The sequence below is a fragment of the Gossypium raimondii genome, chromosome 8 (assembly GCF_025698545.1).
Source record: "Gossypium raimondii isolate GPD5lz chromosome 8, ASM2569854v1, whole genome shotgun sequence".
Classification (NCBI taxonomy): Eukaryota; Viridiplantae; Streptophyta; class Magnoliopsida; order Malvales; family Malvaceae; genus Gossypium; species Gossypium raimondii.
Window position 1 is genome coordinate 54,733,079 of NC_068572.1, and position 55,243 is coordinate 54,788,321.

General features: G+C 33.8%; 8 protein-coding genes across 13 annotated transcripts; 4 read left to right on the top strand and 4 right to left on the bottom strand.

Annotated features, from left to right (window-relative positions):
- Positions 1-1,076: 1,076 nt before the first annotated feature.
- LOC105792208 (FT-interacting protein 3) lies at positions 1,077-5,821 on the bottom strand. 2 transcript variants are annotated; one of them, XM_012620656.2, is made up of 3 exons: positions 5,589-5,821; positions 4,580-4,635; positions 1,077-4,421 (listed from the first exon to the last, which is right to left on the bottom strand). In XM_012620656.2, the coding sequence occupies exon 3, from the start codon at positions 4,369-4,371 to the stop codon at positions 1,336-1,338; it is 3,036 nt and encodes a 1,011-aa protein (XP_012476110.1). In that variant the 5' UTR covers positions 4,372-4,421; positions 4,580-4,635; positions 5,589-5,821; the 3' UTR covers positions 1,077-1,335. The 2 variants fall into 2 exon arrangements, with proteins under 2 accessions (XP_012476110.1, XP_012476109.1); XM_012620655.2 differs by lacking the exon at positions 4,580-4,635.
- A 10,197-nt stretch (positions 5,822-16,018) lies between these two features.
- On the top strand, positions 16,019-19,162 carry LOC105792211 (glutathione S-transferase T1). Its single transcript, XM_012620658.2, has 8 exons — positions 16,019-16,079; positions 16,535-16,643; positions 16,736-16,809; positions 16,891-16,951; positions 17,049-17,102; positions 17,831-17,910; positions 18,244-18,449; positions 18,763-19,162. Exons 1-8 carry the CDS (start codon positions 16,034-16,036, stop codon positions 18,973-18,975), a joined length of 843 nt encoding a protein of 280 aa, XP_012476112.2. The 5' UTR covers positions 16,019-16,033; the 3' UTR covers positions 18,976-19,162.
- Positions 19,163-19,901: 739 nt separating this feature from the next.
- LOC105792212 (glutathione S-transferase T1) lies at positions 19,902-22,757 on the top strand. Its single transcript, XM_052635077.1, has 5 exons — positions 19,902-20,277; positions 21,633-21,741; positions 21,832-21,905; positions 21,987-22,087; positions 22,291-22,757. The coding sequence occupies exons 1-4, from the start codon at positions 20,241-20,243 to the stop codon at positions 22,070-22,072; spliced, it is 306 nt and encodes a 101-aa protein (XP_052491037.1). The 5' UTR covers positions 19,902-20,240; the 3' UTR covers positions 22,073-22,087; positions 22,291-22,757.
- Positions 22,758-23,739: 982 nt separating this feature from the next.
- Positions 23,740-25,575, top strand: LOC105792209 (probable xyloglucan galactosyltransferase GT20). Its single transcript, XM_012620657.2, has one exon. The coding sequence runs from the start codon at positions 23,895-23,897 to the stop codon at positions 25,500-25,502; it is 1,608 nt and encodes a 535-aa protein (XP_012476111.1). The 5' UTR covers positions 23,740-23,894; the 3' UTR covers positions 25,503-25,575.
- Positions 25,576-27,464: 1,889 nt separating this feature from the next.
- On the top strand, positions 27,465-29,348 carry LOC105792214 (probable phospholipid hydroperoxide glutathione peroxidase). Its single transcript, XM_012620663.2, has 6 exons — positions 27,465-27,723; positions 27,825-27,901; positions 28,013-28,074; positions 28,335-28,453; positions 28,776-28,943; positions 29,120-29,348. The coding sequence occupies exons 1-6, from the start codon at positions 27,676-27,678 to the stop codon at positions 29,144-29,146; spliced, it is 501 nt and encodes a 166-aa protein (XP_012476117.1). The 5' UTR covers positions 27,465-27,675; the 3' UTR covers positions 29,147-29,348.
- A 418-nt stretch (positions 29,349-29,766) lies between these two features.
- On the bottom strand, positions 29,767-33,416 carry LOC105792213 (AT-hook motif nuclear-localized protein 5). The gene is made up of 5 exons (XM_012620662.2): positions 32,354-33,416; positions 31,870-31,937; positions 31,276-31,407; positions 30,485-30,643; positions 29,767-30,335 (listed from the first exon to the last, which is right to left on the bottom strand). The coding sequence occupies exons 1-5, from the start codon at positions 32,790-32,792 to the stop codon at positions 30,108-30,110; spliced, it is 1,026 nt and encodes a 341-aa protein (XP_012476116.1). The 5' UTR covers positions 32,793-33,416; the 3' UTR covers positions 29,767-30,107.
- Positions 33,417-35,523: 2,107 nt separating this feature from the next.
- On the bottom strand, positions 35,524-40,269 carry LOC105792215 (uncharacterized). 3 transcript variants are annotated; one of them, XM_052634250.1, is made up of 9 exons: positions 40,124-40,269; positions 39,871-39,991; positions 38,328-38,449; positions 38,000-38,142; positions 37,739-37,796; positions 36,800-36,868; positions 36,620-36,715; positions 36,223-36,312; positions 35,524-35,814 (listed from the first exon to the last, which is right to left on the bottom strand). In XM_052634250.1, the coding sequence occupies exons 2-9, from the start codon at positions 39,926-39,928 to the stop codon at positions 35,776-35,778; spliced, it is 675 nt and encodes a 224-aa protein (XP_052490210.1). In that variant the 5' UTR covers positions 39,929-39,991; positions 40,124-40,269; the 3' UTR covers positions 35,524-35,775. The 3 variants fall into 3 exon arrangements, with proteins under 3 accessions (XP_052490210.1, XP_052490211.1, XP_012476129.1); XM_052634251.1 differs by lacking the exons at positions 39,871-39,991; positions 40,124-40,269 and having other exon boundaries at positions 38,000-38,180; positions 38,328-38,592; XM_012620675.2 differs by lacking the exons at positions 39,871-39,991; positions 40,124-40,269 and having other exon boundaries at positions 38,000-38,156; positions 38,328-38,589.
- Positions 40,258-53,892, bottom strand: LOC105792217 (lysine-specific demethylase JMJ17). 3 transcript variants are annotated; one of them, XM_012620677.2, is made up of 34 exons: positions 53,737-53,892; positions 52,238-53,590; positions 51,561-51,618; positions 51,124-51,246; positions 50,599-50,656; positions 50,353-50,489; positions 49,884-50,045; positions 49,690-49,776; positions 49,033-49,215; positions 48,137-48,289; positions 47,854-48,039; positions 47,715-47,780; positions 47,500-47,595; positions 47,323-47,409; positions 47,089-47,205; positions 46,799-47,006; positions 46,649-46,713; positions 46,478-46,536; positions 46,242-46,373; positions 45,989-46,148; positions 45,575-45,910; positions 45,139-45,321; positions 44,874-44,935; positions 44,006-44,084; positions 43,473-43,622; positions 43,253-43,386; positions 42,988-43,102; positions 42,836-42,909; positions 42,178-42,325; positions 41,856-42,017; positions 41,161-41,256; positions 40,976-41,071; positions 40,679-40,884; positions 40,258-40,605 (listed from the first exon to the last, which is right to left on the bottom strand). In XM_012620677.2, the coding sequence occupies exons 2-34, from the start codon at positions 53,557-53,559 to the stop codon at positions 40,374-40,376; spliced, it is 5,532 nt and encodes a 1,843-aa protein (XP_012476131.1). In that variant the 5' UTR covers positions 53,560-53,590; positions 53,737-53,892; the 3' UTR covers positions 40,258-40,373. The 3 variants fall into 3 exon arrangements, with proteins under 3 accessions (XP_012476131.1, XP_052490209.1, XP_052490208.1); XM_052634249.1 differs by having other exon boundaries at positions 49,884-50,042; positions 52,238-53,819; XM_052634248.1 differs by having other exon boundaries at positions 52,238-53,819.
- Between the last annotated feature and the right edge of the window lie 1,351 nt (positions 53,893-55,243).

A 55,243-nucleotide genomic window follows, 5' to 3' on the forward strand; every position in this document is an offset into this window, starting at 1 on the left:
GGCAAAATCTGAACCAATCGATAGATTTTAAATCGATCTACTTGATCCACTCGGGATGGAGTAGATCTTCCTAAAAAAAAATGGATGTGGGTGGGATGTAATGGATTTTTTCTTTTGGACAGTGTGAATGGAGTAGTTATGGTAATTGCAAAAAAAATCTATATATTTTATATTTAGATGTTGTTGTGAAGAATTATGTTTAAATGTTTACTTGACTTCAAAATTATATTTTTTTATAGAACTTGACTTTAAAAATATTAATAGTAAGTAGAAAATTTAAATCAAAGCATAACAAGATAGGAGTGCAAATGGATGCATCCAACATCAATAAAAGTAATAAAGATTTTTAAAATTATACATTCATAGTGGAGTGGGACAGGTGGTGAAACAAAGCGTACCAATTATTCAACAATATTCCACCCACTCTATTATCAAAACCCACGTATTGTTAAATTGAAACCCAAACCATATCTAAATAATAGCTATAAAAAATACAATAAGCTATCTTCTTTTTTTCTGAAAATATTAACTACATTAAAGACATTGAAAGGACTAAACAATAATAAAACTCAAATCTATAAATAAAGAAAATCACAGCCTAACTAGCCTAACGAAAAGGTCACAGGGGACCTAGCACAAGAGGCTACAAATGACCAACAAACACCGCAACCTTGCCCCACAATAGTCTTTGCCCATAACCACCAAGGAAAAGTGAAGCTTCCATTTGAGATTGTATGGCAACACAGGAGACCGAAAACCACTCAACCATGAAAGCCTTCGGTTGGCGTCACACAGCCTAAAACTGCTCTGCCAACTCTCATAAATTTTCAATTATATATATATATATATATTAAGAGTTTGAATGAGTAGTGTCAACCACAAATTGAATACTAAATTGTAAAATTACTGAAAATTTAATTTAAGAAAACAATAAATATTTTATTTTTAAGTCAAATATTTTTATAAATTTATTACATAATTGTTTTACTCTATTACACTAATATTGCTTTTACTTTTCAAGTTTTTACTATTATATATATTGTATATATTCATAAAGTATTTGCTAAGGTATAAAATAAGATTTCATCAAAGCACAGAAATCACATGACTGCAGATACATTGGACTACTCAATATATAAATAGAGCATTGAAAAGCTTGACTGCTGAAACTACTCTTCACTTTATTCTAATTCTGAGTCAGCTTATAAAAGCAAACACAAATTATTTATGGATCAAAATCTCTTCAAAACACTTACTGATAATAACCATGATACACCAGGCGAAACTAAGGACTTGGATAAACACTTAATAGTCTTTAAAACATCCCGTGAAGGGTTACAACATGCTATCCGTCCTGGCAGGCAGCCGGCGGAAGAAGTTAATCGGCACTGCTGGCAAGCGGTACCGGAATCTTGGGTGTCTCATTGCATAGAACCCTGCTAAGGCTGCTATCACTTGAAATGGTGTCACGAACAACACTATGGCTGCAATAAGGCAGAATGTAATAAAGATGGCAGTAGCACGAGGGTCTCGCCAGCTTAGCAGCGCCTGAAACCTCTCCCCTTGTGTTGCAATATCACCGATCACGGTCTGAATTCTACCGGCCACACTCCTCAACCGATCATACCTCATTCTGACCAGCTCCGGGCTCTTGCTTGTTGGAAAAGTATCGAATTCCTCGTCGAGTTCATCGGGGTGCACTGCCTCAGCTTGTGAAACCTTTGTGTTCATGTGAGGTGGATACCTTGGTCTATATCGGAAGTTCCACACCCCTATTAGAAACATGTAAAGGAAAACCGTAGGCAATATCAGTTCGGGGAGGCAAGCAAGCATTAGAAAGAGCACATGAACTAGAACTGTTGTGATAGGATTCTTCCACATGCAGATATCTCCAAACCATTTCCCAATAGCAAACAATCCAGAGAAAACTGTCATAAGCCTGAAGAAATTTGCTTTGCTTTTACGCATGCTCCAAAGGTGTGAGTCCACATCAGACATATACTCGATTACTTCCTTCCGAAGAGGAGGCTCTGCTCGACCTAAACGTGCTGCCACTATATTGACAGCTTGGTGGCGTAGCATGTCAAGTTGCATCACACTGAAGGGCCTTACATAGTGCATTTTAGGTAGTAGTGGTCGAGAATATTGGTAAAGCATGTTTACAAAAGATATACAAGTAAACCTTATTGCCAAATGCAATTCCCCCATCTTCTTAACTCCAGTAGGATGAAGAACCAACAAAGGATAAGAATGTGTGTAGACACGACCTGCTTCCAATGTGGAAATACGAATCCTAACCTTCCCAATCTTCAGGTCCTTGTTCCCATTTGAACCCTTTTCTCCAAGCTGGCTGTTGTCGAATACACCAACGGTGAGAACGGTTGCTGGATCAAATACTTCCCAAGTGTACTGCTCATTGTATTTTGGAGATAAATTGTCAACAAGGGTGCGAGTGCGGACCCATTTCTGACCATATTTTGCCACACAGTAGGTATCTGATGTTCCCCTCCCGTCTCGTGTTTTCATAGGATGGAGACCTACAGCATTTAAGATTCCAAGTTCCAGGACACCAATTGGTGGCCTCCAGAGTTGCTTTGCCGTTGGGCGGAGATCACTGCTGTAGTGAGTAGATTCATCAAGTACATGATATCCTCCATCTAAACAAACACGAAGATGGATGCGGCTAGAAAACTTCTCTTTCTTCAATTGATCTACATCAACAGCAACTGGCTTCTCAAGGTTGAACCAACGAGAATGAATCATTCGATCATCAGCACGCTTGTCTACAGTGTTCAATGGTATAATGACCCTCCCAATGATCTCATCTTTTCCAGGAGCCACACGATCCTCAACCGAAAGAACCAGATGATCTTCAAAGGGTTCAGCAGCAACAAACAGAAGATCCTCATTCCAGATGGCATTCAGAGTCCGAGCCTGACATGGCTTTGTTTTAAGAACCTGGTGGCCTATTTGTGCCTTAACATACACATCAGGGAAACGGTTTTTCTCTGTTGGCACAAGGTCTTGTGCCTCAACAATATTGACACGCACATACCACAACCGCGGTGAATGATATACTTTTGAACGTAGCACTGCGAATATAGCAGGTGAGCTATCAACTGGTGTAGCTGCATCAGAGTGCCACGCATCAGAAAAAGCCTCGTCTGCTTGAGTTCCTATCCAGACAGCAAGCATCAGCTCACCCTTTACCTTGTCTCCTTTCTTATCCTCAAGCCGGTACCACTGTGGAGCTAGAGGACTATCTGGTGGGACACGTAATGGGACCTCATTGATGTCGAACCTTACAACTCCAACAGTCTCATCTTTGACCATAGACTTGTCCTTGATTACAACTTCTAGAACAGAAGCTTGCATTCGATCCCTTGAAAAGGCGAATACCTGGTTCCACTCAGGATTTTGTTTCTTCTCAAAGTGCTTTGTTATGCCTTTGTAGTTCCCAACCTTTACTTCCACAAAGGGATCAATACCCCCGGTAACATCCACTGAAGGAAGTTCCCTAGCCTTGACAACCCTTACATAGAGAAAATGCATCCGCTCAACAAGATCATAAGTACTTGCAGTCTTGTCTGCGTGGATAACACGGCCCCCCACAACTCTTCCCCCTCCAAGAAAGGGACTGGTTTCTTTAAGTGCAAAATCAACTGGTTGTGCAGATGCTGCAGAATACATCCGGACGAGCTTTGGTGGAGGTGGTTCCGGTTTCATCTCATCGGCAATATGCTTTGGTACGTGATGATGATGACCAGCAGGATCAGAAGAATGATGATGATGATGATGATGATCCTGTTGGTGTAGATTTGGGTTGGGAAGATGATGAAAGGTGTGTCTGCTTGATTCAACTCTGTCATTCATGACCGAGCTTTGAACTGTTTGGGCATGGATACGAGTCACATGGGATTCATTAGTAGCCAAAGATTCAACAGCAGGTGCAGGGATTGAGGACTTTATAGATGGATCATCTGTAATATAAACTTTTAAGCCAAGCTCTCCTCTAACACGTGAAAATATACCACGCTTTTCCAAAGGGTAATGCAAGACAACAGCATCAGAGTAGGGAACAAATGAAGTCCCAGTTAGACAAACCTTACCGAGAAACGCTCTGGTGTTAGTACCTCTGATATTATTATAGACATAGGCTTCAAGAGTATGAAAATGGAGCATTGAAGGATCAGAGATGTTGAAATAAAAACTCTCATTCCAAACAGGATTGAGATCCTTTTCCTTGATAGTGGTACGGTACTTCTGACCATCAAAGTAGAGTTCCACAAAAGCACTGGATGAACCTTGCCCATCTTTAGGCAAAAGATTGTGGGCACTGACCACATCAACACCTAGCTTAAGGTTGCTCATCTGATGTTGTAAGAATGTGAGCTTGTATAAGGAAATATGGCTAAAGGTACCTGCAGCAGCAATAAGAAAATGTTGTTATTATTATCATCTATGAACATCAGAAACAGAAATCGAAAACATTGCAGAGAATGGAAACAAAATCGCATGAAAAACTCATTGGCATTACTATTGAATGAGACTTATTGATTGTGATGGAATTTAATGTTACCTTAGGAAATTATCATACATTCACAGGAGCCTTCACTTTTCAGGGTAATGCAGGCACTGTTCACATAAGGAGAACATACAGGAGCAAAGAAAAATTGATCACAATAACCAAAACAAATGGGAAACCAATCAGATACAGTGAAACAAGGATGGGACTGGTTCATAGAAAACATGGCCCATTTAAATGTATTTTCAGCTTATAATTTTTTTTCCTGCAAAAAATAAATGAAGCCTCGGAAAATGGCGACTTTATAATAGCAATGCAAGAATTCCAAACACTTTGAGGGAAAAAGTTGGTGTTTTCGTATCTTCTTCCATGTTCATGAATTAATTATTAATAAAAAAATATTTTCAGATTGCTAACCAAAAATATCAAGTTTAAAATATTAATTTGACTTCTAAAAAGAAGTAAATAAACAAAAAAAAGTCGGTGCTCTTTTTGTTTTTTTTTAAAGAAAACAAAAGTGCATGAGCGAAGCTCCCTCGTAAGGGAAAATCTAAAACATGAATTATATTATATTAAAAGAAAATGACGCGATTACTTTGCACTTTGCACATGATCATTCTGCACTGTTTAAGCTAAAGATCCTTACACCACGCTTACAACACATGAGTTTTTGCTCAGATTATACGCCATTAAACTATAGAATCTCAACACTGTCTTCATCCCCAACAACAAAAAGAGTAAACAAAAGAAAATTGGTTGTAAAGTAATAAAAGAACAACGAAAAGCTTTAACCGCTTAATCTCCAAATAAATAACTCAGTGCACACAGAAAAAGGAACAATGTAAAATTGCTAATTAATTCCCTCAGTTTTCTCGGCAACCAAACAGAGGTTAAATTTACCATTAAGAAATAAATTTACCACTAAATGCGCGCAACAGATTAGAAAAAAAACTGAAGAAAATGAAGGTAAGGCCAATATTAGTTCTCTCGAGCTTCTCATTGAAATGCCGCCATTCACCAAAAGAAAATCAAAACTAATGATAAAAAAGAAATTGAAATTCACCTGCTCTGAAATGTGAGCTGAGAGTAAGACGTCTTAAAACTTGAAACGTTTCAGAAAGAAATGGCAAGCTCGCTCCCTCGATCCGTCTACATAAAATTAACTTGGCATTTGCAATGCATTAAAGTTTCTGAGAAAAGTAAAAGAGAGGAGTTAATGAGTTATTGCAGGTTAAAGGCAATGCACGGTAATCGAGGACAGAGTGATACAGGAAGAAGAAAACAACAATGCAGCCATTTGATAAAGAACAAGAAGAAGAAAAAAAAGAGCAAGTAGACGTCGTTTTCGATTCTGATTCGTCGTTTTTGACTTTTTTTAAGACTTTCAATTGGGATTGATCATACGTACGAAAAAATAAAACATATCAAAACTTTTAACATTATATTAATACTAAAATTTTTAACTTTATCGAAACTTCTAACATTTTAATTAGAAATTTTGATATATATTTTTTACCATAAGATTTTCGTAATTTAATTTTATGAAGGCCTGCGTTCTTCGGTGGGTACATCTTATCTTATATCTTGTGGTAGTGATACCAACCAGATCTGTAACACTGGCAGTACTATATTTGGAGGATTTCTTTTTTTGCCCAGTATTTTTTAAATTTACAAATATTTATTTTAATAAACTTAACTTTATATTACAAGTCAATTAAATATCACCTCAATTGAAATTTTATTAAAATATATTTATTTTATCAAGTAATAAATATTAATACAAAAATATTTTTGTTTTTCATTTTTAATAAAATAATAAAATGATATATAAACTCGAGACATAAAATTTTAAGCTTTTAAATTTATCTACACGTGGCTTGGTTTTAATATAAAACTTTTATAAATATATTTTATGTGCTTTTTTTTTTTTAGTTTGCAGATTTATCTTTGTTGTCCGCATAAGTTGTGATGGATAGATGACAATGTACGTTGTTGTTGAAACTCAACCAGTTAATAATAGTTTCTCTTAAAAAATGGGTGACTATTCGTCGACTTCTTAATTTGTTTCTATTTTAAGAGTATTACAGATTAATAAATGATTTCACAGTCAATTTAGACTTGTGTTGTTTTAAATATTATATGTCTTTTTTTGTTATTTTCTATTGTTTAATAAGTCTTTACTTTTAGAAGTGTTTGTTTGTTCTTGTAACACTTTTTTGTTTTGTTTTTTCAAGTGATTTTAGGGATGGTTTTGTTATTGTCTTAGCCAATTTGATGACTCTCAATTCTTTGGTCGATTTTTACCCATCTCTTTAAATCATTCAAAGTCGATTTTCTTATCATATTAAGTGCTTACAATCACTCCAGATATATCGTACTTGAGTTATAACAAAGTCAATTGTCAACATGACATAATATTCTATTAATACTGAGGTTGAAATATTTATTATGTTAATGAAGCTTGTCTTTCACTTCTTATAATGAATAATTATTTATTTTTTCCACAAATTATATGATCTCATTCTTGGAATGAATTAATCAATTTTCCTTAAATTGCGTTCTAGTTTTCGTATACTCACCTAATGCTAATAGTTGGCCGGCAAATGGAAGTGCTTTCATTTCTTTTGTAGAAAATTTTGGTAGATTATATGTTTTATTATTATTTATAGAATATCAAACGTATTTTATATATTATTGGGCAGGCGTAAAGGTCATGTTTGAACTCGTATTAAACGACTATAAAAATTTTAATCATTATTTTATTTAAGTCTAAGTTAAAATATCAAATATGTTACTTTCGAAAATAAGAATATAATTAAATATAAAATTTATATTTACAAAAACCAATTTAGCAATTTATAAGAATTGTTACCACTAATAATAACCATGAACCGTAAAAATATAAAAACATGACATAATATAAATGATAAATAAGATACTATAAGCTGATATAAAAGTGCCATCTCTGTAGAATAATCCCAGGAGAAAGATAAAAGGACAATAGTCAAAACACTTGAATAATTCATAAACAAACTAGAGATGCATTACTTTGATCAAACTGCTGAAAATTGCATCATAGTCTCACAATCATCATACCAGCCTAACATGAACTCCAGTCAACCATGAAACCACTGTCAAGCGATTCATAACATCAATTATGCATAAAATGTCAAGTCTTTGATAACATATACTCTTCCCCATTTTCTCGAATTTTAATTTTACAAATACTATCACCGTGCTCTTTCCTAATAAGACTTTTCGAAAACTATTCCCAATAAATTTAGCGGCATTTTAAACAAATTTTATGTACATTTCAGAATATAATTAAAAATTAAAAGATAAAATTAAAATCATAATAGGATAGATAAAAAAAATAAAAATGTAGAAAACAAAAATCAAAGAATACTAATAAAAGAAAACTGCCACAAGCAATTAATCCCAATGCCGGTGCTGCACTGATTTAGCATTTCTTATAAGTTTATTTGCAACAAATTAAGGATGAGTTTAAATAGACGGTGATGCACGTTTAATTTATTTTTTTATGCTATAATATTGTAATAATATCTAATTTTATTATTATTACTATTTTTACATTACTCATCTAAACTTACCTAAATTTAATTATAGTCCTTTTCGTCGCAAGACTTTAATAATTCTATTTCGTAATACCAAAACTGAAATGTTTTTGTTAAAATTATCCATCCATCAATTTATTACAAACAAGAAAGAAGTTGGGAAAATGAAAATTAATTAGGCAAAGTGGTCAACTTAATAAAAGAGCACTGATTTTGCTGTGCCATGTAAAGCTGTCGACGATATTAATGCGAACCCATGTGGCCGTTTTCAGCGTTGGAGCTACTCGATCACTCTCCTGCACGTTTTCTCACTTTTACTAATATTAAATAAAGATTTTAAGGACATTTAATCTGGTGGAGTCGCGGTTATCAAACTCTAAAAACATTTACCATCACCCACAATGTAATTTTTATCAGTTGGCTACGAGATTTACACGTGGTGATCATGATGATACGATCTGATTGATTATACTATGCTGAGGATGGTTTCCACTCACATGGGCTAACGACCAACGTTTGCAGGTGCAGGCTTTCTCGCACATCGAGGTAAGTTTGAGATTTATATGATTGGTATTTGACAGGGTGTGTTCAGTTTCTGTAACTGAAAACCAATGACTACAAGACGGGAGCATCCGACAAACGGTGTCGTTTCTTTCTCTCTGTGTCTCCCTATCTTATTGGTTGGTTCATTATCCGGTTTGAGTTTTGGTGGCTATTTTACTCATATGACCTAAACAAAAATTATTTTAGTTTAAAAATATTCACTCAAATAACATGAAATGAATAGTAAAATTGGGTTATGAGAATTAAATGACTGGCACTATTATTTTTCTATTAAAAAAATAATTTTTAGGGTTTTAGACATTAGATGATCGACACTCATGTATTTTTTTAAGTTTTTTTTTGTACTGATACACTGATGGCCGATACATCTTTATCTGACTAAAAATTTTAATTTGTTGGGTGTGTGGTGCCGTCCAGCAAAGGTCCAAAGTTACCCAACAAAAAGGATGAGAATATTGTAACATTAACCCCTCGTTAAATTTAAACATTTAAATTTATAAATATATTACATGTTATTTTTTAAAAATAAAAGAAACAATAATTTAACAATGTTTATTTAAATTATTATAAAATATATAATTAAACTTGAAAATTAAAAAAGATAGGAAAATAAGGAGGGATTAATGTTGCAATATTCACATCCCTTTTATATATATATAAAAAAAAACTTCATTCCACCTTGTCTTGTTCTCCAACTTGCGTAGTATAAATTTAAAGGTTTTTTTACCTATATAATATAAAATAAAAAAATTATTAAAATGGCAAATTTAAAAAGTTATGTACTAAAATGGTACATTGAAACTGGTGGGGGTGGTGCATAGGCGGCACCACCCTAGAATTTCGACAATTCTGACTGAAAACAAAAATAAAAAAAAATAAAAAAAACTAGTGAAGGCAATGTAATAGGCGGCACCACTTTTGTCCAGAATGGTATATACGCGGTATAAAAATATGGAAGGGGAATGGTGCCTATCTGATAGGCGGCACTAGTGACCCCTATCTGATAGGCGGCACCAGTAGCATGTCCCCCCTCCCGCTCCCCCATCCGGCTCAATTTTAAAGTATCAGTTAACAAAAGTAGCAGAATAAGAGAGGGAGAAGAGAAGAAAGAAAGCGTATTATTATTTTTATTGTTATTTTCAAATAGAATAGATTATAATAAGAAAAAATTATTTTGTTAGTATTATATAAGAAAACATATTATTATTTTTATTGTTATTTTCAAATAGAATAGATTATGATAAGAAAAATTATTTTGTTAGTATTATATAGTTTTTAGTGTTATTTTTATGTTTTGTTTTAAAGTTATTTTGTTTATTGTGATTTGTTAGTAAGTTTTATGTTTAGATTAATTATGTGTTTATTGTGAATGTTATGTTTTAAATTTATTTAATATATTTGAAAGCTTTTATGTTAGTAACTATTATAAAGTAGTTGTTAGTTAGTGGTAACAATAGAAAAAATAGATAAATCTGAAAATATTTACATCATAGATATTGTTAGAAATGGCAATAAATTTGATATTGTTAGAAATTGTCTCTTTTATTCATTAATTTTTTATGTAATTATTTTTATGTTGTTCGAAATTGTTTTGAGAATTTTTTTTTATCAGATTGAGTATTGAAAATGGATAATCAGTTTTTCATATGCGTTTACTTCGATGGAATCATCTTAACAACAACTGTTGGATGTATATTTGAATGTCAGCAACAAATAACAATGAGATTTAATAGAAATGTCTCGTTCGATGATATGAAGGAACTGATTAGCGCAAAAAATTGTTAGACGTTGTGGGAGAAGGATCTCGAAACTTTTCTACAAGTTTTCAGTTTCGATGGATCCCATCAAATTCACCGAAATGGAACTTGTAGATGATGAAGACATGGAGACAATCATCACTCTTTATTGTGGGAATCGGAGTGGCCAAAATGCACCGATTCAGTTATTTGCTGAGTTAGCTAGTGTGGAACCAACTGAAGATCTCACTGCATCTCGTGAAGAACATGGAGCTCAAGAACCGTGCATGGTGGCTCCAATATCATACGTTGATAGTGAATCAAATATACACGGGATCAATATCGATATTAATGTTGCACCCGATATTGATATGGTTGGTGATGATTGATACGATAATAGAGATCTTTATGATCAAGAGGTTGATAGTGACAGTGATCCCTATGTAGGCGAGGTCCTCGATGATATTGACGATAAAAACGTGAATGACGATGGAAACATTAATGCGTCTTCAACTAGGAACCAGATTCGATGTATTGTGATACATAATAATCCTAGGTTACACCGTCGCTCATAGACCCTGATGCGGCGCACGTAGCTGAGTTCTTGGAGTACCCTAAAATACTATCTGCTCATCGGCTGGCCATAGATTCCGATTCTGAAGAGTTGTTCGTAGGCCAGAGATTCGAAAGCAATGAAGAATGCGTATTTGCTTTTAAGCGGTATAACATAAATATATCAATGGACTACAAAGTCACAGTGTCTAAACTAACATTATATATTAGGGAGTGTTGAAAGTCGGCGGAATGCTACAATTGGCGGGTACGAGTTGCATTTATTCAAAATTCACAGATATGGGATATACGAAAATTTGTTGAGCCTCACATATACACATTAACACGTATAACAGAAGATCATCGAAAACTTGATTCCAAAACTATTTGTATGTGTATCATGCCAATGGTGAAAAGCATGCTGACCATTACAGTTTCAGTACTGATTGTCGAAATGCAGGCACGATTTCAGTATCGAGTATCATACCGAAAGGCGTGGATAGCTAAATAGATGGTAATGAAATAATTGTACGAGAATTTTGATGCGTCGTATAATGAGCTACAGAGATAGATAGCAGCTATGTGAGAGTACGTATCAGAGACTGCCATTGAGTTGACCAACTACAAACGGGAAAAGAATTTTCCATCGAATGTTCTGGATGTTTGATCCATATGTGCACGCATTTTCCCACTGCTAGTTGTTTGTACAAGTAGATGAGATCTGGCTATATGAAAACTATACACAGATCGTACTTCTTGCTGTTACTCAAGATGGTAACAAGAACATGCTCCCAATAGCATTTGCCATCGTAGATAAGAAGAACATGGAATCATGAGAATTCTTCCTTACCAACATACAGAGGTATGTTATTAGCAACGATAATATTTGCATCATCTCCGATAGAGGAAAATGATTAATTGCCGCCATTAGGCGTTCGGTGTGCCATTGAGATCCGTTTATTGCATTTGGCACATCGCGACTAACTTCCATCGAGGTTATAAGAATGCAGACTGGTGGAGACAAGTTGTAAGAATGGGTAAAAGATAACCTTATCTTTTTAATATAAGTTTTAATGTTTTAGGGCAATACTGTAACTTATCTTTTTTTAATACATATACAGCGCACGAGCTAGAGCCATACATTTTTCGCCAAAGAATGACTCGACTTGAGAGTAACATGGAGGGTCAAACGAACACATCTTTTCGACAGTGGTTGGGTACCATGGAGCCGTGGCAATGGGCTCAAAGTTTTGACAAGGGCTTTCGTTATGGTCAAATGACCAAAAACTTGGTAGATGGGATCAACGCTGTGTTGTTGAAAACGCGACATCTTCTGATTTTATCTATCTTCTCAGCTACATTCTACAGGTTGGCTACCTTGATGCCAAGAATAGGTCAGCAAAAAGTCAACCAGATGGAAGCGGGACACGTGTTTGTCGAAGATGTGAGGGATGCAATGGTTGCAAACTGTCAGATGGCGAGGTCGATGAATGTAGAAGTATATTCACGATATCTTGAAACGTTTCGAGTTACGGAGACCATCGGTCGTCAACCCGATATACCACTTAAGTCCTATAGAGTTGATCTCTGAAATAGACGGTGCGATTGTAGGAGATTCTAAACACTTCATTATCCATGTGCGCATGTCATGACAGCGTGTGCTAAAGTCCCACTCACTGTTGAACAATTTGTCGATGATGTGTACACCCTCGAGTGCACATTGCGTATATGGGAGAATAAGTTCCCCGTCCTGCCTGACCTGTCTACGTGGGAGGTACCTTCAACGACTTTCGAGCTTGTCCCAGAAAAGGGTTGCATAGGAATCTGAAAGGTCGTCCACAATCATCCAAAATCCATAATGAAATGAACATTAGGGAGAAATCCGACGGTAAGTGTTATGGATTATGTAGATTAACTGGTCATAGTCAGAGTAAATGTCCGCGGCAAAACTACCATATTGGACAATCATCACGATTGGGTAGGAATTGAGCTTATGTAATCCAATGTACCTAATTTATATTACAAAGTTTGTTCCAATTTTTAATGTTGTAATGTATTTTATATAACAAAATTTATATTACAAAGTTTGTTCAAAGTTTTAATATTGTAATGTATTTAATTTATATTACAAAGTTTGTTCCAAGTTTTAATGTTGTAATGTTGTAATGTTGCAATTAATCTAATTTATGACCACAAAGTTTGCGACTGCTCTCCAAGTAAATATAGTTTTCCAGTACTAGAATACCATTATATGTACTCTAATGATGGTTGCAAATCGGAAGAAATATCCATCTAAGGTCTCCACGCCATTCGATTATCCCACACTGTAATAAATTTCTAGTGCATAACCCCCCAATTATTTTCATGTTTTCCTCTCTTGTTAATCCCGTGAATCTTCCCCAACTGCATTGACGGAGCCGGGATATACTAGATGCAACTAAATTGCCGGAGTACTCGATCCCGATTATACCACTCGACTGTTTGGAAATTGATAATTGATGCGGTAATACACCACAAGTGACAATGAATGTGGGAAGGCGAGGGTATAACAGTCGCAATTTCTGGTCTGCGATACGACATCCGGATAAATTGTACGATTAATAACATGGTTAAAATTTAACACGGTTCGAGTAAGATATACAAAGTAATTACATGTCACAAATATTGGAATAGCTTACCCCTTCCCTGACATGTTGTTGAATCATCAGACGATATATCGGGACAGTGTACCACCTCCCGATACCCGAATAAAAACTACATCTACGAAAACAATTTACATGTTAGAATAGTATCGTTAGAATAGTATCATTAGAAAAAAAAATGTCAATTAATTGCTATAACAAGTTAAATTTTATCACCTGTTCACTAGTGGAAATACATATGCTTGGTGCCTAACCGATGCCAAGAATAACATCCGATAAAGAGCCAATGGCTGCAGCAATATAAGGCATCCGCCTATGTCTGCGGCATCAGGCTTTGTCGTCCAACAAAACTCACGATACAACATAGCCAGAACTACAGAACCCCAACTATACGAGTGAACATTCTGCAAATCAACTAATAGGGGTAAATACATCAAATAAACCCTGTTGTTGTTCGCATCCGGCATCAGTACACCCTCTATAATATGCATAATGTATGCTCGAGCTGCGCACATCACCTCCTACTTAGTAGATTAATTGATAAAAGTTTAAAATTGGCTTTTAGCCATGAAAATCTCAAATCTGTAAATTTGGACTCAACATCGTTGGGCGAGACTCTTAGTAGGCTATAACAAAGGGCAGCCGGATCAACTATCGTACTTATGCTCGTTACGGTAATCTCGTTGATTGGGAGTCCAAGTTGCAATGCAACATACTCCAGAGTGACAATGCACTCCCCACACGGCAAATGAAAAGTGTGGGTCTCCAGGTGCCAACGCTCGACCAATGCAGATATTAAATCGTACCGCAAATCAAACGTCCAGATCAATGTTACTGACCCGAATCCAGCTAACTCCAAGTATGGCATCAGTCATTCATCCGTAGAATATCCTAAACTATTCACCCGACCCTTTAATGCGCGGTACGGGCCCTGACAATATTAAATAACAGAAAATAGCTATAATAACATAATTTATTTTCGTAAATGATGTAGAAATTTTTTTAAGGGAATCTGTGATTAACAAATAACAATATATTACCATATTATTAATTGTGTTTGATATGTGACCATCGTTTTTAATCAATGAACCCATTGCAATACTTGCAATTTCAAAACAAATTTCGGTTATTAATTTCAAAGTTTGATGGATTTTAAATATTTATCAAAATATCTAAATTTTATATATTGCTTTTAATTACAAAAAATACCAAATAGTTTTGTCCATATCATATATTTTTGCTATACTACATTAACAAAATAAATATATCTTATAAATTTCAACTTACTCCAACTCAATTGTTCCATTCACAAATTTCATCTCAATGGTTTAATCTTTTACGTACATAAAAATAAAAAATTTATATTAAAATAATAAAAATAACATGCTAATAAAAAACATAACAAAAACATAGCATAATAAATACGAATATTATTATTATTATTTTAAAATGATAATAAGTAAAATGTATTGGTTTAAAATATAATATATATATATATATATATATATATATATATATATATATATAACATGCCAACTTAATTATTGTCAAAAATATAATGTTTTTTTGCATGAAGGATTCAAAAGTAATTTCATTTATAATATTTATAAAAACATAAAATAAAATTTAAAAACATAAACTCTTATTCTCAATTATAAAATCTTAAAAATTAGAACATATAAACTAATTCCTAATTTATCTCATAAATTCCAACTCAATAGTCTCATTTACAAATTCCATATCAATGGTCTCATCTTTTACCTACATAAAAAATAAAAATTAAAATTAAAATAATCAAAATAACATGCCAAATAAATTACATGAAAAATAAATCTAATCAACCTAAAACACACATAACAAATAAATTACATAAAAAATAAAACATTCTTTGTACATAACATAAATAGGTTTTTTTACTTCAATAAACATTAAAAATAAATTATGAATGAATGAAAATATAAAATAAATACAAACATACCTTAATAGCTCTTTTAACCAAATAATACCTTACAAAATAAAATTAAAAATTAAATCTAAATTAAATCAACAATAATAACAACAAAAACAAATTAAATTAACATTAATTTATAACAAAAAAATTACTTTTCTTAACCACTTAATCTTACCTAGACAACAAACTCTCATTTCTTTTTTTATTTATTTATTTTCCTTATCTTTCTCCTTCCCTCTCTTTATTCTATTTCTCTTTTTTTCTTTCTTTTTCTCTTCCCTTCCCGCCACTGCCCTCTCCTTCTCCTTCTCCTTCTCCTTCTTCTCTTCTCCTTATAATGGTCCCCAAACACACAACTCACGGGCTTTTAGCCATGACCCATCCCATCGCCTGACAATCGCAGGCCGGTGCCGCCTATGGAGATGGCGTGACTGGTGGTGCCGCCTCTGCCCTAGGTGCGACCAGCGGGTGCTGCCTCTTCCCTAGGCATGACCCATTGTGCTGTCCCATCTATGATAGTGGTTCAGGTTTCGGGTCCGATTTTTCAGTATACGAGTCGTATTTGACCCGTATTTTCTTTAAGTGCCGCCTATTAACTTGCCTTCACCAGTTTTTTTTATTTTTTATTTTCAGTCAAATTTTGTGAGAATCCTCGACTTGTGTTGCCTATGTAACACCCTCCACCTCTTTGAATGTACCATTTTAGTACATAATTTTTTAAACATGTCATTACAGTATTTTTATTTTATTATACAATATTCAGGTAAAAAACCCAAATTTAAAAGATTGGACTTTCGTTTATATTTTTTTATTTCTTTTTGATAGTTGACTTGGATTTTAAATTTATGGTTAAATGTTACAGAAGCAGTTTTTTAAATTTTATTTCTTTTCAATTATGGTTTGGCGCAAATTCTTAGTATTTTATTTCAATTTTCTTTAAATTAATTACTGAAGATATTAATTAAAATTTGAGCTATGGTAATCAACAGCCAAAAGAGAAGCAGGGAAGGAAGCACAAAGTAGAACGGGAAAAATGAAGCTGGAAGTGTATGCTGATCGAATGTCCCAACCATCTCGCGCTGTCATCATCTTCTGCAAGTAATTCTCACTTTAATTTTTTTTCAACGCCTGTTTCGCTTTTATAATTTCGCTTAATTTCCTTCTCTTCTTCTTTTTTTGGGTAATTTTAGGGTAAATGGTATAGATTATACGGAGCTCAAGGTAGATATCTCAAAGAGAGAGCATTTGACTCCTGAATTTGCTGGTACTCCTTAAATCATATTTCTTTACGGAAATTAGACTCCAATTTCTCATTAATAATTTCACTCGTGTTTTGTTGTTGCAGAAATCAATCCCATGAAACAGCTGCCTGCCATTGTTGACGGAAAATTTAAGTTGTTTGAGAGGTATTTAAAGAGGATTTTACTTTCCTTCCCCTGTAAATGTGATTCTTTTTACACAGTCAAAGTTTCTATAAATGTTTAGTTAATTTATTAATTGCAGCCACTCCATTCTTATATATCTTGCTTGTGCGTTTCCTGGAGTTGCAGATCATTGGTAAGTGCTTTCTCTTTCTCTTTTGGTTTTTCTTGTATGTTTATGTTGAAAAGTGGCCAACCATGCTGCTGTGATGATTTTTTTGAAGTGCATGTAGCTTGTATGCTTGCTGCAATAGCAAGTTCTTTGTTTAGTTATATTCTAATTTAATTTGGTTGAAAATGAACAAGCTTGATGACAGCTTGATGTGTTTAGGTAGCAGAATGATGTGTTTAGTTGGCTTGTTTGAGTGTACAAGCAATGTTTCACAAGTTACTAGGCTGATTAGTGGTAGTAGTTGTGTTTGGTAAGTTAATTGACTATAAAAAACATGTTATGCTTTGTTCATTGGCAATGAAAATCAGTTTTTCATTCCTTGCTGCACGTTTGTGAGCAAGTAAATTGTTTCTTGCTGCTTTGTTCTTTGTCCTGTTTTCTTCTTTTGCTTCTGATAAACGCCAACAGTTTAGGGCTATTGGAGTTCCATTTCCAGCTTCTGTATACTATATTTACAGTGCCATATAACTGTTCATATAACCTTTCCCTGGCACAGTGTTCTATGGTGTTAATGTTTGAAGGATTTCACTACACAACCAACTTAAGGGCCGATGTCTATGTACTATAGGTTACTTTTGTGTTTCTACTTGTGCAATTCTCGTCACTGGATATCAATATATTTGGGCACATTTCACTTTTGGTTTGAGTATGTGTAGTACATTTATTAACAAATTTGATGTTTGTTTTTAAAGGTATCCAGCTAATCTTTTCAAGAGAAGTAAGATACATTCGGTGTTGTATTGGCATCACTCCAACTTACGTCGTGCTGCAGGTGTATAGATTAACCCCTCAAAGGAATCATACTAATTTTCTTGTTCTATGATATGTTTTTACCCTTTTTGGATCAATGCTATTGCAAATAACAATATGCTATCTAGGTAGGCATTTAAAGCATTAGTATGTGCACATCTTTACCTTAATCACAATATTGGACTATCAGAGATGCTAAAATTTCTTCCATTTTGTACTTTGGCATGTAAACTGAAATTTACCTTTAGTTATCTAGGTTGCTTTGATACCTCCTATTGGAATATGGTTTTTATATGGTTATGGATCCATTTCTTGGGTGAAAGATGGCTTTTGAAATCGATGCTTCTCATTTCAGATACATATGTTACTAACACTACAATATTACCCGCGCTTGGCCATCCATCGAATCAACAAGCAGCTGCTGAAGCTGAGAAACTTCTCTTCTCATCTTTGTCAAAGATAGAGTCCTTTTGGTTGAAGGGTGATGGGCCATTTTTGCTGGGTAGGAATCAACCCTCCATAGCTGATCTTAGCCTTGTTTGTGAGCTAATGCAACTTGAGGTAATGATATTTTTGCCCACATCTGAATTCTTTATTGTCGTCATTACTTTTACTACAAATCTCCAACTATCCAATCACGGTTAAGAATTAAGTAGGGGTCACCACTTATGGTATTTTAATGGACCCTACTTGTGTTCTAATTGGTTAATTGTAGTGCAATTGTTTGTATGTGATATGCTCCCTCTATCCTTTTCCCAGTACATGGGGAATGAGATTGTTTCATTGATATCCCCATTGTGCACTTTTTAGGACCATATCCTCTATAACCATATGAAAATGAGGTCCTTTTCAATAGTTATACTCTTGGGTGCAGGTTTTGGATGAGAAGGATCGTGAGAGGTTATTGGGTCCATACAAGAAAGTTCAGCAGTGGATTAAGCATACAAGGAATGCTACGAGTCCTCACTTTGACAACGTGCATAATATCCTCATGAAAGTCAAAGAAAAACTAAAAAATAAGCCGTTAATGGAAGCAAATCATGGAGGTGCGCGTGACATCCAAAAGCGATTGCGTTCAAGAATATGACATGTGAAAGAAAACTGAATAAATCATGGAGTCCCCAGCTTTTGTGTTGTCTTGGTATGAATAAATTGGAAATGAAAGGAAGAAAGTATGGATGTAAGCCTTCTGGCTTGGATGAAGGGTTTTTGAAACATTTATTGAAGGTTTCAACGAAAATAAAAATCTTTAAATCAAGTTCATTCCTTCTGCAGTCTGGATGTCGAGATTTAAATCTTGGTTTCACTTAAGTTCCGGTCATATTGGTTAGTGTGCTATTCACCGTTCTAGTAGAAAACTAGAACTACTAACTTGTTCTGCATCTATAAAATTTTCGGCTTGTACTTAGTCCCTGAATTTGACGATTAGGCTTCACTTTGAATAATTACATTACAATGGGGAAGGGAGAAAGATTTACAAATACAAAGAACCCTGAACCTCACAAATTTATCACTTGAACCAATGACCTAATTGGCTTTACATAAGCATTTTTTTAATTTTATTTTCAATTATGGTTTGGCACAAATTCTTAATAATTTATTTTATTTTTCTTAATCCAGGCTACAGCATCACCTTATTTTTACTAAATAATTGATATGGTGAACTAGTTTGCTCATTTGATTGATTTTTGGTTTGAGTTTTGATAGAATTTCTTTTCAGTTGTTTTTATTTGAATTGAAACCTACTAAACAAAAGCTTTAATCTTTTATTGTTTAAACTAATGTTTACTAAACAAACACTGTTTTAAGCAATTCTTAATCAACAAGAGTAAAATATTATACTGTAACCTTAGAATTTTGATAATATTAAAAAATAAATCAAAGCATACATTTGTTTATTTTTCCTTTTCATAACTATAAATTGTAATATAATGATTTAAACTTGTAGGCCAAGGGCATTTGGGTAATTCACTTAAACTTGCATGTAGCCTTACCCAGTATAACAATTCAAAGATCCCTCTTTTCTATAATGGCAAACGCTCTATGTTTCACTTCCTTCAACACTTGCAATACAGCTGGCATTCTAAATGTGGATGATTTAATCTCTCTTTTCTGCATTGGTTTTAGGGATACTTATTAATCCAAGGAAGGCTCTTGTGGTAAATCAAGCGCTTAAAGGCTCCAGGAGTGCCACAATTCGTTCTTTAGATCCCCATTTGATTTGATAAGTGTTTTGAGTTAATCTCTCTATTCTTAGTTTCTTCTTTATCCTTTCTGCAATTTTCTGCTTTCTAACTTCACCTAGTTTTTTTGTTTAACAGGCTGTTGAAAAGAATCCAACTACCATCGTCTATGCTCGTTGCGAAGGAAATGATAAGAAATATTTTGGGTATTTACTTTTTTTTATCTTTGGTTAAATTTTGCTATCACTCCTTGTACTTTTTGAAATTTATGGATTTAATCCTTATACTTTAGTTTAGTCATTTCTAGTCCTTATACTTTTCAAATTTTAAAATTTCAATCCTCGTCAAATGTTAATTGTTAAATTCATTAAGTTTTGCTATTTCCGAAACCTGAAACTTGTTATTTCCATTTAATAATTGCCATTTGTGCCAAGATTGAAATTTCAAAATTTGAAAAAGTATAGAAGCATAGAATGATCCAACTAGAGAATATAAATCGAATCTACAATTGTGCTCATAGTACATGACCAATAATTGAATTTAACTAAATAGATTTAACTGCTATTGTTTGGGTTAATACTAAATTTCAAAATTTGAAAAGTACAAAGACTAAAATTAACTAATTCAAAAGTATAGGAATTAAAATTGATCAAATAAAATACAAAACTAAACCCACAATTTTCGCAAAATACATAAACTAATAGCAGAATTTAACCTTTTATCTTTTGTCTCATCTTTTTTTTTTTTGGTCTGAAATTAGGTCTCTTGATTCATATAACTATAAATTTTGTTGATTATCATCCTGTATAAGGACCCCCCTAAAAAATCCAATAAGTTGAATGACAAATTTAAAATTTTTTATAGTTAGTGATTGAAAAAGAATTTTAAGCATTGGGTCAGCTCGAATAAGTTAAAAAAAAAAAAAACCCTCATTCCTCCTTGTCTTGTTCTCCAACTTGCGTAGTATAAATTTAAAAGATTGGACTTCCGTTTATATTTTTTATTTCCTTTTGATAGTTGACTTAGATTTTAAATTTTATAGTTAAATGTTAGAGAGACTAATTTACCTATAAAGGTCCTTTTTCAAATATATTTACGGAAATGGGTTAATTTCTGTATTATTTATCGAAAATGGCTAATTTTGGCAAAATGTGTCCACGTAAGGGTGTTTTAGGGTAAAATTTCAGCAAAACGCACTTCTGGGGGAGCGATTTTGCCATGTCATCAGAAAACGTGCTAACGTGGATGCGCTTTACTGACGTGTCAAAATCGCTCCCCTAGGGGTGCGTTTTGCTGAAATTTCATCTTAAAATACTCTTACGTGGACGCGTTTTGCTAAAATCGGCCATTTCAAGTAAATAATACAGAAATTAGCCTATTCTATAAATATACTTGGAAGTGGGCTTTTATAGGTAAATTAGTCTGTTGCAGAAGCATTTTTTAAAAAATTTTATTTCTTTTCAATTATGGTTTGGCGCAAATTCTTAGTATTTTATTTTAATTTTTCTTTAAATTAATTACTGAAGATATTAATTAAAATTTGAGCTTCGGTAATCAACAGCCAAAAGAGACGCAGGGAAGGAAGCACAAAGTAGAACGGGAAAAACGAAGCCGCAAGTGTTTGCTGATCGAATGACCCCACCATCTCGCGCTGTCATCATCTTCTGCAAGTAATTCTCACTTTAATTTTTTTTTCAAAGCCAGTTTCGCTTTTATAATTTCGCTTAATTTCCTTCTCCTCTTTTTTTGGGTAATTTTAGGGTAAATGATATAGATTATACGGAGCGTAAGGTAGATATCTCAAAGAGAGAGCATTTGACTCCTGCATTTGCTGGTACTCCTTAAATCATATTTCATTACTGAAATTATACTCCAATTTCTCATTAATAATTTCACTCGTGTTTTGTTGTTGCAGAAATCAATCCCATGAAACAGCTTCCTGCCATTGTTGACGGAAATTTTAAGTTGTTAGCTACCCAATCACGATTAAGAATTACGTAGGGGTCACCACTTATGGTATTTTAATGGACCCTACCTGTGTTCTAATTGGTTAATTGTAGTGCAATTGTTTGTACGTGTTATGCTCCCTCTATCCTTTTCCCAGTACATGGGGAATGGGATTGTTTCATTGATATCCCCATTGTGCACTTTTTAGGACCATATCCCCCATAATCATATGAAAATGAGGTCCTTTTCAATAGTTATACTCTTGGGTGCAGGTTTTTGATGAGAAGGATCGTGATAGGTTATTGGGTCCATACAAGAAAGTTCAGCAGTGGATTAAGCATACCAGAAATGGTACGAGTCCTCACTTTGACAACGTGCATAATATCCTCATGAAAGTCAAAAGAAAAACTAAAAAATAAGCGGTTAATGGAAGCAAATCATGGAGGTGTGTCTGTCAGCAGACAGTGGCTGCGTGCAAGAATGTGACATGTGAAAAAAAACTGAATAAACATTTAGACCAGATGGTTTATGATTTATACAATGAATCGTGTAGTTAGATGTTTGTCAACTGTACAATTGTAACAGGTTCTCCCCAGCTTTTGTGTTGTCTTGGTATGAACAAATTGGAAATGATGGGAAGAAACTTTGGCTGTAAGTCATCTGGCTTGGATGATGGGTTTTTGAAACACTTACTGAAGGTTTCAACGAAAATAAAAATCTTTAAATAAAGTTTATTCCATATGCAGTCTGGATGTGGAGATTTAAATCAATATAGTTGGTTCCACATAAGTTACCGTCATATTGGTTAGTGTGCCGTGCACCGTTCTAATAGAAAACTAGAACTATTAACTTTATGTTCTGCATCGATTGGCTTGTAGCATCCCTTGCCCAATTCTAGATATACTAGTTTGAAAATTGTGCGTACATTGGTGCATGAATAATTCTAAAAAACTTTTAAAGTTTAAAATTTAAAGGAAAATAATAATAATAATAATAAATATTAAAAGATATAAAGAATTTATATAACAAATAAAATTCCTAAAACTTCTCAAACGTAGCTTTATGTTTGTATGGAACTTCCACCATATAGGTATAGTATGGGATGACTTATCTTGGATAATCTTATTATTTAATGTTTGGGTTGATATTACGATTTTATTTTAAGTTTATTGAATAATGAATTTTATATACATATAGTAAATAGTTTTAAAAATATCAAAAATTTGAAACAATACATCGAAACAAATCAATAATGGTATATTTGTTTCAAAAGAAAAATAGTATGTTTATCGATGTGATATTGATTAACTTGATTTAAACTCTAAACGAAGATTGGAGTTTTCTGTTTCTTTAAAGTATGATTGTATGTTAACTTCTGTTGTATGATTCTATGATGTTATTTAATTATCTTTTTATGAGGATGGTAGAATACTATTTTGAATTAATCTCAAATAAAAAGTCAATAGAGTTTTGCATCATAATTTATTTCCCATACCACTAGCAGTTCTCTCTCTATGAAGGCCTTACGAAGCATCCAAAATGCCTGTAGAACAACTCATTTTCAACCATTAAAAAAGCTATAAAAATCCTAACCGTCGTCCATACTATCAATCATCAACAAATATTTAAATCAAAACCTCAGCTGCATGGCTGTCATATTTATTTCATTGACATTGCATGGAGCATATGTTTTTTTGGACAAATATTTTTATAAATTGGTCAATCAATGAATTAGCACCACCTAATGATCATTATGCAAGACAAACGTGCATGCAATTTTGGAACCAACCATTATACGTGCAGCCATGTATATGCAGCTTTCTCCCACTAGAAAAACCTGAAACAAAGCAATGAACAGACACTAAATCCATCAGACATGGCAATCTCAATGTCCAAAAAGAAGTCTAAACCATCCAAAAAGTTAGAAACAAAACACCATCAGTTTTCTGATACGCTTTTGTTCAAAATTCTAAACCGTATCCCTCTTGCAATCTTTCTATTAATCCTTATTTTCCTTTGGTCATCTTCCACCACCATCATCTCCGGTAAATTCGTTCACGTATGCGTGTCGTCGCGGAAACTCAACAATCTTTACTGTCTCTCTGCAGGTACCCAACCCAACTTTGAAATTCCAATTCCAGCTTTGAACAACAATATTAGCACCGGTATCAAAGAGGTAGTCGATATTGTCCAGGAAGTTCCGGACCCGATCGTCAACAATGGCAGTGATGGGGAAGTTGCGTTTGCTGTCAAGGTTGTTGAACAGCAGCTACAAGTTCAAAGATCATGGATATCAAATAAAGATCATGTAACATCATGTGATGGGAAAGGGATTTATGTGTATGATTTGCCATCAAAGTTCAATAAGGACTTGGTAGGCCAATGTGGAGATATGATTCCATGGACAAATTTTTGTAAGTATTTCAACAATGAAGCCATGGGAGAACCTCTTGTAAAGCTTGGAAAAGGATGGTATCATACTCATCAATATGCCTTGGAGTTGATATTTCACACAAGGGCATTAAAACATCCTTGTAGAGTTTACAATGAAAATGAGGCAAAGCTGTTTTATGTACCATTTTATGGTGGGTTAGATATCTTGAGATGGCACTTCAAAAATGTGTCTAATGATGTTAAAGACACCTTGGGGTTGGAACTTGTTAAATGGCTTGAAAACAAGGAATCATGGCAAAAAAACTCTGGGAAAGATCATGTGTTTGTGTTGGGTAAAATTTCATGGGATTTCAGAAGAAAAAATGATGATGTTTCATCATGGGGTACTCTATTTTTAGAGCTTGATCAACTGCAGAAATCAATTAAGTTGTTAATCGAACGTCAACCGTGGCACGTAAACGACATCGGTATCCCGCATCCTACGTACTTTCATCCCCATTTAGACGACGATATCATCACATGGCAGCTCAAGATTATCCGATCGAACCGCACGAGTCTAGTCAGTTTCGCAGGGGCAGCAAGGCCTGATGCACCACAAAACATAAGGTCAATACTGATCAATCAATGTAATAATCCAGGAACCAATTGTAGGTTCCTGAATTGTAGTTCAGGTGGATGTGATCAACCCGAATCAGTCATTGAGCTCTTCATGGATTCCGAATTCTGTTTACAACCTCCCGGTGATAGCCCGACGAGAAAATCCGTATTCGATTCCCTTGTTTCGGGTTGTATTCCGGTACTTTTCGACCCTTTTACGGCTTATTACCAATATCCATGGCATTTACCAGAAGATCATAGCAAATACTCAGTGTTCATAGAACAAGAAGAGGTGAGAAAGATGAAGGTGAACATAATAGAAAAGTTGAAGAAGGTTCCTCTAAGGGAAAGAGAAGATATGAGAAGGTACATTGTTTATGAATTATTGCCTGGTTTGGTATATGGAGACTCAAATTCCCAGCTTGAAAAATTCCAAGATGCATTTTCCATAACAATTAATAATTTGCTTGCAAGGGTAAACAAAATTGAATGAATGAATCCACTTTTTTTGTTCGAATATGAACACTAATTGTTTAGTTTCAACCTGTAAATTGTATCAATCAATGTCATCACTTTCAATTTTCCAATATGAGTGTGTATTTTGGAAATCTATAAGTAGCTTAGAATAATCAATTTCAACAATGGTTTCTCCTCCACATATCTTAGCTTTTTCTTCTATAGAGAATCTTTTTCTAGAAAACTCTAGAAAAACGAAATAATTAGTTTGACAAACTTTTTAAGGTTTAATTCTGCTCTTAGTCCTTATACTCTTTGCAGATTTAAAATTTGGTCCCTCTATCTTGAATTCCAAGATCTCTTTGGCTTCTGACTTAATCAAAATTCAAGTGCAATCGATGATAAGAGGATAAACATACCTCACCGCACTCGAACCCACATTCTCCTGCACTGGCAACAATCGACAACTCCAAATTCTTAATTGAAAACCTTATACCTTTGATTAAACATTTTTATTTGTTTATTTGACCTTTCAATCATGTAATATTTAATCTTGCGAACATTTTGTTTAAATGTATCATAATTTAATTAAACAAATTTATTTAATTGAATTTTAATTATTAAAATAAAAGTCTAAATTCATAAATTAAAAACAAAAACTAAATTTTGTAGGTTAAAATTAGTTTGGATTCTCGCAACGGTGCACAAATTATTTGTGTGTATTAATATTATAATTTTTTTGTTTGAATTAATTAACGATTTGAAAAATATAAATTTACTTTAATCAATGTTATTAAAATGTGTTTTCATTTAAAAATATTTTAAGTTTAAAATTTTACCATATATTTGTGTTAATTTGTATTTCCTATAATTTATTTATGTAATTATAAATAGAATTATAATTAATTATAATTTTGTATTTTTAGAGTATATATCCACAAACATTTCAATTTATGCACATTTAGAGAGTGTACTATTTAAGTTAAATATCACAAAAATATTGATGTAAAAATAAAGTACACTTCTTGTAATCATATAAAAATTATTGATTTTATTCAATAAAATATGACATGTAATAATATATTGAAAATAAAATAAGCTTAAATGCATTGATATTGTGAAATTTGGCGAGATATCAACAAAAACATAAGGAATTTTTATCCAAATTAGTTTCTATATTTTAATGCGGAATTTGTTTTGAATTAATTTTTTAAATCGTTAACAATTGGACTTGGCAGATTATTATGGTGACAAATGACATCTGTTTCCTTTTCTGTAACCTCATATTATTATAATATATATATATATATATGAAAAATATTTGTTACTATGTCCGTAGAGTTTTAGACTTTAAATGCGAGGATTAGGGAGTTTATAAGTGTCTTATAAGGTTTATTAGATATGCTCTAAGTCTTTGTATTCCTTGCATATTTTAAATTTAGTCCCCTTACTTTTATTGTAAATAATTTAATCATTCTATTTTTGAGATTTAAAAAGCAAGTTGAATTATTAACACCGTTAAATTTCTTTTGTTAAATTTAATATCATTTATATTGTCATTTTTTAGTTACATGACTATCAAGTGAGTTTTTTTAAATTTTAAAATATCATATCAATAAATTTGACATAAAAATTAAGATGTTAAAAATTGGATTTTAATTTTAAAATATGAAAAATATAATAATTAAATTCCAAAAAATAAAAATATAAGGACTAAATTATAAATTTATGAAACTACTGAGACTTATAGTATATTTTAACAAAATTTAAACCCAAGAAATGCAACAGTTTAACCAATTGGGAAATGGGTAAAGCGCAAAATGTTCCGTTCACACGCCCAAAACTCCAAAACAAGGAAAAGAGGCGCCCCATGACGTAGTCCCTGATGCAAATACGGCCCCAATTTATCTATCCGATGTGGGGATATATGAAAATTCCACGGTGTAAAATTTGCCTCACGGTCATAAAAACGCGATACCCACGCGACGTTTTGACCGTCGGCTCAAAATCCTATAAATTACGCTTCATGGTTCCCTTTTCAACTTGTATTAATTAGCCTCGTTTGAAAAATAAATTAATAAAATCTTGATATAGTTGCTCTGCTTTTGCTTCTCTTATACTGAGTTCCAAGCAAAACCCCTTTTTGTTTTTCGTCTGATTCCGCTAAGGTCTTCTTTGGGTAGTTTGAGATTTGAGTTATTCATCATACTATGGCTTCTCAATCTTCTAAGGGATCAGTTCATGATTTCACTGTTAAGGTTGGTTTTGGGTTTAATTCAAATTTATACCCCCATAGGTTAAATTTAATTTGTCTTCCATTTATCTCACTGGGTTTTGTTTTTGTATTTTGGCTGTTCAGGATGCAAGAGGGAATGATGTTGATTTAAGTATTTACAAGGGCAAGGTTTTGTTGATTGTCAATGTTGCATCACAATGGTAAATTTCAATTTTGGAGGGTTTTTTCCCCCTATTATCCATTATTAATCATTTTTTAATTAGTAGTATCTAGACACAGTTTTTAATCTTGCTGCTTAAATGTTGATGCAGTGGCTTGACCAATTCCAACTACACTGAGCTGAGTAAATTGTATGAGCAATATAAAGATCAAGGTTTGTTTTTGGCATCTTTTTGGATTTATATATATATATAATATATTCCAAGAGGTTCTTGTGGTTGGAAAAAGTGGAAATGAAATTTTCAGGCATTTAGACCAAGTTGTCAGGAGGGCTTTACTGGATTAACATCCTGACCAAACAGGATTAGGTTCAGACTTAGTCCCAGACCGTAAAACGATGAGGACAGTTGATTAATTGATTTGTTACTTTTTGTCCTAACTTTATATTATATTACTTGTTACTGTCTTGTGCAGGTTTTGAGATTCTTGCATTCCCATGTAACCAGTTTGGAGGACAGGAGCCAGGGAACAATGAGCAAATCTTAGAGTTTGCTTGCACTCGCTTTAAAGCTGAATACCCCATATTTGATAAGGTATATACCTTCTAGCCATATGAATGGAAGCACTGCTTGTAGTGTAGGTTAATATCTTTGGAAGCTTTGACTCTAGCTTACACTGAGAGTGTTGAAAATCAAAGATCTTAAAACAGACTCCTCTGTTGAACTAGGAATAGGTGAATTACCGTGTAGAGTTATCTCAAAATCAAGCCCTTTATAATGCCTTAGTAAGATTATAAAATTATTAGTATTATCAATTAAGGAAGTTGTATGATATCATGTGTTCTGGTTTACTCATGGGATTGTTAATTCTACAGTGTTACAGAACCGACCTTTATGTCGTTTAATTTGATTACAGGTCGATGTGAATGGTGAGAAGGCTGCTCCCATATACAAATTCCTCAAGTCTAGTAAAGGTGGACTTTTTGGGGACAGCATCAAGTGGAATTTTTCCAAGTTCTTGGTCGATAAGGAGGGCCATGTCGTCGATCGTTATGCTCCCACTACTTCTCCTCTTAGCATTGAGGTAAGTCCTGTTAATTTCATGTATTTTGCTACTGATATTGTAACAAGAGAAAGTGGAAATGAGAACATTCCAAGGGAAATTAAACCCTGGAATTGACATAAGTTCTGCATTTATAGACTGAATGCCTTAACATATTGGGTTATATAACATCCAATGGTTGTTATTTCTATTTGCAGAAGGATATAAAGAAACTGCTGGCTTGAATTTGATGGGTGGAAGAGATTAGCTGATCACTTCATGGAGTCAATAAATTAGATATGCCTACGAATAAAAAAAAAACTATTCTATCTCTGTTTATGTTCCCCCCATCTCCTAATGATGGGGTTAGACTGTACTACAATTTAGAAGTTGTACCTTTTATAATATTTTATTCACCATGAAAAAGTACACATCTTTGTTTGTCTTTATGCTTGAATTAATTTTGCTATTAGCAACGAAATTATTGGTACAACTATTATGAAGATCTCGGATTGTATTTTATTTTTATTAGAAAATGAGTAAATTAGTTCATTTATATTAAATTAATGAGTAAATTAAATTTTTTATTTTAAATTTTATCTATTTATACAGTTAAAATTGACGTGTAAGATAGAATAACTAAAATAAAATGTGACATACCACATGTATCTCATGCTGTATACATGTTAATATACAAAACTAATTTTAACCATAAAAATAAATAATAATTTTAACAAAAATCAAATTACTCCTTAATTTAACCTTAACCATTTTACTTAAAAGTAAAAGATAAAATGCGCTTAAAATTAAATTAATAATTTCAATTGTAAGGAAGATAATTTACGCAAGTGGCCAGAGAGCAATGTTGTACCAAACCACAAATTTCAGACATTTCAACTTAAATTTTGGGAAAACTTAAATTACAACACGACCTAATGGCTAAAAAAATGGCAACTTTTGTTTGCTTGAATTACCATTGAACCTTAAAATGACATCTCTTACAACTACAGATCAATGTTACTTTTTTAACTCCAAACTACACATCTTACAAGAAGTTTCCCAGCCAAACTCGAGAAAACTCACAGTTGAATGTTACAATCTAGGTTAGGACAAACCCCATTTGCTCCTGTTGGCTGAATGGGAAAGATTTTAAAATTTTCCAACCTCTCAAAGATTCAGTACATGTACAATAATACATATGTACAATCATCCTCGTGTCAAGTCAATATCAGTGTGAGGGTTTCTCTGATCAACCGGCCGTGAACCAGGCCAAATGTTCATTGAAGGGGGAGTGAAATTCTGAGTTGAAGGTGCAATAGTAGGCATGATTGATTTAGGGCTGAACTGGGGTACAGATTCCTTGCTGCCTTGAGGACTAGCTGGTTGTTTGGTCTTGGTTTTAGATCCCCCATAAATAAAACTGCATACCACTAGCTGCAGCAAATACACAACGCATTAGAAAATTCAGATGCAAACATCATCTGGGTTGAGCCATACAGATAGATTTACTTAACACATCACAACTCATAAATAAGCACCAACATACAACTGTTTGTAAAATTTTGAGAAAACACAAAGGATACCTGAACTAGGCTTGATGCAATCAATGTTGCAACCCCACCACCTATGACCTGACCATCGGGAGTAGAAAGAGAAGCACTTATGCCACCTGTTCGATTGCGAGGTCCTCCATCCTCAGCAAGCAAATAAGAACCCGACAAGCATAATATCTCAAAACGGCCCTAAGAAAAGCTAAAACATATCAAATAAGTTTCCTCCAAGCTGCACAAGTATCACTAAAGGTTCGAAAGGATGAAGTGCATAAAATGAAAAGTTAATTGAACCCCAAACTTGATTAAAGCTAATAATGTCAGGTTAAACTGATTTTGTTCATAAAGCAGTTGACTTTATTTGCAAGCTAAGCCAACCTTTAACCAAAAGTTCTTTCCATTTATTTAAGCCACAGGACCAACGTAAAAATTTCATATCAAGTTGCAAGTTCATCTGGGCAGAAATATTTTCGGAGCTAGATCCTGGACTCACATACTATAGAAGTAATATAACCTCACTTTTACACGTACTATAGACATATAACCATAACTATATATCACATCACTTTATTACACAACAAAAAGGACAAAAAAAGGCCTGAATTAATACATGATTAAGGCTACTATGCTCTGATTTTGGAAAATGTATTTAATCAAGAGTGTAAAAACACGTCAGTCATATTCCACATTTCGAAGTGCAATACTAAGAAATAACAAAGGAGCTAGTAAGTTATTCACTTATTTGGGCATCAAAAAGTCCTGGCATACAAAATTTTACCATTTACAAAAAATGGAAAAATCAAAAGGAGCACAAGTGCCACAACCTCATATGTCACAGTAGGAGTAGATGATGCAGGCTGACGTAGGGTTACTGAGGAAACTGTACCACTGCCTGATAGGATGCAGACAGCCCTTGGTCTTTGTTGCGAAAAGGACAACATTTTTGCTACAATGTCCTGAAAAAAGAAGATACAGATGCAATTCCCAGATCAATATTTAGTTCTAGATGCCTAGGAAATTGCAAATGCTATTCACAACTAATCATATTAGAGTAAACCCATTAATGTTAATTTGAACCATATATGGGGTGTTCGTGTTCCTCATACACCAATTCTCAAGGGCTCATGTTTACTTACAGCAGGGACAACCTCTCACACTCACAGTTTATACGTAGTAAAACAGTCATGGTAGAGTGTGAGGTATTGTCTCTAAACTTTGCTCAAGTGAATTAGCATGAGAGTGTATGAATATAGTGCCCTTCATCATATTTTTCTAATTCATACCACTCAAACAACCCTTCTTTCAGATGGTGAACATGTTTTACTCTCCATATATATAACCACAACTGCACAAGCAGTTAACTTTGATCTGTGTTTAAGAGTATTCAGTGTGAGATGAACTAGAAAGATGTATCATACTTCTCCAATTCCAACGGTGACAACGTGAGGAGCAAATGCCTGCCCTGCTGAACTGTTCATCCATTCACCTATAAAAAACAACCAAACCTTTAAAGGCAATCCCAGAAACCAGGTAGCATATATTTGCAACACAGGTAGTTACATAAGCTTCTAATTGAGCACTAAGTTCCAAAATCATGTTTACAGTCTAAGTATAAGCAAGGCAGCCACTGAATTAAGGGTATGTATAATCTAAGGACAAGCAACATATCCCTTCCAAAAGAGAACACCTTTTTTCTTTTATAAAAAATGAATCATAAAGGGTTTATTAACTGTGAATACACAAATAGCATAATTGTTCATATCAAAGATGAATTAAAGCCTAAAACTATCAGATCATTCAGTAGGACAATAAAATAAAAGTCTAAAGAGACACATAATTGTTTCCTACCAAAGCCTCTAAGCTACATTCTAATTTGAACATCAAAATCCAGCAAAATCTAACCTAGAGATGCTAACTGTTGCTTCCTTCCAGTCCCAGGAGGCCGGCCTCGGTTTCTTTTTTGACCAGAAGCATCTGATCCTGATGAAGGCTTAGGCTTGGCAGACATAGGCAAAAGCCCCAATGATACCTGCCCATCAGGCGCATATTTGCGAGGTCTACCTCTCTTCTTCTTTGCTGGCTCGCTCAGTGGCGTCCCAGAGGAGGCATCCATGTTAATTCCATGAGGAAAGCTGACATTTTTAAGCTCCCCAGTAAAGGTTGATCCAACATTAGACTGAAGCTGAACAGGAGGGTTAGATAAAGGCCTGAACCCAGGTTGAGAATGAAATGCTGCTATACCAGTGTGTGTTACTGAACCAGAACTAGACCCACCAACCCCTCTATGAATATAATAAGGAGCAGACCCGCCTGATAATGCCATAGCTTCTCTCCCATCCATGCATTTACTATTGAGACACTAGCTTATTGGTACACAAGAAAAATTGTGTAAAAATTAGAAAATTTTTAACCTCAAATGGTAACAAAGAAGAAGCACCAAAAAATTAGAAAATTTTGAGAAAAAAAAAGGTTTTAGCAAGAAAATATAGCTTCCCAAGTAAGCCTTTCTAAACCCTAAATCTTCTACAGCAAACCTAATGATGTTCAAAAACAGGGGTTTTCAGGGTCCTTTTCTAAATGAGTAAAAATTTAAGGACCCGAGAAGCTTGAATTTAAACAAAAAGCAAACGAAACAAGAGTTAGAGGTTGATTTTCACTACTAGAAAACCCGTGATTAGAGTAACAAAAATAATGCCGAGTATGAAAAGCTTAAAGAACCAAACAAGGTAGACTGAGACTCAGAGGCCTGAACTCAGCTCATCAAGGAAATAAACAAACCCTAGATTTGGAAACGGGCCCTAAAGCTTTGGGTAGAGAAATGGAAGAACAACTGGAAAAGTGAGGCAGAAACAAAGCAAGAAAAGACAAAGAGAAAAAATTATTTCAAAATTTAAGATCTTTTTGAATTAAAGGTGTATGACTATCATGTAGAAATGTAGAATTGAAGAGCTTTTTTATTTTTTTATTTTTTAAAATAAAATTCTTTCCTTGGGGTTCGTTCGTTTTCTTACTCTTTCAGTGAAGAGTCAAGTTCATAATTTTATAAAAGTAAATTACACTACTTTCACTCAACTATTTGAAAATTCTAAATTAGTCTTTAGTTTATTAATTTGGTATTTAATAATCGAATGTGACATTAATTCACTATTCATAATCTTAACTTTAAGATATTATTAATAAATTTACACTTTTATTATTTAATTTAAAAAAATTACAAATTGATCATCAAATTATTTGAAGCTTATAATTTTTTTTCTCTACAGTAGTACTCCAATTATTTTGCCGTCGTTCAACCACTTCTTTCGATAAAGAAACACATTAAACTAATTTTTTTTCTCTTCTCTTCCAACTTTTTCTAAAATGTCTTAAAAACCTGTTAGATCTTAGTTCACAATCATTGAATGGCGACTCGATTCAAATATATCTATTTTTCTCAATGAGACTTTTTCTTAACCTTTTGGATTGAGCTTCCTTTTTGAAACTATGTAACTCCTAACCAAATTTGGAACTTTGAGTTTTCGTTTTTATCTTATTATTTTGTTTTCTTTGATTTTATTTTGTATTGTTTGGGTCTTAAAGAAACAAGAAGCTTTTTACCATTTTTTTATTTGCTTTCTTTTTATTTTTGTTTGTTTTGATTGTGGTTGTGATGATATTTAGTTGTTGGTTCGGGATAAAGGTATGTGAATAGTGTGATAGTAATTTTTTGGGGATTATAATTTTAGCTAAAGGGGAAATGGTGAATAGATCAAGAATGAAAGGTTGTTGAGTAGGTTGGGTTAGAGATGAGTGATGGGGTTGATAGTGACTTTGCTAAGTTTTAGGGTTTGAGTTATTGATATTGTTTGGATTATAAAGCTAAGGAGTAATGGTGCAAACATTGAGTGAACAAATCATAAATTTACTTAACCCCACATCTAACGTTCGTTACCTAGTTAATGAGTCAATTGTCAACTTGTAACTTTCGAATCATTCAATGATTTAATTTGTAACTTTTAAATTTTAATAACCAAAGTGCAAATTTACCAATATATCTTCTATTATAAAATTTTATGTCGTATTTATTTTGGTTATTTTGGTGTTATGATTTTACACAAATTCAAGCATTAATAGCTTATAACCACTCTAACTAGGGGTAAATAAAACTTGATCCGACTCGAAAAATAAAAATAAAATTTAATTTTCGAGTTAAACGAATTGAGTTATCAAGTTATTCATTTTTTAGTCAACTTAAATAAGTAATTTGAATTTTCGAGTTTTAGTCGAGTTAAATTTTACAATTTAAATAACTCGAATAACTCAAATGACAAATTAATGAAAATACCGATTTGGTCTTTAACAATTTAAAAATGTGCAAATTTATCGTTTTCAATAAAAAATTATAAAATAATTCAAAATATTTAAAAAATTTCAAAATTTCATATTTTTAAAATTAAAAGAAATAAAGAATCTAAAGAATGTATAAAAAATGTTTAAAAATTTAAAGAAATTTTAAAATAATAATTTTAAGGACCTAAACAAATAAATTGCAAATTCAAATTTATCATACTAAAATATCTTCTTCTTTTTCTCTTCTTTTTATTTGAAAGAGTTTTCAGATATAAATGATTTCAAATTTACATTCTCGACATGGAATTAGATATGTTGTAAGAATATTTTATTTTGACATGTTTAATTTTTAATTTAATTCAAACAATGTCATTTGATTTAACTCGACTCGAATTCAATTTCACTCGATTCGAAAAAAAAACTGAGTTAAAGATGATAAAATAAGACTCATTAACTTGACTAACTCGAAAATTTTTTACTCAAATGGATCAATCGCTCACCCCTAACTCTAACCAAAACCAAGTATACTCGTGTGCTTTCATGCACCCAGATTAGATTGTCCTCCTGTGGAATTAGGATACGAAGTATTTGTTAGGCTTGATTAGTACTAAAAGAGGCCAGCTAGCACTAGATCCGAAACCCAAATAATATCATCTCTAAGATGTTGCAGCCCCTGCTACCCTTCGATGAAGATAAGTATGTTATAAAGCAATGGATGAAAAAATATCTGACAAGATCCCAACTCCATGGCAAAAGATATCAAGAATTCTTCTATGTTCCCACAAAGTAAATAAGGTTTAGTCGAAATAAAAACAGCAGAGTAACATTTACTTTTTGCTAGGCTGAGACCTATTTGTTGGAGTGTTGGCAATACAATTGGGTTTTTATTTTCCTCTCAAAATGCCAAACTACTTCAGTATTTTCACTTACAAAGCTAAGATCCTGGTGTTAATCAGATGACATAACGCCTAGATGTATACCAATAGGGTTATATCTCACCTACGTTCCTTCTTGTTCACATAATCCAGGTATGCCTGCAAATGAAAATATCAGAAAATGGAAATTTATAGTTTCTTTATAAAGGTTAACTTTAAGAGCAAATTTAAAAACTGACCATAACCAAGTCGGATAAATTGGTTCAGTATCTCACAAGAAGAAAATTGACTAAAGAGGATCGTGGAATTTTAACATGCCAAAGAACGTTTAGGCCCATCATCATCATCATCAAGTCAGCATTTAGAATATGGTATTGTAATATGGATTCTCTCCATTACCAAAATGATAACTTGCAATAACAAGCGAACATGTAGCTGTCCTTATCTATGACCTTAACTGACTCGTACTGCTTTAACGTTTAAAATTTAAACTAAACAAATCTAATGCTTAAACATATTACTCGAGGAACTTACAAATTTGCAAGGGACCAAAAGCAAGAAAGATACCTGAAGAATCTGAACAGCAGCAAACTTATCAACTACAGTTTTTGCTAGTACTGGATGCAAGCTCAAAGGCTTTATCAGCAATTCCACATTCTGTTGAGAATGCAAACTATGAGATTAGTTATTGCTTGCCATGAAATGCCGCAGTAGTGACCCTCTCAAAAGGCATAGGCATAGGCATAGAAATCAGTCATTTCATCTGATTTAATCATGTAGAAAATAGTATATGATTGCATCCAGGATTAATGATGACATATTTAGATATGTGAAAAGGAAAGAGAATAAAACTCAAGCTTGTATTTCAAGTCTTACTAATCTACTTCTGTTAAAGATTGTGAATTATCTGGATTGATTTTTTTAAAGTTTTTTCTGATATAGCCACAAAACTACCAACACCTACCTTTGATGTAAAGCGCTCATCCCAGAACGTAAACTTTAACCCATCAAGTTTTCCCGTCTCTGAAAGATCATCAATGAATAGCTTCACCTGTGTAGCCTAATTAAAATGATAATAAAACAAAATTTAGGGAGCAAATAAGAGATTATGCTAACAGAGCATAAGGGAAATAGTAATACACACATCAGGAGCAAGTCGTTGTCTGTCAAATGGATAGCCAACTACGAAGCCTACCAGAGAAAGTTCAGAGATCTGCATAAAGACAGGAGAAAAATGATCAAGAGTCATAAAGTAGATAGCTCAAAGTTCAAAAACAAGCAGCAGCATCCATGGCCTCAGATATATGCATATCTCTTCTCATACCAGTTGTTCCATGGGTGCATCCATAGACAATTAAAAACAAAAAAGGAGAGAAGCAAGCCAACTTCACTTAAAATACAATTGTGAAATTGTTATGGCATGTTTCCGCAGCTTGATTAGATGAGTTTTGACCCAAAAGTCCTATATTATTATGTTGTTTAGATACTTCTAATGAAGGAACATATGGGACTCCTTGATATAGAAACAAAGGAGCACTCGAAGCAAAAGATTAAGCAAAGGGATACAAGATTAATCAAAAGATTAAAAGATTCCACAAAACAATGTAGCAGCACAAAAGCAGTCACATATGTAACAAAGCTAAGAGGGACAGACAACTTCATCAAATACAAGTCCAGCAAAAAAAGTAAAAGAGACTAATGAATTTCCATAATCCCAGCAAACCTACACAAGTCCACATCTGCAACCCCAACTCCATGAAATGATAGGGAGAGAAAAATAAACAAAGTGACATCCTCCCATCAAATAACATGATCCAGATTCCACAAAAATATTTAAAACTAGGCCCCTTGTTTCTTCTCCACCACATTCCACCCCAAACATCCTGTTTGCTAACTCACAAACAACAAAATATCTTGGGGCATTAACATTTACATGCATTATCTCACTATGGTTAGCAAGTAGCATGAGACTAACTCTTTCTAGGTAAAATTATTTTCAAAATCAGGAAGGTATACTCTCAAAAGTTATGTCAATTAAATTCTAATGGCCAGCAACAAAGAAAGCAAATTAAACCACCCTCACCAGGCTTTGAAAATCATGAGCCACTAGATCAATATTTGTCTTCTTCCGAACCAAAACACTGCACAGATATATTAAAAATAAATAAACAAGCTTTTTAATGGTTCTATATCTCGTGAAGAATAATAACTCAGGGATATTAAATATCAAGTATATTGAGATATCTATACCCAGACCTTAAAAGATTGTTTCAACATTAGATCAAATAGTTGAAAAATACTTAGCATTGAGTAATGCTATCTGCAACATATGAAAATTATATACCTTAGAGGTGAGGCGATTTTATTATCGAGGTCTGAGACAGCTAATCCAACATACTTATCACCAACATCTAAACCAAGCAACCGTCCTCCTTGCGATGCATTTGATTTGACCAAATTTTGGAATAGGTGTAAAGGCTTTACGTACTGCATTTGTCTATCTATCAAATCGTTGCATCACAAGACTAAGAAAATTCAATGAAACATTTATTCGAACATTATAAGAGCATTAATGAAGTTAGTTGCTTCGCCCCCTAAATTGAAAGTCGAAGGGCGAAGCAGTAAAAAGAAGAGGATGGGGAAAAGGGAAGGGAGCAAAATGTTCAACTTACAGAAAAATAATAATGGCGAGTTTGTATGGGGATTAATTTGGAGCTGCAGCTGCTGAAGGAGACACCAAAGAGAAACACTTTCGTGTAAGGTCTAGCTGCTAGACTAAAGAACCCACTTTTACCTTCAATAAAATAGAAGAGGAAAACTTTAATTTATTACATTTTACTCATTAATATTATTGTTTTATAACATTTTAGTTACTGTTTCATTATCCATCATTAGAGGTATTGTAATAAAAACGGACCATGCTCCATAACCATCCCATTTGAGGTAAGTAAAACAAATTCAAAATATGAGTAATTTCAAAAGTGAATTTTTAGTAACACAAATTCATTTTTCACATGTGGTTTTCCAAAATTACTCATAATTTTATTTGATTTAGGGTTAATATGTAGTTTGTCCTTTAAATTTATCTAAAAGTATTTAGTTGTTATCTGAAACTTTTTGGACTTGATTGGTACCTGAACTTGTACTTTGTTACTCAGGTTGGTACCTCTGTTTGAACATCATTAGCTTATACTGACATGGCATTGATAACCAATATGTTGCTGACACATGACAACCTCTCAATATGTCACGTGACAAATATAAATTTTAAAAATTAAAAAACTTTAAATATATATAAATTAATTATAAAAAATTCACATCAAGTATGAACCTCAACAAAAATTTATATTCCTTTTTGTTAATTATTTATTTTTATAGATTTTTATTTTTTTTTAATTTATACTTGCCACATGGCATACAAAGAAGCTGCCACATGTCACCGCTAGATTGGCTATCAATGCCACGTCGGTACAAACTAATGGTGTTAAAACAGAGGTACCAACTTGAGTAACAAAATATAAGTTCGAGCATCAACTAAGTATTAAAAAGAAAATTCAGTACCAACTAGATACTTTTGGACAAGTTCAGAAGGCAAATTACATATTAACCCTTTGATTTAATACACATAATCCCATTATAAGATTAAAACTTAAACTCAAATTTTATTTAATTGTAATATATATTTTAAAATTTATTTCTTTAAAACCATTTATAATTTTTTGCAAATATAATGATATCCGAATTTTTATCCCATGTAGTTTTGGAACTCATCAATGGTGTAAAACTGGAATAGTGATTCAACGAATTAGACAACCAATCAATAATGATTGAATCACTAGTTTTGTCTCAATTTTATTTTTTACCGATTCACACTTGTTTATAAATTTAACTCAATTTTGTTAGGTTATATTATTCATAAATTACAAATTTAATCCTATACTTTAATCTAATCATATAATCCTCAGACCTTTTAAATAAATTACAATTCTAGTCAAATTTATTAAATTTTATCATCTCAAAAAAAATTACAATATCAACTTACTATGCATAAGTAATACTCACAAAAAAAATGAAAATGTTCATAAAGATTACTATGAATACATTTAACAATTATAGTGTGATGAACCAGAAAATGGTAGAGAATTTTAGCAGAAATAGAAAAAAGAATCTAGAAAGATAGAGGAGAAAGAGAGAATAATTCTTTTCTTTTCATACCTGTTTCTGCCTCCTCTCCTCGTGATAAAGGGGACAAATAACCAATTACAGCTGGCATCAGTTAACTGCCATTCTTTCCAATACGGCCCAATACGCATCGTTTGACTCATGAATCCGACCCCTAAAACGGTGCGTTTACATTACGACAATTAAAGAAAACAGAACCAACAGAAATAACAACAATTACGGAAAGATTAACAGTGAATGTTTTAACCCATAACATATTGGCTACTAAAAATTTGGACCTATTTACTTTTGGCCAATATGCTTTATCCCCCAGCTTGCCCGACATTTTAAACGATGACCGGCCATTCTTATGGACTAGAGTAGATAAGTTGAAATCTGCATTAAATTAATATGTCAACTATTAGAATCAAAGAAAGCAAGAGTGAAAACTGCAGATAATTGATTATTGGGCTGGCAAAATTTACAGGGGCTTAAGCCACAAGAATCAATTGAATCAATGAAATGTATGCTACTTGCTAATTTGCTAACAATCATTTTTATGTGATTATTGGTTGTGGTCTATGGAAAAATGAAGTAAGACTATCAAGCTCAGCGCGCTTCTTCGCTGCTCTCCTAAAAGGCTTCCGATTTCGCCACCTCAAATGACCTATCCCACTCCCATTCTCATCACCAATCAGCATTTTTTGTGTGGCACTAGACTCCGATTTCTTTGGTCCCGTTCTTGGTTTTTTATGCCGAGGAGATGGGGTTTTCGGCTCCACCGTACATCTGCCAATGCATTAAAAAACGGAACGATTATGTAGAACAAGTATTGGGGATGTTAAATATTCCATTAACATACCTTTCATGATCCATCAATGAGTCAAAAGAGGACACCAAATGTTGAGTCCCAGGCATACATGCTGCACAGATATAAACCTTTGGTGGGAACACTAAATTAACACATCTTATGTGGTACCACTCATCACATCGACCGCAAACGATCATTGATCTTTCATCATACGGCTTTCGACAAATGCAATGAAGCCTACTTCGGGCTCTTAACAACTACATTAATAAAACAACAAAAGCAAACTATATTTTATTAAAAAAAAAAGTTTACAGACATGTTCAGTTGTATGAAGAGGCGATTTGATACCTCGAGTTCCTTCTTTAAGCAAACGGGCAACCTTTCCCCCTCTGTGATAAGTTCAAAAACTCCATCTAAGCCAAGTGCCCCACAATCTGCTGCAACCTGTTAAGAGAAAAGATCCCTTAATTGAAGGGCCATGGCTAATCTATTTAAAAGTAGCATCCACATACAAACAAATAAAGGATGCCAACCTTCTTCGCACGATCCACCCACTGCAATCCAATGTCCTTCAATTCCGAAAGCTTCAATATTAAGTGATCTTCAGGTGAAATGTTCATGGCATCTCCCTATTCAAAAACCATCTTTAGATGCGCCACACGAGAATGCAAATGCATTCATGAAATGCATGACGTATACATCCAGAAAAACTGCTAATCATTGGTTTGTTGAGAGGAACTTTTGATGCAAACAAAACTAGGTTGTGTGGTATTTCTACTAAAAATGAAAACAGTACCAATGCTTTCCCTTTTGACAGTTCATACCATATCAGCATAGGTAATTTGTTCATCATTTCTGAAAGCCAACTGACAATATGGAAAAATCTAATGACCAATGGATAATCAACAATGATTTAGATAAGAAGAAAAACGCTGTGATTATATCTTCAAGATCATGAAAGAATCTGAAATGGGCAGATAGGGAGAGACAAACAGCTCATATTAGATACCACAAGGGCCTTTATAACTATGGACTATTGTTGCCATGAGCATTTCTTACCTTAAGTAAGAAAAGCAAAATAACAGAGGCAGAAATCATGTAGATCTCAGAGGGCTCAAGTCTAGAACTCTAATCAGCACCATCTAATTGCAATTAGCTTGGAAAATTCTTCCAAATGATTCCATAACAAAAAGTGGTTCAAAAGCCAAGCTTTGCCAATCGCACATACCTCTTTCAGGTGCTGAAAAATCTGTTGGACTGAAGGCTTCTCTAAATCCTTCTCTAAAGCATCTAACAATCTAGCAACTTGGAATCTCCATGAGAATCTAGCTAATGCCCGCTCAAGATCACAATAACTTTGATGATCATATACACCTGCCACTCCAAAGGCCTGTACCCAAAAATCAAACTAACTCAGATGGATCCCTAATATGTTTGGCAGCAACAATACCTAACATCATTTCATGTCCAAAAGAAGTCTGTATATGCTGCCTAGAATATATATGAAGAATGATAAAGCAGAATGAGGAAAAGGGGAAGACAGAGGATACCTTCCAAGCAGTAGTAAGTTTTTTACCAACAGCAGTAAATTGATCTTTATTATAGCAGGACATTTCAAAGTCCAGTATCTCTGTCAAACACTTTTTGCAAGCATAAGCTTGGTCCACAATTTGCTGTAATATCTCTCTTTCTTCAATCCTGTAACAGTACCAAATGCAACAAAACATTTGTATTCAGAACTTTTAAATCCCTAAACACAATCAAAATGATTGATAAAAAGAATTATTGCAGAAAAATAACATTCATATTCTGCAGAATGTATAGACAGACAAGAGCTTCAAGTTTTTCAAAACACTCAAACATAAATAGCAACTAGCAATTAGTTTCAGGTGAAAATGAAACAAAAAGAAATTCACTACATGCCAGCTCTTTTTTTCCGCCAAAACCCTAAATAGGAACACAGTAACTCGATTGAACATGGAACGACGACTCCTTGCAACTCTTTTGTTCAATTTAATATTCTTACAACATCTCAATAAGTGTTTCAAGCATTTTTTTTTAACAATAAACATGAAACCCAATAACATAATTGATAATTCCAGAACTTTTGAAGTGATGAAAAGGCAATAGTATATTAAAACATATTGAAAATTAATCACATAGTAAATTGGACACCCCAAAATAGCATTTAAATTTTTGCTTGTATACCTTACACAAAACTTTTCATCAACAAAGAGAAGATCAGAGAGAAGCTTCAAGTCTGAATACTTGCCATTATGCCTCTGTGACAAGCAACAGATCCTGTTAACAGACATACAAGCTTCTACAAAAAGACAATCTGGACAAATATAAATGCATACCAAGAAGCCACATCTATTGGGAGGTATTAATCTACCCACAAGAAGCTGACAATATGAGCATGTATATGCTTCTTCTGCATTATTTCTTCTATATTCTAGGCACTGCAAATGGTAGCTGTTCATAGGAAAGACACCAATATGATGAGAAGAACAGACCACATCAACTATAAAGCATGCACAATAAGGCAAGAACTCAAACTTGATCAAATAAAAGTGAGAAACAGATGAAGTGAGAACAATCTGTAACACCAAACAGAGACCTTACCAGTCCTTGCATGTTGAACATGTTAAAAAATCCCAATCCTCAGAACCACTCATACAGCACATGTAGAGACATACTCCTCCACAACTCTCTGACTTTTCGTATATATACAGAGATCTATCTAGGGACTCTTTGATCTGGAGAACATTAGAAAGATTCTTAGGGTTAACTAATAATAAATTATTCCAAAGTTACAAATACAATAAGGATTATCTAACTGAACCTTCTGCAAGGCACAGAGCAGGGAGCTCTCATCTCCAGCAAAGGTCTTTACAGCATCCATGCAGCGCTGCTTCCACTTCTCAACCTTTTCAACTTCAGACACGACAATATCTACCTCTGGACATGTAAAGAAAGAAGCTTTTCCATACTCCTGCATGTGAAGCTCATAGGGAATCAAATCATGAACTTTAAGCTTAAACAATATAAATTACATATCAACACAGAGAACATTCAAATTTTTCAAATACTTATCAAGTAAAGTAAGGTTTTACTAAAAGGATTGGGAAACAAAAGATAAGAGAGCAGACAATTTCATTGTAAAATACAATTCCTTTCATAATCATAGCAAGAAAAGTCTAACAGATAGACCTGCTATTTTAATTTATTGGGGGGGGGAAATGCAGGCAGTAACTTATGCCACAATATACTAAATGAAGCAAATATTAACAAAATACTCCAGGAAAACTGTAAAGAGTAATTTGTAATATCAAAAGTTCATGCCTAAACTTTTGCCCAGAACCATCCATGGCATACCTCAAGCTGCATTAATTGAGACCACGATCGCTCCCCCATCTCTAAACTAAGAAACTGATGCACCTGCTCCTGCCACAACCTAAATTTACAGTTAAGCACATGATCAACAATCAAAATAAATTGCATCTCTGGTATCAAGATGAAAGCTATACAAGAGCTGACAGCAATAAGTATCATGCACATACACATGCATGCAACCAGATTATCACCATTTACCACCTTCAAACCAAAAGCTTAGTGGACCAAAAGCTCAGTGGGGAAACAAGAACTTGATCAGAAAAATAAGAATAACGATAGCTCTATAAAATGGTGTACCTTTGTCTCATTTGTTGAGTTAAAACTGGCTAACTCCTTAACCTTTTGTGTTGCATTTAGTATTTGATTACTGTTTTGTTTAAATTAAGTTTGATATTTACTTTGTAATAGAACATTAATTTTTTAAAGGTTTTATACATTAATATCAATTAAGAATTTATTGGAGCAAGAAATGGATGAACCGGACATTAAACAGGTGAAAAGGAAGTCAAAACAGGAAACTAGCTTTAAAAACTGTTGCTGCAGCACAGAATTACAGCAAACTCAGAAATGCAGCCTCGGCTGATTGAACTACCTTGCAGACTCATATATGTTATATCCCATATATGTTTAAAATAAACTGAGGGATGTCACAGGTTTGAGCTAAATTTAGAAACAAGTTTAAAATAAGGACCCATATATGTTATATCCCAAAATACTGAATCATTCATCATAGCATTGGGTAGTTATACTACTAGAGTAGAAGTTGAAAAAAAAAAGCTATGGATAAACCAATTCCAAAAGAAAGATGTGTCAGTCAAATAGAAAGTTGTTAAACATTCAATAGACTGACCTATGTTTGCAGGTAGCCTCTGTAAGTTGTGCAACCATCATTGGGAAGGCAACACTAATATCCTGCATCGGAGACAAAAATAAATTCTAAATGGAAGGGGGTTTTTTTTTTTTGATAGAATAAACGAGGTTTTTTTTTTTTTTTGATAGAATAAACGAAGTTCTAATAACATTATAAGTGAAATAACCATCCCAAATCCAGAAGGTGCATGTGGAAGCTTTAAATTCCTACAAGCACAGAAAGGAACAAGGATAAAAAAAAATACCTGATATGCAGCAAGCATTTCTTCAGCATCAGTCAATTTGCATGCATTACACTTCACAGGTGCGGAAATCACCTCTGAAACCTTCTTAAGCCATTTCGCTCCAAAAATTAAGGAGCTCAACAAATTACATGAAGAATGCATAATAGAAAGCTGCTCCGAGATATTCATCAAACTCTCAACATCCTGTGAAACAGAAATAACGCCCATCATAGATTTGATAAGAATTAAGCGCTCCAGAATATTTGTAAGCAAGAAAAAATTAAAGAAGATGCATCATTTTTCTTTCTTTCGGTTGGGGGCCAGGGGGATAGAAGAGAAAACACAAAAATCAGAACAAAGCAAACAAGGTCTAGTTTAAATTATTCAATTTTCTAAGCAACTAGACCATGCAAAGCAAAGCATCAAAAAAGTGAAACAAAATACTTAGAATTGTTACCTCATAAGAAGGCATCAAATAGCAGAAAGAAAGAACTTTATTGCACCAATGCAGCGTTGAACAAGCATTTTGAAGCTTTGGAATCTCAGGAAAATCCAGTCCAAAAGATAAACCAGCTTTTGAGACAGATTCTATCAAGTTAACAATATGTTCAATTTTCAAAATAAGATCATTGCTCCTGCCATCACCAATGTCAGTCACACTATACAGGCACTCCACATCTTGCAGTAGGGAATAGGCATCATGCTGCCATCTCTTGCTATTTTCCAAAATTGTTTCAAGCACATTTTGTTGCTTAAAAGTTATCTTCAGAAATCTTGACTCAGAAACCAACTCCTGAAAAATATAAAACAAACTTCTCAAATTTGTTTCAATGACTTCAGCAGACATAGCAAATGAAGGAGCAATATGAACCTTCAGATCATCAAGTTTCAGCAAAGAACGAGATGTAGATGAGCCAGACAAATCAGGTTCTAAAAATGGCTTGCTATTATTTAACCATGAGTTTGCCACCAATATTGCGGCTTTGACATCACCTAAAGAAGGCATTATAGCAACTATGTCCTCCGACATCCTAAAAAGATCAAATTCAGTATCATCATACACAACAACAGAACAAAATATAGAACTCAGTGAGGTGAAAGATGATAGCAACTGGTCGTCAAACCTTATAAGATCCTCAAATTCAGACATCTGAGCCTTGCAAGCAAGTATATCCTTAGCTCTTTCTTCCCACTGCAGAGCACCAGCAAGTTCTCTAGACAAACTAATAAATAAATCCTCTCTCTCAATTTGCAAACTGAAACAGGAAACTCAGAATGAGACTTTTAGGAGTAACAAGAAATGTAACAAAGACAACACTCAGTAACATGAGTTGTGAGACAAATGGAGAGAAAGCATTACATAACAGCATCTGCCAACAGTTGCTGAAGAAAGTCCAAAGCCATTTTTGAATTGCGTGCCTAAATAAATAATAATATACGGTGTAAATATTAGTGAATTATATAAATGTAATATATGCATGCATTCTGAAAAACTAACATGTAATAGCTGAAAGAAAAAGGACATCATTACCTTTATTGCCTTTTCCCTGCAACAAGCCTTCTTCAACTCAATCTTCACAAGTGACAACTCATCAACTGTTCCGAGGAAAAGAAAAATCAATAACAAAAAATATGTCCAAAAAATCACCAAATAACATTTATATATAGCTGTTGGAAGAACCTTGAATCTTCAGTGATTCTCCATCTACTAAAATACGATTTAATTCATTAATAACACTTTGTTGATCCTCTCTCTGATGGATATTTATCATAATATCATTTAACTTTGTGATCCACAAAGAAGCATCAATCTGGTATTGCTTCAGAAGTGCCAACTCTGGTATGTTAACACTGAAACTTGCCATTTCTTGAAGAAGCACTTCCACATCCTGCACAATTAAGAGTTCAAAGTACAAGTTCTTAAATATTCAAGCAGATGCATAAGTGGACAAATGAGAGTAAAGTGACTACCTTTAGAGTAACAGAACCACTCAATAAAGATCTACACCGGGCTTGACATGATTCAGCCTGGCTTACAAGATCAAAAATCATTTCTTTTTCCTGAACTTGGACCTGAAGCTCCAATATCTATCAAAATAATGATGGAATATCAAATATATAATAAAAAGAAAACATCAACCATATTCTCAGGTCTCTTTTCTTCAAAGAAGAGAGCTATTTTACAAGGTAAAGAAATTCAATCACCTCTGTTTTTAACTTGTAAAGAATGTCAACCTCAACTGCTGCTGGCTGTTCATTGGAGATGGCTTTTCTTGCATTGTCTATCCATACCTAGAGGACATCAATGATGAAAGCGAATCAGGCATGACAATAGACATTCATAAACAACAAATATATATTGTGAATCTTAAAAAGATATACCTTCACCAAAGAGATTTTTTGTGATAACTTCAGAATTTGTTCTACATGTATTGATGAGCTGCAAGCCCTTGAATACAACAACTCCAACTCATCAAGCTGCAAGACCCGAAATAATTGATGAGAGAGAATCCAGTCCAAGCAATAAGCTCTCCAGATAATAAAAAATGTTAACTTTAAGTGATTGATATAAGAAGTAGAGGCATCTCAAGAGATACCTTAGAGAATGTTGATAAAGCAGCATCAATATCATGAACCAACAAATTGGCCTCTTCGGCGCAATGCTGCACAAAAACAGTTGTAAGAGTTCTCAGACAGAGACAAAAGAAGAGATTCAGCAATGCTACACTGTTGTACCTTCAACTTATGATATCCGGGCTCATTACAGGGCACAGGATCAACACTAAGCAATTTCTTAACCCGTTTATGTGCCACTTTCTCAAAATCACCTCCAGCAGACCAATTTTCAATTTTAGAAAGACAGTCTCTTATTCCTTGCACCCATTTCCGAGCTGCAGTCAGATTCTTCACCACATCGCGTACCTATAGTACATGAAAAATAGTTACATCAGTTACAATCATAATACTATGCAGAAGGATAAGCACTACAAGAATGAAACAAATTAGGCTTGAAGCTTACGGAATCCATCTCGGCACCAGCCCAGAGAAACTGTTCAGCTTCCTTCAACAGAGTAGCATATGCATCACCTGAAAAAGGACCCTGAAAAATCTTACACGCCTGTGAAAGCCATTGCTCTGCAAGTTGAGCATGAGTAACATGGGCACCTTTCACCTACATGCATTTAATTATTCAATTAGTTCAGTTATCTATCTTCAAAAAGATATACATCCCATCATAAATAGAAAATCACTAGATTGCAAAGTGTTGACATCCAGAGATCATTCGCTTGTTAGTGAAATACACTAAAGAAGAACAATTTCAGTAAGAATTTGTGTCTCTATATAGAAGATTTCAGGGCAAACTGCATCAGAAAGAAATCACCCAATGGGCAATACATCTAAAACTTCAACCACCAGAAAAAGTGAGGAGTATCATTAGATAGGACATTATAGTATTAGAGGGAATAGAGTAAAATATGGCAGAAGGCCTTACTAATGAGTTTTCACAAATCAGAAGGCTAGGTAGATCCATTTCTGAACCAGTTTGAAGAGCCTTCACTCAGGTCATAGTATTAGTGGTAACTCAGGAACATGAGCCATAGGAATCACAAAAAAACCACAAGCTAAATTCACTGATCAAACCAGAGTATGTCAAGAAGCAATACACAAGAAACAAGAAACTAATATTCAGCAATAGCACTCTTTGACTATTATTGACTATTAATTTCCCCTCAACCACCATAAATCAAATCAATACAGCTATCAAAATTATTAAATTAAAGCTACTCCACATTCATGTTACTTTATAACTGAATGAAAGGGTGAAAAAGCATGGTCCAAACAAAACCTCATCAAAAGCTAAAAAATAAGAGTAAGAGATATTTTTGACAAATATCCAAAGGAAATTCATTAAACCTTCTTTTTTAAAGAATTCAATTCACTGGAAGATGAGATATTCCCAAGTAAACTATCACTTGGTGGCATCTCCTCCGACTCATGCTTGTCCACTATAAGCACCAAATCAGCCAATACTGCCAGAGTATGACGATATAGAAGACGATGTTTACTGGATTTGCACTCGCAGAGGTGCTCCCAATGCTGCATGATAAAAAATAATAATAATAAAAGAAAAAGAAAAGGGTAGTCAGCAAAATCAGAATAAAAGGAATTAGCCTCAAAACAACCTTCATCAGCAAAATCAAATTCATTTCAAGAAGTAGCCTCAAAAGGAAGCAGTAACACTGGATGGCTAGAACACCAACAGAATACTTTGTATTATTAAAAATTCATAATATAGAAAATACACGGCATTTATATCCATAACGTTCCCAGTAATCAGGCATCAGGTAAACAGCCTCAATAAATAAGGGCAAATATAATTGGGAAAAAAACCTATGCACCCCAATTTCTCTTTCAAAAGTACATAGATAGTGAATTTCAGAAGGAGGAAAAGCAACAACATTTCTTTTTTGCCAAAAGCAATAACAATTTAAAAAATCAATTTTCAAGAATTTCAATGTAAAGGGGATGCAAATGAACTAAGATCAGAACTTATCACTAAGCTTAAATTACCTCCAGGCAGACAAAAGCAGATGGCCTGCAGCGGCAAACAACAGCAGAAAGATACAAATACTGCTTGCATATAATGCATGTTGGATCCTACAAAAGCCACCAGGAAGTATTGTCATGATCAAGCATTATCTTGTTATGAATGCTACGAAAATAAATAAGTCAAGCCAGAATTTTTCTCCATCCACAAATATTACCTCTTCTGTGCCCACAAATTCAGGAGATCTCCGAGGAGACATGGGAGATGATCTTGTTATGCCACTTAGCCAAAGCCTCTCCCTAAATGTCCTTTCTTTCTTATACATTCTGAGCAATTCTTTTCTCAAATAAGTTGATGCATTTTTATCCCAATCACTCTGCTAAACAAACGCAATAGAAATTAGGAACCATTTTAGCCCTGACATCTACATTCAACTTGGGATAAATTAAACATCAGTCATATATCCCAATCACTCTGCTAACCAAAATGTTTGCAATAAAAAAATTACAAATTATTTGAATCTGACATCAGATTCAACAGAGGATTGATTTACCATCGGCCCGAACCTTCACATTCGTCTTGGTTTTATTTATAACAAAATTGCAAAAGAACGTTAAACTGTCACGTTTAATGACAGTGATTCTTGAATTAATGAATAATTGATAAGGAAAGTCAATTAATCATACCTTGGCTACCACACAAAGAAGCTCCTCATGAGATAAAACTGGAGCTTTACGATACAACTGATACAGCTCTGCCCCAGACCCACCATGTGGTAACCAATCAGCAGGAGCAAAATTTACTGCCTCTGCACAATTTAAACCTGAGAAGACAAAGCAAAGTTCAGTGCGAATGATTCTTTACAAGTTTAGACACACCAAACCTACCATTAAATTGAGACATAACTAGCCCATAAAATTATGACAACTTACCCAAATTGAATCCTCCATGGTAAGATCTAGGGAAAGTAATGACAAAATTTCCTGGCTCCTGGGAAAAGGAAAGCAAGCAACATACAAAATTTATCAACATACACCAAACATAAAGGGTTAATAAGTGCCAAGTGGCAATAGATAAGGTGATAATTATGCAAAAACATATGTGTAATTAACACATGTCCCACCTTGATTCTGTGAGAATAAGGCATTAAATGCAAAAACCTTTCTCAAAATAGAATTTAAATGCCCTTAACCAGAGCCTACAGGCACCTTTTAACCAGACCAAAACAACAATTATTTGAAATAAATACATCAAACAGTCAACTCAAAGTTCACTAGGAAATTCATACATATTTAACCAAATATAGATGCAGAAACAACAAACTTCCATATACCAATGGATTGCAAACATCCAGCTTAGCATGCCGAGTTATAAGAAATCAATATAGTTTAGCAAACATAAAGTTGAACAATTTTCTTCATTAAATTATAAAAGAAGTCAAAATAATAAAGGAAAACCTGTAGCACACTGTAGACTGGGACACCATTTTCTCGCAAGACAGAAGGATTTAACATGGTAACAAGCTGAAACAGCAAGTCAGGTTGTGCATCAAACAGATCAGGGAGACAATCCCGCATCACCTACAACAAACGGAACATCTCAGCTGCAGACATACTTTTAAAAAACAAGAGAGACTAATAATACTCAAAGACATGAAATGCCAGAGAGGAACCATGAATGCATCAGCTATGCTACTCAAAAACACAAAAAATCCACTAAAAAGAAAAGCAAAACAGGCAAAACCATATTGCAAACAAAAAAGTAATTAGAAGTTAGATATCTATTATATCACATAAGGAAAAAAAATTCGAAAATAATCGTTAAAAGGTATAAGAGGCTTGACAGGACGCACATGTCAAAGTGCAATGTATTACATTAATATATAAAAGACTACCTTCTCAAAAGCACTAGCTTCACTACCAGGGACACTGTACCAACATTTAGGCTCTCCCCTGCAAACACAAAATATAACCATCAAATGTCACAAATGAAATTTTTATGCATGTACTCTATAAAACATAATAGAGGCACAGATCAATAAAACCATCAGAAGATTAAGAAAATATAAATGTATTTTATCTATTATGTCCTCTTTCAATAAGATATGTCAATATCAAACAGGTAAATTGAAAGATATGCAACTGAATTAGTTATATTATTACTTAAATATTCTTCACAGTCCTTGGTAATGTCTTGATCGCCTATAAAGGAACCTAAACAGAAAATTCCTAGATGAGAAGCATAATAAGTTGTAAATTGACCAGAGATTATAGATGCATTGAGTAAAACTGACCAAGGTAATAGAGACATGTCCAGCCTCTAATGCAGAGACAATCTGAGGTTCTGAACCATCAACCAGATATTAACCATTCATCCTCTAATGAAATGCATCTGAAATATTTTTGACTTGCTATAAAGTATATGGTCTAGTAATATGAATGCCCATTGCCCAGACAATTTTTATTACATAATTGCACAAATCATGTCCTGGTCAAACCTCAAAAGCAGTAACAACAATGTCAACATGATCTACTGAAAAAAATAGAGCATGAGACATTAAAAGAAACATACCAGTGAAGGTAATTCATTGAATAAAAACAATGATCTTCAAAATGCCAGCAGAAAGCTGAGAACAGCATTCCAATATACAGCCAGGGAACCATGACACCAGTAATGTTATGATGAACAGCCCTCAGCATTGAACCTTTCAGCTTGGGCAAGTTATTGAGATTCCACGGACTCTTACAGTATTCATCCCATGCTTTAGGCTCAACAGATTCTGGCCTCTGGTCATTTACACGTGGAAAACCACTCCCATGAACAGAAGTATCCAGGTCACTGCCATACATAACTTCCACATCACCTGCCAAACCCTCCACGATCTCCCAAAACTTTTTCTCTATCTGTACTCTCGAAGCACATCCTGATCCAAACCATTTCTTATTGGCTCGATCAGCCAAGCGCCTAAAAGCTTCCAATGTAAATTGTTTTCCAGGAATAAAACCAAAACTATCTTTGTCAGAATTCAGGCACTCAAAGCAATACCAGTTACCTGGTGGGACCTGCTTCAACGGTGGTGACAGACAATATATATGCCACCCCTTATTACATCTATCACATAGTAGCATCACTTCCCCATGTAACCCACTTCTGCATTGCTCACATATCTGATCATGATCTTCCTCCTCCACCTTGCAGACCTTAACATTCCGATGGTCACTATTCTTCCGTCTCCTCTTGGAGCTATAAATTTTAGCCTTCTTTTCATTCTTTGCATCCTCATTAATGCCTCTCTTATAACTCTTCGCCCTCTCCCGATTCAACCGGTTATAATAACCTTCATAATCATACAAATGCTCTCTATACAACTGACATAAAACATGCTTAGCACACTCCGAAATCTTCTTCCCTGACCTCACAAACCTAAAAACCTCCCCCCACTTTTTCCCCTTCACGACCTTATCATAGCCCCCATACCTCCTCACTGCATTAAACAATTTACACAAATCCAACTCCTCCCCTTCAAAAATCACCCTCTTCTTCAACTTCTTACCACAATGTCCTTCTAAAAACCTATTATACTCTAACTCGAAAGTCTTTGAATCACACGAAGCAGGCCGTGCCTGCAACTGATGAATTGCTTGTGTTTTGGTAGGAAAAGTAAAAGAATCCAGGTTCAACGAAAATGGAGGGTTCCAAGTTTTAGGGGGAACAATCTTACAAATCCCATATGGCTCAGCCTCAGGCCTGATCTTATAAATATACCCTAATGGGTCCCTAAATTCCTCTTCACTAGGGTAATAAACCGGCCCCGACTGTATATTCAATGACCCAGTAGATGAAACAGTCAAATTTTGACCTGTTTCAACTGCCCTAGGTCTCCCCTTCCCCATCACCACCACCACTCCAACCTATACATACAATCTATACAAAACACCATGCACATATAAATATGATCACATAAATGTTTTTGACAAACAATAATTAACAGTAACAAACCCTTTGCTTCAAATATAAGTAATAGACAAATTAAAATTTTTGAGTAAGATTTTCTAGGGTTTCAAGCGTACCTTTAGCGGAGATTGTGAGGTGGTCTTTGTTAGTGAGAGATAAAAAGAAAAGACGAAAGACTGAGAGTTTCGTGGGAGATTTGGTTCTAAAATAAAAATGAAAAGTTTGTTATTTATTTTATAAAAGGAAGGGATAGTGATTTTACTTTAGAATCACTAACTTTTGCTAAATTTACGAAATTGGTACTACACTTTCCTGTGCCCTTTTTATCGGAGACTGCGGATCTGTTGTCCTTATTTATCAGCATCTAATGAGTTTTAAGAAAATATCCACGCGCGTTGTTGGATCCCACGCGTTAAGTGATCGACGGTAGATAATGCTTAAGGGTGAAATTGATGGGCCAGATTTAATTGTGTGTTGATAAGAGTCGGTCTTGGCGAATGACAATACATGTTTTAGCGTCTAGATATTTCCACTCTTGTGCACGTGTCACTGATATATCAAGATTTTGCTTACTGTATGAAATATTTTTAAATTATTTTATGATATTTTAAATATAAATTTAAAAAAACTGCATTTGCTTGTTTAATGGTATGTTTTAAATATCAATATTAAAATGTTAGTGTTATAAGAGATTTTATAATTACCTTTTTTCTCTGACGAGATAATTATAATTATCTTAAATAAGTGTTTTAATTTTATTCATTAGACGTTGAAATTTGAATCCTTCGACAATAAAGATTTGTGACCTTAGGTACAATTCGTAAAGGACAGTTTTATTTCCTTTTATCATGTTTCTTCGAGGTTTTTATTTGAATGTATTAAACCTCACAAAATATTTTTATTATTTTAATATGCGAGATGTCCACATGGTCAATTTTATTTAAATTTCAATATTCATACTTGCGGAGATGAATATTATTTACCAAAAATTTGAAGAGTTTGATTTCCATCATTTAGGCTATTATGAGATGACACTACAATAAACTCAACACTAACAAGTGTGAATGTTAGTATTTTTTCTAAAAATTTCCTTTAGAAACTTTGTAATTGCATTGATACAAATTCGATTTATGATAAGTTGACCTTGATATTGATAAGTGTTAAAATTGGTCTTTTTTTAGTATTTACACTGACACGAATTTCATTTGTGATAGTCTAACTTCGATGCTATGAGTGTTAAGGTTAGACTTCCTCATCCTTTAAAATTTTGTAAAACCCCTTAAAATTGTAATTTTCGTTTTATTATATGTTTTTTTTATGTCATTGTTTTGCTTGGATTTGTTAGTATTGTTCCTAGTGTTACTAATTTAACATTTTATAGCTTCAGTATAATGGATAAAATAGGATGATTGATATCAAAGCCATTTCTGTATGTTACCAGTGTTACAACTTTATTTTACTAGTCGAGTTTTTACTTTGTTGGTTGATATCAATGTAATTGATTATGGATCTTAAACTAATCGTAATGATACAAATAATGATGCATCACCAATGATATGCTAAAAATGAGCGAACCAATGCACAATACCCTAGCTAGGAACAATCGCCCAATTGCACTCGATC

What these genes read in the sequence shown, in the direction of transcription:
- LOC105792208 (XM_012620655.2), bottom strand. Translation starts at nt 4,371, where the DNA reads ATGAGCAACCTTAAGCTAGGTGTTGATGTGGTCAGTGCCCACAATCTT.
- LOC105792211 (XM_012620658.2), top strand. Translation starts at nt 16,034, where the DNA reads ATGACCCATTGTGCTGTCCCATCTATGATAGTGGTTCAGGTTTCGG. An exon ending in GATAGTGGTTCAGGTTTCGG is followed by an intron (nt 16,080 to 16,534) that starts GTCCGATTTTTC and finishes GGTAATCAACAG; the next exon opens with CCAAAAGAGAAGCAGGGAAG. An exon ending in GTGAGCTAATGCAACTTGAG is followed by an intron (nt 18,450 to 18,762) that starts GTAATGATATTT and finishes TCTTGGGTGCAG; the next exon opens with GTTTTGGATGAGAAGGATCG.
- LOC105792212 (XM_052635077.1), top strand. Translation starts at nt 20,241, where the DNA reads ATGCTCGTTGCGAAGGAAATGATAAGAAATATTTTGG. An exon ending in GCTGTCATCATCTTCTGCAA is followed by an intron (nt 21,742 to 21,831) that starts GTAATTCTCACT and finishes GGGTAATTTTAG; the next exon opens with GGTAAATGATATAGATTATA. An exon ending in TTTGACTCCTGCATTTGCTG is followed by an intron (nt 21,906 to 21,986) that starts GTACTCCTTAAA and finishes TTGTTGTTGCAG; the next exon opens with AAATCAATCCCATGAAACAG.
- LOC105792209 (XM_012620657.2), top strand. Translation starts at nt 23,895, where the DNA reads ATGGCAATCTCAATGTCCAAAAAGAAGTCTAAACCATCCAAAAAGTTA.
- LOC105792214 (XM_012620663.2), top strand. Translation starts at nt 27,676, where the DNA reads ATGGCTTCTCAATCTTCTAAGGGATCAGTTCATGATTTCACTGTTAAG. An exon ending in AATACCCCATATTTGATAAG is followed by an intron (nt 28,454 to 28,775) that starts GTATATACCTTC and finishes ATTTGATTACAG; the next exon opens with GTCGATGTGAATGGTGAGAA. An exon ending in CTTCTCCTCTTAGCATTGAG is followed by an intron (nt 28,944 to 29,119) that starts GTAAGTCCTGTT and finishes TTCTATTTGCAG; the next exon opens with AAGGATATAAAGAAACTGCT.
- LOC105792213 (XM_012620662.2), bottom strand. Translation starts at nt 32,792, where the DNA reads ATGGATGGGAGAGAAGCTATGGCATTATCAGGCGGGTCTGCTCCTTAT. An exon ending in GCAACAGTTAGCATCTCTAG is followed by an intron (nt 31,938 to 32,353) that starts GTTAGATTTTGC and finishes TGTTTTTTATAG; the next exon opens with GTGAATGGATGAACAGTTCA. An exon ending in TTGCATCAAGCCTAGTTCAG is followed by an intron (nt 30,336 to 30,484) that starts GTATCCTTTGTG and finishes TATTTGCTGCAG; the next exon opens with CTAGTGGTATGCAGTTTTAT.
- LOC105792215 (XM_052634250.1), bottom strand. Translation starts at nt 39,928, where the DNA reads ATGCCAGCTGTAATTGGTTATTTGTCCCCTTTATCACGAGGAGAGGAG. An exon ending in GACAACGACTTGCTCCTGAT is followed by an intron (nt 36,716 to 36,799) that starts GTGTGTATTACT and finishes CATTTTAATTAG; the next exon opens with GCTACACAGGTGAAGCTATT. An exon ending in ATGAGCGCTTTACATCAAAG is followed by an intron (nt 36,313 to 36,619) that starts GTAGGTGTTGGT and finishes CATTCTCAACAG; the next exon opens with AATGTGGAATTGCTGATAAA.
- LOC105792217 (XM_012620677.2), bottom strand. Translation starts at nt 53,559, where the DNA reads ATGGGGAAGGGGAGACCTAGGGCAGTTGAAACAGGTCAAAATTTGACT. An exon ending in GTGGTTCTGTTACTCTAAAG is followed by an intron (nt 47,007 to 47,088) that starts GTAGTCACTTTA and finishes TTAATTGTGCAG; the next exon opens with GATGTGGAAGTGCTTCTTCA. An exon ending in GCTTAAAGAAGGAACTCGAG is followed by an intron (nt 40,885 to 40,975) that starts GTATCAAATCGC and finishes TTATTAATGTAG; the next exon opens with TTGTTAAGAGCCCGAAGTAG.